The 71,939-nt window shown below is 34.3% G+C and overlaps 1 protein-coding gene and 1 long non-coding RNA gene across 4 annotated transcripts; one reads left to right on the top strand and one right to left on the bottom strand.

Moving 5' to 3' along the window:
• Positions 1 to 1,442: 1,442 nt before the first annotated feature.
• LOC110038166 (sphingoid long-chain bases kinase 2, mitochondrial) lies at positions 1,443 to 23,176 on the bottom strand. Its single transcript, XM_020742936.1, has 12 exons — positions 22,899 to 23,176; positions 22,738 to 22,814; positions 19,787 to 19,840; positions 19,619 to 19,678; positions 18,620 to 18,700; positions 18,485 to 18,531; positions 18,358 to 18,398; positions 14,678 to 14,762; positions 14,478 to 14,592; positions 14,251 to 14,373; positions 14,059 to 14,159; positions 1,443 to 1,725 (listed from the first exon to the last, which is right to left on the bottom strand). The coding sequence occupies exons 1-12, from the start codon at positions 23,035 to 23,037 to the stop codon at positions 1,596 to 1,598; spliced, it is 1,053 nt and encodes a 350-aa protein (XP_020598595.1). The 5' UTR covers positions 23,038 to 23,176; the 3' UTR covers positions 1,443 to 1,595.
• A 24,030-nt stretch (positions 23,177 to 47,206) lies between these two features.
• LOC110038164 lies at positions 47,207 to 57,182 on the top strand. 3 transcript variants are annotated; one of them, XR_002295403.1, is made up of 3 exons: positions 47,207 to 47,337; positions 54,087 to 54,229; positions 56,649 to 57,182. It is a non-coding gene; the product is annotated as an uncharacterized LOC110038164 (long non-coding RNA). The 3 variants fall into 3 exon arrangements; XR_002295402.1 differs by lacking the exon at positions 54,087 to 54,229 and adding an exon at positions 56,061 to 56,169 and having other exon boundaries at positions 56,649 to 57,178; XR_002295404.1 differs by lacking the exon at positions 47,207 to 47,337 and adding an exon at positions 50,776 to 51,226.
• Positions 57,183 to 71,939: the final 14,757 nt, after the last annotated feature.

Here is a 71,939-nt window from a genome sequence, read left to right on the forward strand (position 1 = left end):
AGAGATCCAAAGACTTTACACAAGTTACTTGAGAAAGTAACACAATTTAATATAAATATTCTATTGGTGGATTCAACGATGAACAATTGTTGCAGTTGGGGATGAATCATGCTAGTTAAAAGATTAGCCTGGTGATACATGTACTTTTAACCAGATAATAGTTTAATTGATAATTATTGGTTGAGTTGGCTAGCAATGGCAGAAGCTACTACTTATGTTGGTAGAGCGGAGTAGCTCAAGTAAACCTAATGGAGTGCAATGGTATTGTACATTAGTTCTGATTTTTAAGTCCAGAATTGTTATTTTGACAAATTTATTATTATTTTTTACTTGTTTTTTATTTGTAAATCTTATGATAATAATATTTTCATTTTAAAGAAAGATTAATAATTTGTGTTGAAGAAAGACAAGTCATGACAGTTCTGTTACAAACATCACTATTGCACAGGGGCAGAATTGTCATTTATCCAGAAACAGTTACAAATCAGCTATTTTCCAAATGTACAAACCAAACAGCCAGCCAATTTATTCGGATCAGCTGCTGATCAGCAATTATCTTGATCAATTGTTTATCTAGAAAAGCAGGATAAGTTGCAGCTGCCCCAAACATACCCTAGCCATGCTTAACGGTCCAATCAGGACTAGAGATTCATAAAGAAGGTTACAAAATAATTATGAGTGAAATAATATTTTAAAAAATTGGGTGTACATGTTATAAACATTTTCATTTTTAAGAAAAGGAATGAGCTTTTCACAGCTATAATCTTCTTATCGTATCTGATTTTCAAAAATAGCTTTCTATCACAAATTTTTGAAATATAGTAAGAAAATATCAGCCAAATGGATCTATAACAAATGATTTGAGAAATAAAGCAGTTAAAAAAACTACTCCAAATAAACTCTAATAGCTCAATATGTTTGTACATGACTAATTTACAAGGCTTAACACTTATAAACTGTTTGTGTGTGTGTGTGTGTTCCAAATCGCCGAGCGATATTGCCTCAACCTTCAGAATGAAGGTCTAAGATTCAAATCTGAAAAAAGAAAAAAACCAATCCTATCCACATACCATAAATACCTTCATATGATTGCCACTAGTGAATTACATGGTTCAAATTAAGCCACAAATTATGATAACAATGGGTATAGACCAATCGTGAAGCAGGGATAATTACATTAGATAACAAGAAATTTTGATATTTTAAATTAACCACCCATGTGATTTTATTGAACTGTCGAACCAATGTATTTATAAGTGTCACGATCAAACTACTGAGAATTTGTAAAAATAAAAAAAGTGTGTTGGGATTTTACCACGAATGTTGATATTTGAGTGAGCATTTGAAAAATGGATGAAAAGGAAAGTTTCAGGTGGTTTGTATGTAATTGCCGTGAAATAAAAAGCAATCAAAACATTCATTAGTTGTTACAGAATGATTAATAAAAGAAAAATTACAAGACTTCATTTGGCTACTGACAGGTGTAAATTATAAGAACAAACAACTGACAAAATCAAAATAACAAAATTTCATTAGAACAGATAATCTGAAACGGTTAAAGAGGAAAACCATATATATAAGTTAGTTTTAGACAGTTAGACTAAAAAATCAATGGCAGCAGGCAAAATTGAAAACTTTACTGGAAGAAAGCCCAGATGTTCACCATCAGCCTGCACATAAATCTCACTGCTACCTTCTCCCATGGCAATTTCAATAGACTTTACACTGCACAAAGAAAGAGCGTTGAATAAAAGAAAAGACAGGTACTCAAGTGAATTTATTCACCTAGGGGGACATTTGGTTGCTAGTAGATAAAAAATATATCAGAAAGAATAAAAATTTTAAGCAGAAAATTAAAAACAAATAAAATCAATGAGCAAAATAAATCTTTATTTACAAATTTAGAACTTTTTATCAAAATCAATAATAATACACGAGCCAATTAATAAATTAGATATGACATACAAGATATTACAAATAGAGAAAATATGGTCTCAAACCAGTGCAAAAAGATGAGCTCCCCAAAATGAAGTAGTTGCAGTGGTACCATGCTTAAAATTTCACACATCCAACCTACTCAAAAAATTAAAAACTAAAACTGAATTTTTTTTTCAAGCAGAGGTTCTAAATTATGATATCTCAAGCAACTATTTATAGCCTCCTTACAATCTAAATTAGTAAATAAGAATGGCAAAAAATCAATCTCAAACTAATTTTAGATTTACGCAATTTAATTTTAATTTCTCCTAGAATAGTTGACTTCAGCAAATCCAAAACGAAAAAGAAAAGGGAACTTACATGCCACGCCAACCTTATATAGTTACTTATATAACACTTAAATTAGATATTTACATTTATAACAATTTGGTGTCAAAAACCTATGCATGAGAAGATTTATTTCACTTTTAAAAGTTAGTGATAGTGACACTTTTTAGGTGATGTTTATAATTTGAGTGCTTTACTAGTAAAAGTGAAAGTTTAGATGTCAAATACAGAAATACATAACAGTTGTGTGGTACGTAAATGCCACAAAAAAATTTCCCAAGGCAATCCACAGCATCCATCCCCACTACTTTCAAATCACACCAATCCTGCATGTCACCCTCACCCACGACCCTGATGGTAAACCACCATAATATAAATTTAACGTTATTATTGTGCAAAGAGTACCAGAGCCATAAAACTCATAGAGAAAGCATACCACCACACAATTTTTTTTTCTTTTTTTTTAATAATTTTAAAATCATCGCTTCACAGTAACAATCTCAAATCAATATGCGCAACTGAAAAAAATATTTGACCGAGACTCCGCAGACGGTGCGTCAATTGGCACATCTAAACCGTTCGGTCCAAGCTTGAGAAGGACCGGCCGGTCCTTTCAGCAGGGATTTTCCTCCAATTTGGAGTGAAGTCCACTCCTATTATCCCTAGGCCTACAAGTATGTTATTTTTATGTTTTAGAGCAGTTTTGTGGTGTTTCCGTTCAGACAGCCATAGGCGGCCCTGTTTCTCCATCTAGCATTGCAATGAAGGTCAAGCTGTGCTCCAGTTATATCTCGTTCCAAGGTGGTGATTAACTTCCAAATGTCGAGTGGTGCGCTAGCTATACCTCGCTCCCGAGGTGGTGATTTATCCTTCCCCACTCCTCCGCATCCCTCCAACTTCACTCCCAAGCATTCCTCCTCACTGTAGGCCGCCGCGACAGTACCCCTTTGCTTTTATTCCTGCAGAACCACCCCAGTCCAGATGGTTTCCTGCTGTCCAAGCCATTCCCCTTCTGTTTCTGCAATTGCGGCCGTCACCGGCCTCCTTCCTTCCTGCCCTACTTCTGCCACTACCTCAGGACAGCAAGTCTTTGCTGTTCCAGCTGCTTTCGGACCTCCTCAGCCATCCAGGCTTGCTGCCGTCACCCTGGACAGTAACTTCCCCCTCTGTGCATGCCGCTAGATGCCTCTTCCGTGCCACTGCTACCTCCATCCTTGCTGCCACCACCCAGGACAGCCCCTCAACGTTGATCTCCACTGCTTGCTTGCTGTCCGGGCACTGGGAAAAAACTGCCATCTGTTTCTGCTTGTTAACGGCCCCTACCCACAAATTAGCCACCTTCCAGATTTTCACCGACCACCTCCACCACCCTTTGATCTAACCCTAGTTTGGAGTTTGAGTCGTGTCTTTCTTTATTTCCTATTTTCAAATGTTTTGATTGTGATTCCTATTTGATTTCAATAATAAAAGTTACATTTCATGTTGTTGTCTGGTTAAACCACACCAATCCTGGATGTCAACCAACGACCCAGATGGTAAAACCACCATAATTTAAATTCCAGGTTAATATTGTGCAAAAAGTACCCAAGGCCAGATATCCCATAGATAGAGCATTCCATCACACAATTCTTTTTCCAATTTTCTTAATAATTTTAAAATCATAGCTTTACAGTAACAATCTCGAATCAATATGCCCAACTGAAAAAAAAAATGACCGAGAAAAATTGAATGTTTGTACCAAGCAAACATTCTTGCATAAATTTCTTTACTTTGTGTGAATTATTCTAACTAAATCCAGCCTGAAATCATGTCAATAACAAAAAGAAAAAAAAAAACCTAAAATTAGTGAATACCTTCCTCTACCATAACAACCTTTCACGACTATCATCCCTTACATTTTTCTAAAAACAGAAATAATACATGAAATTAACTAACTAATGAAAAAAACCAAAGAAAAAATACATAAACTGCAAAAAAACTAGTGCTTGATGTGATCAACAGCATGTGAATTTGAAACAATTGATGCCCCTAATTTTACTGGCTGAAATGGTCCAGACATTTTTCTTTATTAGATATCAGAACTTAGAAGATCTAATTGATTGAAATCATACAAATCATCATGGCTATGTTAAATAGGAAAAATTAAATTAGTCTGTGCAACGTAGAGATATAAATTAGGAGTCCAACATGGCAGAGACAACTTTGATGACTGCCCTATTAAAACTTAGGCTTATGCAAAAGCTAAAGAGAGAGACAAGAGTTTCAATCTAATATAAGAGTCTAGAATAGTTGATTAAATGATAAATTTAAGACAAAACAATCAAACTATTAATAAATATCTAAACCAACTTGAAGAGCTAAATTCAAACCGTGATGTACCAGAAGAAACATGGATTGTAAGTGTTAAGTTTATAAGTGATCTTTGTTTTGATATTAAGATATAAGTGAGACTCGAGCTAAGACATGATGAACAAACTGATCATAAAGCGTAAGATGTGAAAAGGCAACTATACACTTGTTTTAGAAATAATACCAATCAATCTGGCACCATAAGGTGGGCCCATCAGGTTCAAGTAATTGTTGTGTCCCCTAATTAAGCCTAATCATACAAGTTATAGGATTCCTAAGAAAAATGATCAAATTGCAAGCGCACAAACTATTGAAGCTATCTACTATAGGAGTCATGGAAAAGGTCACCTAGCCTCCCAATTCTCTAAAAAATTTATGGTTGATTTGTAAGAATCCGATGAACCATTCAATGAATTTGCCACCAATACATAAAACAGTCTGGGTATTTGCTAAAACAAACAGATATATATAAGGACATAAATGAATTATGTATTTTGGTCAATGACCAACATCCACAGTAAGGCATCGAAAAGACTTTATTATGCAATTTTATCAAGTTACATAAAACCATCTTAAGGGAGAACAATACAACTTTCAATTCACCCTACCATTTCTCCCTTTTGTGATAATAAAAGTTTCTAGAAAAAAAATAAAAAATGGAACATGTTTTCATTCTTCCTCCATTTTGATATTTGCTAAAAAGAGAATGGAACATACCAAATTTTGAAATGTGAATAGATCATATCATATTTGCAAAAAAACGAATGGTGAATGGATCACAGAAAAACCGAAAAACCCAACAACAGTTTGCAGCTCTGCTTAACACCAGTAACATTCAGCTCCCAACCATTGGTGAAAGCCTTTAGCACCAAAATAAATTTTATACCTCTAGATACAGCCATCAAAGCTATAGATGATACCGAAACTCCACTGATAGAAAACAAAATTTTGAGTAAAGATGAACGGAACATGTTGTAATGTTTCATTCCAATCAAGAGCAATATTTGTTACCTAGATACAAAATAATGTCAAATTATATGTACTTAACTCCCGAATTTCTAATGAACCAATCTCATACCTATGTTTCCTATAAAAAGAAAATAACTGCATGCCATAAACATTGTCATTCTTCACATTGCTCTAATGCTATAACATTGTCCAATGTTATAACCATTGTCATTCTTAACATAAAACTATAGATAAGAGCATGGATTTATCTCATAAAAAGATCTAGAGCCCAGAAAAAATTGAAACAGAGAAACCGAAACCTTTCTAGAACGAAGAAATAAAAACCAAAATTCGTAATTGCATTCTCCACGCTTTTCTTCACGCTTAGCTAGCATGGATTCCTCTCATAGAAAGTTGTAAAGCCCAAAAAAAATCGAAACCAAAATTTCTGGAACGAAGAAATCCAAACCAATATTCGGGAGTTAGCTTAAGGAAACAGAAAAAACCGAAACTAAATTTCAGTAAGAATCCCTTGCTCTTCCGTGAAAGAAGAAAAAAAACAAAGCACAACGATGTTCGACCGTTCACGGCCAGCGACTATCGATCCCTTTATGAATGAAAGTGAGATAAAGCATATCTTACGATCAGACAGAAAAATTGAAAGGAATCTGGGCCGATCTCCTCTAGGGTAAGAAGAAATTCAATCGCAGGCACCGACCAGGGAGGGAGAGCGCAAGGGAGCTCAGGGATATTTAGGGCAAATCTTGCGATCGAACGCTGGGACGCAGGTCGAGAGCCGCGTCAAAGACCTCAAGAAATTACTCGAAACGAGACGTAGTGCGGTATAGTTAAGCCACCCGAACGCTGGTCCAAACACAGCGACTGCGTTTTCAAAATGCCGCTGCACCTAAATAAGCTGCCCCAAACGGGCCCTAAGGCTTTGTTGTTGTTGTTGTTGTTGTTGTGGTTGAAACTTATAATGATTCACGAAAGCTAAATTTCTAACAAAGATTAAAACAAGCAACATAAAAACTGCAACTTCTAATGATTAACAAAATAGTTTTAAAGAAGTTGAAAAGAATATATACATAATATTTAAAACAAAATAAACCTCTATATTGTCGGCACTGAAAAGTCGGGAGAGTTGCCCGTAAGAAGCTGTCGGTCGTCGGAATTGAAATCTCGCCGCCCGCTTCGGAATGACGTTTTAATTTACATATATATATAATTTTAGAAAAATATGAAATCAAACTGACCTCATATTTTTCACAGTTTAAATGAAAGAGCTCTCTACCCCAAATCATGTATCTATCCCGAGGGATAAACACAAGACTTGAGTGGGAGGCTCGATCAAATAAACTAAGAAATATATGACATCTGTTTGGTCTGCGAAAATCATTTTATTTGTCGACAAATTTCCATATTTAATACAAATAATTAAATAGGGTTTATTTTAGGCTGGATTCGGAAAAGCTTCCTATAAGGGTAAACCCCTATAGTTAATTACATCTTAAATGACCGAAGTCACTTAAGAAAACCCTCGATAAAAATCAGGGAATACTATCTTCAAGGAGGTCAAAAGGATAGGACTTTTCAATGAAATCGGACCAAAGAGTGTCAAATGGGAAAGGCTCAAATTCAGAACATTGTTGAGGAATCCAAATGAGAAAGAACTATGGGAGGTCATAGATCCGGAGGCGAACCTCGGTGACTTTCCAATCTATCCTATGGTTTGTCTTCAGTTTCAAGAAGAAATTATTCAAGTGTTTCATCCTGTCAATTTTATTTAATTAGGGTTTATATTTGTGTAAGACGGTCACACAAGTCGCCTAGAAGATATGAGGGTTTACGTCGTATCGGACGACAACCTCGGAACTTAGAACGAGTTAGGGCTTAAATTGCACAACAGAGCTATACAAATGCCTAAAGGAAAAGTTGAGGATTTATGTTGCACTAGGCAAATAAATCCTATGGATTGTTGTTGTTTTAATTTCTAGGAAATGAATGTTTAGTTGGGAAAGACATGTTCGGCTGTTGAAAATGGTCGTGTTGCCCACCGCGCTAGCTTCAAGCTCCTCGCCGTGACGAGTTTAAGTTGTCTAGAGTGGCAGGTTATGATGTCAAATCAAGCAACCCTATGGTTGTAGTCCTTCAGATATTTTATGAATAACATCTTGAAGTTGTACAGTGTAAAGCATAACAGTAGAGCATGTAGCACAGGACAAGCAGTAGAGTGTGAAGTAAAGAAAACAGTACAACATGCGGTGTAAAGAAAAAGTAAAAAGAATACAGCAGGTAGGTGATTTGCAAAAAAAGTAACATGTTGTAAACATAAAACAAACTTATACACCTGGGAGGTCCGTTGTTCCTTGGGTGTAATTGATGCAACAAGTACAAGCAACAAAACTTGAGGAAACAGACTGAAATGCTCTATATAAACGAAAACAAAGAAACATCTTCTAGAAATCTCGAGAAAGATCGTCAAAAGACCCACGACAGGAGAAACGCAAGGAAATCGATGAATCGACAAATTAAGTAAATATCGTAGAAAACACGGGAAAATCTAAAAAAAAAAAGACCACGAGTTTTTTGTCCAAAAATTCCGAGAAAAACATATGAGAAAGTCCGAAAAGAGGGGGACCGCAAGCACTCGGGTCGGGGCTAAGCTCAACTATATATTAGTACTCGATGGTCGTCGAAGGTTACTCGGTCACACGGATGTATATTACTCGGTCACCCGGATGTATAAAACCCGCCACTCAACTAGAAGGATGTCCTACTAAACCTAACTTAGGAGGATACTCCTTAGCTCAGGAGGATACTCCTTAGCTTAAACAGGAGATCAACAGGTGGACAACCGATGTTTAAAATGTATTTAAAATTTATATTTTCGGCATGAACATAGGTTTCAAACATGCAAAAAGTGGGTTGTATCAATTTTGTTTGTAGCGAAAAAATATATTTTTGTTTTAGAAAAAGGTGTATCTGTTCTTATCAAATTTGTTTTTATCAATTTTGAAATGTAGTTGTCCACAAGTCGATCGCACTGTCAGGCATAAGGCTACCAACATCCTAAGAAGATTGGAGTCAACTCCCGCTAGTCTTGTGTCGGTGAATGATATTACATCCTACTATTCATCGAATCCCTGGAGGGAATCTCGATGTCGTAGGATGGAACATCATTCCACTCTACCACCGATGTGTCTTTGTCATCATCACCCTACGCCCCAAAACCGACTACTTACGACCTTGCTTGATGATTTCACGTATAGCAAAAGGCTATACGTTGACACTTATGTATCGGACATAAGCATCGAAAACCGAACCAAGAAGCAAGGAAAAAAAGAACAAAAATGGGGTGAGAGAGAGGAGAGACTGATTCACCTAAAACATCGAAAACAAAGAATGAATCAGCCCTCAAAGCTCGTGACAAAAAGATTCGAAAAAGGAAGGCCCGAAAATTCCTGAATCAATCCAGAAAGATATCACTTTCTCACTTTTTCAAAATTGGACCAACTCAAGTAAAAATGACCTCCTGACACCGCTATCCAAACCCCAATGACATCTTTTATGAAATTAACCCGTTCCAACCAAATGCTTTTCCAAAATAAGACTTAAAATCTCTCAAACTTCAAAAAGAAAGTGACATCGAGGAAACCACCACTAATATTTCCAAACTCATACCAAAATCAAGATTCTCCAACCTTCAAATTAATAAATAGTCTCATACATCAAATAAGCATGGAATCTTCTCATACAACCAAATAAATGCTCACGGCCAGGGTCAATAGAGGAGAGTATAGCCACCAAGACTTTCGGCTAAGGCAATAAAAGGGCCCATAAAAGAACTGTTAAGGCTCACGATTCAGGGCAGCAAGGAGCAGCTGCTAAGACCCACAACCACAGCCAACTCAAGGCACAACAGCAACCCAAGGCCAAAAGAGACTCACGGCCAAGGCAACCCGAGGCACAGAAGAAGGGGAGGCTCACGGCTAAGGCAAACTGAATCAATTATATGAAGATATTTGATATACATAAGAGAGTGAATGGACAAAGAATGGACAAGCGAATGGACAAACCTTCACAAAGCCTCCAAACCGACTCCAATTTCACCAAGTAGGACATAAGAAATATGTTCAATTTGTTTTTTATTACCTCACTCTATAGATAGGGCAAAGATATAATTTAAACTTGACTCATCAATCAACACCCAAGCCACTTCGTGTAGGAAGAGCCAAACAACCCCAAAGGATTGCTAGCAGGCTCACGGGTAGGGGTAGGAACAAACCAAATTAAGCTCTCAAGCTACCTCTCGGGTAGGAGCAGAACCAGACAAAAACCAAGCTCCAAAATCAAGCCAAAATAAATCCCTCAAGGTTAACAATTAAAACTCACATACCCAAGACAGGATTTCAATCCAAAACCCAGCCTCCAACCTTTCCAAGGTGAAAACTGAACCCCTAAAGAGATCAAATCAAAGCTTTAAAGGCTAATCAAATGCAGTATACAATAGCAAATCCAACCCCAGCCATTTTTTTTTAGGCAAACCGAAAACTAGCAGGGGCAAAAAGGATAAAGCCACGCCCCAAATCGAACGAAAATAAGCCTCATAATCAGGAAAGAATCAAGAGCTAGAACAGGTAAGACCGAACCTCAATGGAGGCCAGAAACTGAGCCACTCAAGGCTAAAACAGGGCCCGAGCATGGATAGAAACTCAAGCTTTAACAGAAATTAAAGTTCCAGCCATTTCACGGTAAAACCGAGCCATTCAAAGCCAAGGAATAGCTCACAAGCCTGTAAAACATCAGCATATAGAGCCAAAAGAGATTTTAAACTATAACAGTGTCATGAAAAGCATTTTTAGGCCACCAATATAGTCGTTCTAAGCATGAATTAATTTCCCTCAAACATCCAAACATGAAAGATGCCCCCCTTCGAGGGGTCAAACCAAATTATTAGAGCAAACTATAGAACATTTCCCAAATCAAAGTGAACTTCTTCATAACATGCATTTTAAGTAAGAGAAAGTCATAAGATGCCAAAACCGAACCCCCAACATGCATGAAAGACCAAATAAACTCTCCAATATCTCATGCTAAATGAAAATAGATGAAAAGCTTCATAATACATATCCCAACATGCTTGCAAGAGGAACTAAAATTATCTCAAAGCCATGTTTCAACCCTCTAGCTGCTTCCAATATAAATACGCTACAAAAAATAGAAAGATGCCATCACTTCACTACTTTAAGCAAGCAATCAAGTCTAGCTCCTAGAATATGCTCACATTTCCATTTCTAGATGCATGAGTACCAAGTATTTCAAAGAAAACATAAGTGTAATATCACATAAGCATGTTGTATTATCCACTAAACCGAGCAAAGGGGCTCGACAGAGAGAAAACCGCAGGAAACCAAGGCACAGGAGAAAAAGGGGGAAGAAGAGATACCTTCTTAGCATAAATTTAAAGCACTGCACTGTAAAAATAAATTCAAGAAGATGCTCCCACAGAAATCTCTCCCTCCTAAAGTCTTCCAACAGCAAAGCTCTCCACTTCCCCTCTCCTTAGGAAATTTTCAACAACCACCCAAAACCCAAAGAAACTATACTTATAAGCAGAGAAGAGAGGGGGGAAAGAATGAAACCATCCAACCCCTTCCCGGTACTCGAATCGGGCCAAAGAATAAAAAGAACCCTCTCTCTGCTTACAGAAGGCGAGGCAGCCGAAGTGCCCAAGACCAAGTGGCGAGCCGAGTGGCAGCGAGAGAGGCATCGGGAAGAAGAAAGAAGAGAAGGTTGTCACTCAAGTGTCTCAGGGAGCAAGCTCATCAGAGTCAACCTACCAAAAAAGGAAAATCGCAACTCGTGGAGGCAGGCGCAGCTTCGGGAAGGAGAGTCGAGGGCAGAACATGTCGGACAAGGACGGACGAGGGGTCAACTCTCTCTCACGTGGAGGAGAAGGGGCTCGGCCGGCTCGGCTAGGGCTCGAGATCGAGAAAGGGGAGAGGGAAAAGGAGGCAGAGCTTGGGTGCGTGAGTTTAGGGATTTAGGGCTTAAAGAGGAAACGCACGGTGCCCTAGCAAAATGGGTGTCCTCTCTAGACAAAATCGACATTCTGGACGCGCCGGTGCAGTCCGTTTTGTCTTCCGGGTCGCTCGGACGCCCGTCGTCGACAATCGGGTCAAAAACGCGTCAAAATTCAAATTTCAAAAAAATTTCAACCTGCGATCGATCGTCTCCAAAAATCTATTCAAGTCCTCGACAGATAACGGTGCAAGCGATGCGAATTGTAGTGATCGGACGTGTCGACTCTCCGAACTGCGAAGTTTGTGCGTGCGAGAGTGCAAATTGTGGAAAAAGCCACTATAAGGCTTAAAGGTCCTAAAGGGGCTCCTTTTGGGTTCCCTCATGTTGGTTTCACCCTTCTAAGTGCTAGAAGTCGATACCACACAGGCGAAACCCCAAAAGAGTACAGAAGTAGGTTGAATTTTTAAAACAAGGCGGGTCCCACTTCTAGGCTCTAAGATAGTCAAAGGGAGATTCCTAAAACTAGATCCTAAACCCTAAGAGAAAGACTAAACCTCACTAAAAATGAGGTCAACATATATATCTTTAATCAAGTTAGATGCATTAGAAGCAAAGAATAGGATCATGGATATAGATGGAAACATCAAATATAAATGAAAATTTTGCCTAGAAATTACTAAATGAGAGCTTCATTATTGAAAAAGCATAATAAGATAATGAAATATATAGTTAATCGATACAAAAAAAGAAAATTGAACTTTTAAAAAGAAGCAGAAAGCTAGGCCTTCAATTAACTATTGAGAGCAGAAAAATTACGAGAGTAATATAGTGATTTGTTTAATAGATTTGTTCAATAGAATTTTGAAGACATCAGACTACCGGCAAAGATACACTTTAGAACCAAAACTTAGCAATAAAGGTATTGTTCAAGTTTGTGCTAACTATATAAAAATTAAATTTATGAGACACAATGAAGCAAAGAAAGAGGGAGAAAGAGAGAGTAATAGAACAAAGACAAAAATTACAAAAATTTTGGCAAACTATTTTATTTTCGTGAAGAGAAGATCTATTATATGAATGGTTTATGTTTAAATAATTAATGTAAAAGTATATAGAACAAAGAAAGGATTTTAATATGATTTTTATTGACCTTCAAAAGAAATATGATAAAAAATTAGGATAATTAATTTCGTGCACATTAAAGTAAAAACATGTGTTAAAATTACATTGATGTTATTAAAGATATGACGAACACAGCTTAGTATGAGAAATAGTTGTAATGTAAAACTAAGGAAAAAGTTCATCATTACAGTAGAGTTACATCAAGGGTCAACAATAAAGTTATATCATTTTCGTTGTTTATGGTGATTATTACAAAAGAATACTCAAAAATGAGATTTCTTAATATACACTTTTTACAAATGATATTATTTTAATTCATGAAATTTTTATTAAAACAATTGAAAATTTTAAAAATTTAATAACAAGTTTAGAAGATAGAATTTTTAAAATTAGTAAAACAATAATGAGTATATGATATCAAATTTTAATGGTTGTGATGTTAACAATCAACGATCAGCAGATAAGATGAAGCCTAAGTAATGATAGGTTTAAGTGTCTCAAATCAATTAAAGTAAAAAAATAATGATATTTATGAAAATCTAACTTCTAGAGTTAAAGCAAAAAGTTTAAAATGGAAAAGTATCATTAGAGTTTTGCGTGGTAAGAATATAATGTAGAGAATTAAAGGCAAATTATATAAAATCACAATTAAGTTAATGATATTGTATGGAAATGAATGCTGGGTTGCAAAAGAGGACATTAATATCTAAGTTAAACAATGAGAAAAATGAGAATCCTAAAAAAGACGTGAGAATAAAGTACACATTATATATTAAAAAATGAGAAACAATTTGTGTGACATCTTTTAAAGACAAGATAATTGAAAATAAAATTTAGGTTTTTGGATGTTCAATGAAGGAAAGACAATAGATGATATATAAAATTCATGCTAGAGCATTATAAAAGAGTGGATCAAAAGTTACATGGATATATGTGCAAAATAATTTGTGAAGAATATGTTTAATATCTCAAACATCACTAAATATGAACGAATAAAAAATGATGATTCATATTCCCTACCCCAAATGAAAGATGAGGATTCCTAAAGCCAATTCCAAATAACTAGGAGAATGCAAGTGACGATGATGCTTATCACAACCTCAACTTCAGCATGTTAATCAGGAATGCTTTTCTACATAACTCGAATGAATTTTCATCTAGTTAAATTTTTTATTTAAAATATTTTTTTAAGGTTTAGGTAGACTTTTATTGCACATAAATCAGACATATAGAACCCTAATATAGAATCAACAACAGAGAAATTTTATAGGGAAGGCTGGAAAGCATATAATAGTAAAACCAGACAAAATTTTAATGAAACATCAATAAAAAAGAAAAAAAAAATACCTTATTGAGCACACATTTTTTTCTGATATATGAGACCCATTGTACAGCTTGTATAACTTGAAAACAAAATCATACCATTTGAAGTCTTGAAGAATTACCACCTGATTCATATGAGTATTAAAATTACAATTCCAGTAAAACCACCCTTTGAATTTACAACTCACAGGGGAAAAACAATAAAATTAGAAGAACCTCCAGATTTCCACTGTACGGATCAGCAGTAGGTACAATCTTCATGCCACCACCAAAGAATTTAGCATTCCCAATGCAAAGAGCTGTGACTTTATCAAATACCACCCAATCTTGGCCATTGACCTAGGATGTAGCATACACCATACTTTGAAAGAGCAAAAAACAGAATTGATTGAATAGGAAAGGCATATCAGAAAGCCTATATAACATATTTTATTTGATATTACCTTGATCTTAAGGTTTTCATTCTGGTGCCCAATAAATGCTCTCAAGGCTCCCAAAACATAACAGAAGTTTCCAAAACTTTTGTACTTGGAAGAATAGTAGCCTGCCTTTGCACTCCTGCAATCTCAAAAAATAAAATAATAGTTCATCATAAACAATCGATTCGAGATTCGGAATCAAACAACAAAGTTGATGCACACACAGATGTATATCAGCAACATTAATGAAGTAATGATGTTCCTCTCCAAGTAAGGTAATGAGGCCAACATCTATTTTAGATCTCAATCCTGCATGAAATATAAGAGAAATTGCGGTCCTAGTTACCCAAACAAAACATAAGAATTGCAGTGAATTTTGAATGAAGCAGCAAGGATCAAAACAAGCAACTTTACATAAGTAAAAAAATAAAATTTAATCAATCAAAGTTTTTGGATTTAAAGAAAATTTCATCCATATAAACTTAAAAAAGAATAAATACATACACAAACGCATAAATGATTAGGATAGCCAAAATATTTTGGCCTCCATACATCAAAATTTCCATTTACTTTGAAGTAGAGTATTGAAGCAATTCATCCTTTCTTTCTCTCCAGCCTCCGCTAGGTATTTTCTTGCAAAAGCAGCCAGATAAGAACAATTCAGAAAGGGATTTACCAGAATCTTTATAATATCCATTAGACAAATATACAGCTGCTGCACTGCCTTTTAGGATGATAATTTGAGAGAATTACATCTCCGGAAAAAGCAATCCAGTCCTTCAATCACGATGGATTGAAACATTTTTCAAGAATTGGCTTTTATTTTACAACTCATCTCAATAGTATCCCCATCAACCATGAGATTCTGATCAATCCAGTACCCTAAATCCTATAAATTTTACATTCAATGGTATCTGCCGCCTAAAATCCAAGATTGAATTCACAATAAAAAATGAAAAAGAGGAAAAACTCCAGGATTGAAGTTATAAAGTGTTCTTATGTCATGACCTAACTTGGAGCTTCGAATTATCAAAAGGAGAGCAAATAGTGGAGCGGGAAATTCAAGTTCAATTATTATCAACAAAAAATAATAATAATTACCCATTAAATCAAAAGGATCACAAATGAATAAAATTCAAATCATGTTAAAATAAAGCAGTTATAAATATAATTGCCATTTTCTTGTATAGTCACATCTTCTACAAATTATTTTTTTAATTATCACTCATGTTATAGCCCAAAACTTGATCCTAAAACATATTAATTTAAATCAGCATGAGTTATCAATAACATAGTGGATACACATATCTCTAAAATTACAATAACATAAAAGAGTTAAAGAGACAAAATGCATGCTTGTTAAATGCAATAAATTGGTATGAGATCATTCGACACTTTATTTAAATATGCCCGTGTAAAATATTCAAATCATATTAATATAAATTAAGCATAATATCATATTTTATTTATATTATTTTAAACCCTACATCTATCACAGAAATATTATCTAAAATATATTATTTAAGATACTTTAATATCAATATTCTTTTCTATATATATGCATGAGTAGTTTAGTGTCCCTGATTATAATCATAAGGGGGAGACACTCTATCAGTCAACATGTACATGCAAATATTTTAAATAGATCATTTCAATCGATTTTCATATGATTCAATATTTTTTTTATAATAATTAGTGTACGTAATAAATAAGTTTAAATATATTCAGAGATCTATGACAATCATTCCAGTATGACCAATACACCTAGAAGTAAAATTAAACCATGATTAATTTGCAATATCAGTAAATAAAAATAATTATCTAATGCAACTAGCTTTGTAAAAATGAACATTATTGTTATGATTTGGAAATATGAGTTCCCACCTCAATTCTTAATGTGCAAACAATATTCCTTAATTTAAACCTCAATCTTGACCCCATAAATAGATATTCCAATAAGTTACTCAAATCAAAGGATAAATTCTTTTAAATATTTGTTTTCTATTTACCTAACATTGCATGTATTCATTCTTAAAACTTTCAAAGGTTGTTTTAATTCTTCATTTTAGCTTGACTATATTTATACTTACTGTTATTAAGTAATTAATACTACAAATCTTTTATTTTAGTTATTGTATTCGTTCTTTCAAACTTTAACAGTTTGTTTTAATTCTTCATTTGATCTTAACTATATTTATACTTACTACTAATCAAATAATTAATACTACAAACCTTTTATTTTAATAATATTGAGAAAAAAATATCATCTTTTTTTATTAAAAAAAATGGCCACCAAACATTGTATAATAAAAATGAATTCCTAATTTTTTCAAAATAATATAATACTTTAAATTAAGAATTTCAATTATTTTTCTTCAACTCCCTAAATTCTCATTTATAAGAATATATAAACATATTTTCATTTTCCTTAAGTAATATGTAAATCGTTGAATATCGATTTCATTTTCCAAGTGTTATATGTATATTAATTTTCTCAATTTAGCTTTCAAGATTCATTAAATAATATCTATCAAATAGAAAAAGTTCATAAATTTCAATTAAATACCAACAATGAATAAAAGCCCTGACCTGCTTTCTAGATCTATCTTCCATGAAATAAGTAAACTTAGAATGACATAATAATAATTTTACCTTCAATATGCATGCTGGAATGCAGGACATATCAGTTAAAAACAAAGTGAAAAATCTCACCGGGCCAGGTTTGAGTCTACCCGAAAAAGAACAAATAAAAAAAGAAATAAATAAAACTAAATCAAGTTTAGATTTACCTTTCAAAAAGAAGAAAAAAGAACAACTCCAGAACTTGCCTCCTCGCAAGTGACAATGCCCTAACCCGGAAGACCTAGTTTGGTCTCATGTTTGGTTGTCTGATCGATGCAAACTTGCTTGTTGATCCGTCGAGAGCTCTCACTCTACTCAACCTACTCACCCTACTCACTTCAAGCCCGCGCTCTATTGTCCATGCGAGTACACCCGTCGGCTCATTCCTCACACTTACTTGCTGCCCTCACTTCTTCTGCTCTTGGTCATGTCCATGCAACTACACTCTCTACCTCAGTCTTGGCTTCTGTTATCGAGCCCTCCATCATCTCCACCTTCTCACCCGCTCTATTTAATCGCCTGGGCCACCTTGCCTTTCCCTTTATCTCCCCTTAAAATGACATGGAACCACTGCTTTTGGTTCAGTTGAACCTGTGCTAACCAACTCCTATATAATTTTTTTTGCCTCATTCACACGAGTACATTCCCTTCCTCCATCTTGCCTTCTATCACTGAGCCCATCCACTGTCTCCCCCTTCTCACTCACATTGTTTATTCGCTGGTCACCATCCCTTTGCCTTCATCTCCTTTTAATATATATATATATATATATATATATATCTAGAAAAGGATCGTTGTTTATATTTCCGGCATAGTCCAAATCAAGATGTGCTTCTCAGACAGCATGGCTGCTAACAGTTCAGTTTTCCATGTATTGTTCATAGAATTTTGGGGCAGAAAATCATCAAATAAAGCTAATAGATATGATAAATGGAAGATTTTCTATAGTCAGCTTATAATTTATCAAACAAGATTTGCTCCTATCAAGTTATTCACTTTTACTAATGAACAACTTGTTACGGCAGTTATTCATGCAATACTAGACAAGAATCTCTTCTATTCTAAAAATAGGAATGGACGAGCTGCAGCTGATTTATCTAAGCCTTAGCAAATTATAGCTGGAAATCTTATGGAACTGATAACAACGTATTGTAATACAAAATATATTTGATCCATATCGATCCACGGTCTTCGTGAATATTAAATAACTTTGCAGAGATAAGCTGAGTCTACAAGAGTCATTGCTGAAAAAAGGACATTTATGTTGAGCTGCTTGAAGTACCTTTAGCAATTCGCTCTATTGCCTGATGAGGGTCATTTTTCCTGGTCAAACAAATTAAAGCCCGTTCTCATGAGATCATCACTAACAGTTAATTTTATCAGAAGGGTCATTACATCATACTACTAACCAGCCAAGTGTTCTGGCAAAATCTGAACCAGTTCCCAATGGAAGGAGCTGCAAATGAAAATTTAATTTTAAATAATCAATGTAAGAAGTGAAAAGGGTTTAATACATAAAGAAACAGTGGCCTCCAATTACTCACGCCAAGTGCAGTTGCATGTATGGTGGAACCCCTTTCTAGAGTACAGATTTGTTTTCCTGCCCAAAAGAAACCGTTGACAACCTGCTAGTTGAAATGAATGACCTAGAGGTCACAACATGTGCAAATAAGAGTTTTTAACGCACACAATGTGCAAAACTTTTAAGATTGATGTTATGTTGGTTACAAGTCTTTACAGGATGATAACAAAATAGATACATATTTTAAATTAGCTGTAAAATGAGACATTATGAGAAGTAAGCAATGAGATAAAGGCAGTAAATCAATTGCTAATCATACTCATAATCATTAGAACCAAGAGAGTATAATCTTAGGTGTCCATTACTAGCTTAAATAACTACACGAAACCCTTTTTGAAACCAAAGCAAAAACCGACACAAAATGCACATAATTAAAAAAGGTATGATAGGCATTAAAACATTTCATAAGGAATGAGATCGCTGCAAGAGAAACCTTTAGCGTTTATGATGTCCATATAATCAAAACTTGCCTTCAATAGGTTTTTCATTTTTAGTATCTTACATTGTTGGCTGAATGAAATAGTTCAGAGTTAGATGTAGAATTAGAATCACATACACGAATAAAAATCTAAGTGAAACAAAAGGAACCAAGAAAAATATATTGAGCTAACTCAATTCACATTTAAGAAACTGTAACCTTGCCATTTCAGTTCAAACTATAGCAGCTCCACTTGGGTTTTTCATGGATCAAAAAGCGCAAGGAATTAAAACTCATTATTTGTAGGAAACTATGGTAAACTTGATTATAAAAAAACATCTTCAAGTGCTATAGCAATGCTTCTTCAAAAATGCTACGTTATAAAGAACATTGGGAAACAAGGACTGAAAAAATACCCAATTTACATGAATGTTAAGTTCACTTTCATAAAGATGATAATCAACTGGGATTAATTAAGTTAAAGGGAAATATGTAGTGATTGGAATCCAAAAAAGCAATATTTATAAATTTGTTTTTTTCTACCTCATGAAGAGTACCATCTCCTCCAACAGCTATGACAGCATCTGCTCCTTCTCGGATTGCCTATATTCCGGGTATTAGTTGTCATGTTAGGACTGCTGATATCTGAGAGATACAATAGAGAATAAAAGATTTAGGCTTATCTATCATGCCTTAAATGGAATTCTTTACCTCCCTGGTTATGTCCACAGCATGAGAAGGTCCTGAAGTAAATGATTCATGAACCTGATGATATTGAGAAATGAAAACAATAAAAATAATGCATAAAAAGAGATACAGTTTTATAAAAAGAAAAAATTAGAAGAGAAAAAATTTACATTTTAAGTTTAGATAAATGATGGATGAAATCACAAAAAAGATGACAATTGACAACTGTATTTTAGCTTAAATAAACAAAGGAATTCACCAAATATTTGTTTTCTTAAGCAATATCTATAGTAGTCATGCTTTTTGGAATATTGCTGAACGGAACTATTGAACTACAAAATGAAAACAGGATGATCAGCTTAAAATGCAAATCAGATGGACAATATATTAATCTACTTCAATTAATTTATAATAAGTTCAATTCTATAGTTAAAATAAACTTCTCAATTACATCATCCTTTCACCGAAACCCCTTGGCTGCACATACCAATATAGTAGCAGAGTTACAGGGTTAAGAAGCTATGTGGTTAACATGCTTGATGATGATGAAGATAATGATGATCTACATTACAAATAACAAAGTCAGCAACAATAATGCTAGTCAAGATTGGCCAGGGATGTAACACAAACTAGGCAAACTTACAACAACAACACCAACAACAAGTCTTTATCCCACTAGGTGGGTCGGCTACATCAATCCTTTTTCTCCATTGCGTCCTATTGAGTGTCATATTTCATTTAATTCTAATAAATTAAGATCATTTTTTATACAATACGCCCAAGTCTTTCTAGGTCTATCTTTGTCTTTCTTAACATATATAAAATCTAAAATATCTACTCTCCTAATCGGATCATCAGATGGTCGACGTTTAATATGACTAAACCATCTAAGATGACTCCCTCTAATTTTGTTCGTCATTGGAGCTACACCAACCCTATCACGGATATATTCATTTTGTATTTTGTCTCTAAGTGTAATGTCACTCATCCACGAAGCCACTTATCCACTAAGCATCCTCATCTTAGCAACGGTTCACTTAGTTTTATGCTTCTCTTTTAAAGGTCTCGTCATCGCTAAAGCTTCCGACATAGATTATTGTAGGTCTCGCCACCATCTTATAAAATTTTTCTTTCGGTCACACAATAGGCTCGAAGCATTCCTCCACTTCAACCAACCAACTAGAATTCTACTAATAGGCATCTCCATCTATATCACCAATTACTTTGAACAATAGACCCGAGATATCTAAAGCATTCACACCTTTTAATAATTTGATCACTCATAACTACAACTATGTCACTAGAGCTACTACTACTAAAATTACATTCCATGTACTCGGTTTTAGTTCTACTCAAACGAAGGCCTTCATACTCCAAAGTAGACCTCCAAAATTCAAGTTATTTCTGAGCTCTTTCTCTAGTCTTATCTACAAGAAGAATATCATTAGCGAAAAGTATACACTAAGGTAAACCTCCTATAAATGTCCAGTAAGAGCATCAATAACTAAAGCAAAAAGATATGGGCGTAAAGCTAATCCCTAATGTAATCCAACTAAAATAGGAAAGTATTTGATCAATCCTCATTTTGTTCGAGCAAAAGTAACAGCTCTAGTATACATATATTTAATGACTTGAATATAATTCATATCAACATCTTTCTTTTGATATGGTGATTACGATTTTGATGTGATTAATGAAGAATGAAGTTGATTGTCAAATATCTAATTATGGTTTTGTGAAATATATTGTACTGGAGTAGAAGATTTTAGAAATATTTAGAAGTTGATTGTCAAAACTGTAATCAAGAAGCAGTTAGGTATTTCTAATGTGATTCTACATTCTTCATTAATCACATCAACTGATATGGTGATTACGGTTTTGATGTGATTAGTTTAACGAGTCAATTTCGAGCCATCCATAATGTGGGAATCGTTGCTTATTTGACAATACACCAGGGCGCCAATGTAGCGACCCTTGCACATTTTTCACTGTATTCAGGTCATACAGCATGTTGCTTCTAAGGGACGTCCTAGCATTTACACAATGATTAAAAGGATTCATGTCATGATTTTTCGACAAATTTTATGTTGATTGTCAACTAACTAACGTATTCCTCTACATTTCATATATAATGCTTGTGACCCGACAGTGGCAGTATTGAACTAGGTAAACTTAAATAGAGGAAAAAAATAATGAAAGAATCAAATAAGAGAAAGTAGAGAAATATCAAGTATAATTCAATTTCGTTGATGCTAAGTGCTACACTTTTATAACAACATATTGAGTCACGAAATTGCAATCTACAAAACTAAGATAGACAATGATTAGATTCCAATTTGCAAAAATACATAAAGATATTGGATATAGAGGTAGGGATGTTAATAAGTTGAGCTTGACCGAGCCCAGTGTTTGTTCATGTTTGGCTCATTTTTTTTTCTTTTTTTTTTAGAAATAAGCTTATGTTTGAAATGATTGGTGAATAGCATATTTGTGTTCAGTTCCATTCGAATTTGTTTGTTCATTTCAACTCATGTTTGGCTTATAATTAGCTTGATTGATATAAAAAATAATAAAATTAATCATTTTCTTATGTGCAACATAAAAAAAAAATCAATATAAAGATACTATATTAATATTACTTATTTAATAGCTAAATTAATTCTAGAAAAAAAGTGAGCAAACCGAACACAAACAAATGACCGGTTCGCTTATAAATTGAGCTTTAAAAATATTTGTATTCGGCTTGCTTGCTTAAAAAACGAATTAAACATGAGCTCCTTAATGAGATGAACACAAACCCTTCGCAAACAACAAGTTCTTTTTTATAGCTCCATAAAATTGCCCATCATTTGAACTTTACCATTAAAATCTACAAATTTACAGAAACAGATATAAAATTTCAAAAATTAATCAAACGCCACAGAAAAAAACAACAACAACCTACGACCTGAAGCCAAAACACAATCGAATCTTACGTTGCATTGGTCGCCGAGTCGCCTTTTAAGATAAGGCAGCAGCTTCTTCCACTCTCTCCCCGTCCGGCCATTGGCACCTGAACAGAATCTACAAATTCCCGTTATGCCAAGTAAGAAAATGGATAAGAAAGAGAGATCAACATCCAATAAACAGATAGCACCTTTAGGGTTCACAATGAAGACGAGGTCCCTTCTCGAGTGGTGGGCGATTCCAACTCGATCGAACGAGAGATCAAGATTACCAGATTGCTCCGCTCTCAGGAAGGAGTGGTTCGACAATGCCGTTATCCCCGCCGCCATGACCAAGTCCTGAAATACCGCAATATGAGCTTACTGTAATCAAGAAGCAGTTAGGTAGGTTTGCACGACGATGGCAGAATCAGAGGACAGATGGGTAAAGCAATCAATGGATCGGATTTTATCCATTTTCTTCGTAGAAATGAATGAATTTAAACTTTCATGTCAAATTTTGATCAAGGAGTTATTTAGTCGACAATTAAAATTAAAAAAAAAAGTACATCATATTACTTTCTATGTGAATTTTAAAAATTTTAAGGATTGGCACGGAAAAAGAAAAAGTAGAAGTAGCATAAAAGTTTAATACATTTAGAATTTTCTACTTAATTTAATTTTAATATTTTTGAATTCATTCTATTTAAATAAATTCTAAATGTACCATGTTTTATAACCCCCCCCCCCAACACCTTGTTGGCCAAGGCTGCAAATAAGCTCGGGCTCGGCTCGTTCAAAATTGACTCGTGTTTGAAATTGGCTCATAAATTGTGTATTCTTGTTCTGCTCGAGAAATTTATTTATGTTTGTGTTTGGCTCAAAATTAGTTCATTATAATAAAAATTTATTATAATAATAATTTTTTTAAATAAAATAAAAATAATAATTTTTCTAAAAAAAATTGTTTGTATAAAAATTAATTAGTTATAATTTATAATATTTAATTTTATAAATATTTATTATGTATATATTTATTTATTTATTTACTTTCGAACCAATTCGAGTCGAACACGATTTATTTATTTTTGAGCTAATTTGAGTCGAGCACGAGCGAACAAATTTATATTTGTGTTCAGCTCGTTTACATTTCGAACTTAAAAATTTGTTCGTGTTCGACTCGTTAGGCTTAACGAACGAGTAGAACACGAGTTGTTCGGGAACAATGAGCCAAATTGACAACCCTAGCCAAGGACCTTGCTATTGAATTCCCATCACCAATTGCTCGCTACCCTCGCCACCTCCACCATCATCGCCCACGCCCAACTCTCGTGTTAGGCTTAACGAACGAGCCGAACACGAGTTGTTCGCGAACACAGAGCTAAATTGACAGGGATTCACATTGAAACAAAGCACTAAAATATTTCAAATATATTAAATTGCTTTATCATTATTTCCTTCCTCACCAAATCATATAGCCTATAAAATTCAAATATATTTGTTGAGAAATTAGGGCGAAGAAAAAAGAAATCGACACAAATCCATAAGAACGCATAGAGATTTAATGAGGTTCGGTAAAGTTGTCTACGTCCTCGGAAACAAAGCGGTGGCTTTCCCTCAATCTAAGAAAAGTAGTACATAATACAGAATTGAATGAACTAGGGAATAAACCCTGAGTACAATATGTAATTACAAAATTACCCCTACACCCTATTGTGGGGCGTTGCTCCCGCACCCCCAACCCACATAACAAAACTCCCCGATTTGACAGATTCTTTCGCTTTGCTCCGTTCTGCTTCGTTTCAGCATCTGTCCCTTATATGGTATATAAGACATACCTAACAAATCTCCACCTTGGTGAATATCCAACACCTTTGGAGAAATACATCATTGAGCTTCTTACACACTGAAGTGGGTTAGGCCACTATGCTTCTCTATCAACTGTAAACATTCAACAAGTCCAAGCAATGCAAAAACTTGCTGATAGTAACTGGCTTGGTAACGTATCAGTTGTATTTTCATCAGTAGGAACCTTCTGCAACAGTATCTCACCATAAGCAATCAATTCTCTGATCTTGTAATACCTGACATCAATAAGCTTGGTTCTCTCATGGTACACCTGGTTCTTAGCCAGATAAACGAGCCGAACACGAGTTGTTCGCGAACAAAGAGCTAAATTGACAGCCCTAGCCAAGGCCCTTGCTATCGGATGCCCATCACCAATTGCTCACTACCCTTGCCACCACCATCATTGTCCGTGCCCAACTCTCGTAGCTCTCTAACGGCAATCTCTGATCTTGAAGGATTCTTTTTATTTTGAATTTATTTTTCTTCAAACCAAACAACACAATGCAATTATGGATTCACATTGAAACAAAGCACTAAAATATTTCAAATATATTAAATTGCTTTATCATTATTTCCTTCCTCACCAAATCATATAGCCTATAAAATTCAAATATATTTGTTGAGAAATTAGGGCGAAGAAAAAAGAAATCGACACAAATCCATAAGAACGCATAGAGATTTAATGAGGTTCGGTAAAGTTGTCTACGTCCTCGGAAACAAAGCGGTGGCTTTCCCTCAATCTAAGAAAAGTAGTACATAATACAGAATTGAATGAACTAGGGAATAAACCCTGAGTACAATATGTAATTACAAAATTACCCCTACACCCTATTGTGGGGCGTTGCTCCCGCACCCCCAACCCACATAACAAAACTCCCCGATTTGACAGATTCTTTCGCTTTGCTCCGTTCTGCTTCGTTTCAGCATCTGTCCCTTATATGGTATATAAGACATACCTAACAAATCTCCACCTTGGTGAATATCCAACACCTTTGGAGAAATACATCATTGAGCTTCTTACACACTGAAGTGGGTTAGGCCACTATGCTTCTCTATCAACTGTAAACATTCAACAAGTCCAAGCAATGCAAAAACTTGCTGATAGTAACTGGCTTGGTAACGTATCAGTTGTATTTTCATCAGTAGGAACCTTCTGCAACAGTATCTCACCATAAGCAATCAATTCTCTGATCTTGTAATACCTGACATCAATAAGCTTGGTTCTCTCATGGTACACCTGGTTCTTAGCCAGATAAATGGCACTCTGACTGTCACAATGCAAATGAACTTCATCTTGCTCAACGCTCAGTTCTTTTACTAGCCCAGCAAGCCATAAGGCTTCTTTTTCCGCTTCCGCTCCCGGCACAGCTACTGTCATGTACTCAACTTCAGTTGTGGATAATGTCACAATAAACTGAATTGTTGATTTCCAACATATAGACTCTTCATTAAGAGTAAACACATACCCATACATATCAGTTCTAAACTTTCTGTCATCCAAATCACATGCATAGTCTGAAGCAACGTACCTCACAACTGAAGGATCATTATACTAACTGCCAAAAATAATTCAATGTCCTACAGTACCCTTCAGATACCTGAAAAATCTACTTAACTGCTTCTCAATGTAGTCTTTCAGGTTTAGGCATATATTTGCAGACTTAACTAACAGCATGAGCCAAATCAGGACGAGTACATACAATTGCGTACATCAAGCAGTCAACTGCACTGTGATATGAGAGATTTGTCATGTTTTCGATTTCTATATCTGTCTTATGACACTGTTCTGAAAAAAACTTAAAATGATTTGTCAATGGAGTGCTCGCAGGCTTTGTTTTGCTCATCTCAAAACCTATCTAGCACTTTCTCAACATATTCTCGTTGAGATAAACATAATCGTATTGAGCCTCAATCTCGATGAATCTCTATTACAAGAATCATTTTTGTAGAACACAAGTCTGTCATGTTAAACGCGTGGCTAAATAAAGCTCTCAAACTGCATACATCATTCATATTCTTTGCAGCAATCAATATATCGTCAACGTACAGTAACAGAAAAATAATAGAGCGATTATCAAGGCTCTTCAAATAAACACAACAATCATACTCATATCGTTTGTAGCCAATCTGAATCAAGTAGGAGTCAAGCCGCTTATCCCATTGTCTTGGTGACTGTTTCAACTCATACAGCGATTTCTTTAATCTGCAAATCGGATGCTCCTGTCCAGGTTGAGTGAACCTTCTGGCTGCTCCATGTAAATCTGCTCATTCAAACCACCATGCAAGAAAGCAGTTTTAACATCCATCTGCTCCAAATATAAATCTCAAATAGCTACTAATGCAAGGACTGCCTTGATTGAAGTATGTCTGACCACAGGAGAAAAGATTTCATCATAATTTTTCCCCTTCTGCTGTGAAAATCCCTTTGCTACCAGTTAAGCCTTGAACTTTTCCCCATTTTTTCTGATATTGTTGGTTTTCTTTTGTACGCCCACTTGCACCCAATAATTTTCTTTCCCTAAAGAAGGAGCTAGCTCCCATGTGCAATTTTTCTATAAAGAGTCCATCTTTTCAATCATTGCACTCATTCATTTCTCTTTCTCTTGGGTAGTGATAGTTCTTTGAAAAGTGGTTGGATCGTCGTTATTGATGAGAAGTGTACAAGAGAACAATTTTTCACAACCCAATCTATTAGTAGGCCTTATATTAGTGTGTCTCTGTCTATCTCTGACTAGATTTTAACAAAATCTGCTAGTCAGTGCACCCTTAACAGTTTTGATGGTTTCCCTATCCTCATCTGCTTTAAGAATAAAACCATTTCTATGTAAAGTGCCCATGGAAATCAAATTTTTTCTTAGATCTAAAATGTGTTTGACATCACATAATGTTCTAACAGTGTCATCATACATTTGAATTCTGACTTCACCAATACCAACATTATTGCAACATCTATCATCACCTAAATAGACTGAGCCAGAATTAGTTAACATGTATGAAGTGAACCACTCCTTATTAAGTGTTATGTGATAACATCACCATGAATCAAGAATTCATGCATCCATGAAATGAGTTGATGAAACTGAAAGCATATCATCACTGCAGTCTGAATTGTCACTCCGTACCACATTTACATACTTGGATGATGCATCAGCTTTCTCTTCGTTGTGTTTCTCAAGCATGGACAATCCCTCTTCATATGACCCGACTCCTTGCACTTGTAGCAGTGAATTATTTTTTTGTCTTTAAACTTTGATCTGGAATTTCGTCTTTCATAAATCTCCTTTTTTTTCTTCCTTCCACGATCCTAATTACCTTTCACATATAAATTATCGCCAAGTGATCTTTCTCCTACATTCTGCTTTCGGTGGTTGTGAGCCAACAATGCTGCAGTAATCTCATCAACTTTGATAGTTTGTTCCCTTATGTAAAAGTAGTCACCAGGTGTTCATAGGAAGAATACAGTGAACACAACAAAATCATTGCTCTGTCTTCATCCTCAATACTCACATCAAGCCGTGATAAATCCATGATTATTTGATTGAAGCTATTCACGTGTTGTGTCAGATTAGAACCTTCTTGCATCTTCAGTCCATACAACTTTTTGCTTCAGATACAATTTATTTGTCAAATATTTAGACATAAATTGAGTTTCTAATTTTTTTCATACCTCCCCTAAAGATTTTAGATTTTTCATGTGATGCATAACCTCATCTGTCAAGTACAAGCGTATGGTTGTTGCAATTCGTCTCAATCTTCATCCTCATTGGCATCTAGTTCCATTTCCCACAAAGCCTTTAGGATCCCTTGCTGCACCAACAAATCTTTGACCCTTGTTTTCCACAATCTGAATTTACTAGTTCCATGGAACTTCACAATCTCAAATTTTGCACCAAAAATTGTCATCTGAAATTAATCTTGCAACGAACCTATCTGCAAATTTCTCTGCTTCATTAATCCTTTGTGGATGCCGGAATTCCTTCCCGAACTGCTGTTATTTTGAGAAGAAAACACAAACTTGAATCCCTCGCAGTACTAAGATGCCTGCATCGAAGTCAGAATCTTTGTTGGGCTCTTTCTTGGGAACAGTTTGCCTCTATTGCGAAGAGGAACCCGTTGGGTCGTGAATCCCTCTTGCCTGTCGCGAACATCCTTCGTGAACTCCAGATGCTCGAACCAGTACGTCTGTCGCGAACTGCCTTTCGAGAACCCCATGTCGCCTTCGCAAAACCAATCTCGGAAGAGGCTAGAAGCCCTCGCCTTCCTTCGCAAAACTGATCGATCGCCTGAGATCTCGCCCGGTCTTCTGCTTCATGAAATCGTTCCTCCCGTCTCGTGATTGCGAACAATTAGAGTTTTGGTCGCTAAAGCACCGAAGCCTCCTAGTCGCGAATCCGCCATAATTTTTGGAAGCCCTAGCGAACAAAATCGCCGAACTTCATTTTCCAGCGTCAAGCTATCGGCTGAATTTGCAGATTCGACCTTTCTGTGCCAAAATTTTTCTTCATTGTCCTAAAACCTCACTCTAATACCACTTGTTGAGAAACTAGCAAAGAAAAATGAAATCCACACAAATCCATAAGAACACACAGAGATTTAACGAGGTTCGGCAATGATGCCTACGTCTTCGGGAGCAGAGCGACGACTTTCTTTCAATCTCAGAAAAGAAGTATAAAATATATAATAGAATGAACCAGAGTTACAAACAAGTCTATTTATAACTCTAGATTAAACTCTGAGTATAATATGTAATCATAAAATTACCTCTGTACTGTACCGCGCACCCCCAACCCAGATAATGAAACTCCCTCGATTAAACAGATTCTTCCACTCTGCTCCGCTCCTCTTCGTTTAGGCATATGTCCCTTATATGGTATATGAGACATACCTTTATAATAATTAAAAATTTAAGTCCATTCTAAATTCAATATAAAAAGAAATTAAATGTATGTGAAATATTTTTTAATATTCTATCGATTCAAGAATAAATACATGAAATTATATTTTTATGTTTAGTTGTGTTAAAAAACTTTTTAATAAAATTATTTCAAGGCTATCAACATTGCAAGTGAGAGTAGCATAATGGCAGTGGTGACCACCAATGGTTAGCAACCTGGCGGCGAACACTGATTGTTAGCAATCTATTAAAATGATGAATAGTGGTAAACATCGGTGGAAAATGATGGAGTGGTGGTTAGTTGCTACCAACAGTGGTAGGTGGCTAATCTCGACGACCACTTATGAGTGAGAAATGTTATAAATTGTACTAAAAAATTTTAAATAATGTGATTTTGGGCTACCGCAATAATAAACTAGTTGAATTTCAAATATCTAGTGGTTTTGTGGGGCCTGCATCATTATATTTATGTGTTGTATCCAAAACTTTTCAGAGAACACACCTAAAAAGTGAAAAGACTAGTTGACTCAGCTCTCTGGCAGAAAGAAGTGAAAAGACGGACCACTTGTTACTTCAACAAACATTTTCAGCAAAAAATTTTTGTTCTAGGAGACTTGGTTCTAAAGAAGGTAGGCCCGACCGCTTTCGGGGTCACCAAACTGGATCAGATATGGACTAGGCCATACATAATTAGCTGGTGAGTCTCTCAAGAGGGCTTATATGCTAAATACATATGCCAGAAAAGGACACCTTCAAACATGGAGTAGAGATGACTTGAAGAAATGTTTTTCCTTAGAAAATTTTCCTATGTATATGTAAAAGGGAGTGTCATTACCAACTTCTAAATTTCATTTGTGCAATGAAAATTAAGACTAACTAAATGAGCTCAAATAACACAAGTATCCCCGACACTCGGGGACTCGACCCAATGGAATGCGGTCAAATTTTAACACTAAAAAAGTTTGTCCTAGTCGAATAATTTTTAACGGTCGTCCCTAATACTTGAAGAGCTCGAGTTACTTTAGTAGATAGGAAAAATGATAGAATATTATAATGCAAACTCAATCGATAACAAAAACAATAGAGGAGAGAAGTGTTGGCAAGAAAGAAAATCAAATATTTTATTTATCACGGTCGAAAGGTATAAAACATCAAAAAAATAACAAACGCAAAAGGTACACCCGTTACAATTCTTTAAAAGAACAATCTCTCGAAGGAGGAGCCCTTGTTTCTCTCACTCTCTCTGCATTTACAATTCTCTTACAATGAGAGAACGTCGAGAAGTGAGAGAGAGCGTAAGAAAGATGAAGGTTCTATGTTGAAGCTCGACCGAGAGCATCCCTATTACTCATCCTCGCCACATTCTCTCTCTTTTCATTATCTCACGGGTATGGGAAGAAGATGCAGAGATGGGGGATATGATTGCCAGAAGGCTTGCTAGTGCTACTTCTCTGCCACTAGCTCTGTGGAGTGGACTTCACTTTTTGGAAGAACTCGTCGAATTGATAAATTGTGATCCTTTAGAATGTGCACTCAACAAACCATTTTCATAGAAGTCTTCTAACAAGCCCTCGATAAGAGCCCTCATTTTCCTTTCTCCCCTCACATTCATCAGAAAAAGAGCAAGAGTGCGAGAAATTTTGAAGGCATTGTGTTGAAGCCCAACCAAGCGCACCCATTCTCCTCGGTCTCCATATCCTCATATTTTCCTCACAAGAAAGGAAAAACTGAAAGTGAGGGAAAGCGGGAGAAAAATGGTGCCACTATTAGGTGGTCTTTCGAGTCTTACTCTTTAGCTACTAGGGGGAAGGAAGTGATCTCACTGTTAGAAAAAACCGTCAAATGGACGTAATGTACTTTTTAAGAACATGTTGTTAGTACTACCTTTCCCCATGGGACACTTCGCTCGTTTGTAGAGCAGGGTGAACTTTATAGGTCAACTTGTTTGATGTCGCGTTCACCACCCGACTTGAAGAAAATTCCCTCCTTCAACACTCAACTCAAAGAAAAAAGAAAAGCTAATATATAGCCCAAACAATGTCCATCACTCCGATCGACAGAATGCTTTTTGCACCTTTGACTCAACACAAAGTCAACAAAGCTCTTATATTCCACACTAAACCACAAAATAATTTCTTTTAAATATGAGCGCAATTGATGGGAGCCTCTTCACCCTTTTTATAGTGGAGGGTGACATGCCTAAAATTACTTTATATATATATATATATATATATATATATATATAATGCTCATTTTTAATGATATTTCACTTTAAATGAATATTTTTGAAGGAGTCATCAGTCTGTCGATCGTCGTATGCCTCCCTTCTCCGAATAAGTCTCTCTTTCGGGTCATGTAAATGAAATGAACATATGACAATGACGATAGACAAGAGAAAACACAAAATGTGGAGATCCTACGTGCAGTAAATCTCGCATGGATAGACCAAGCATGTCCGCCCAAACAAGATCAGACAAAGACACCTTAGACTGATATTTGTGAAAGAATACCTACGTAGACTGCCCATAACCAGAGATTCAGATGTAGATGTCTGTTTTGAGGTCAAGCGCACTCCCAAGGGGACTTATCCCACTTGGTTAATTACATCTTGAGGGTTACCCAAGAATATTTTTTTTAAAAGAAGTTTTGTTTATATTATTATGAACCTAAGGCAATTAGGTACTCAAATAAATGTTAGTCCGTGTGGGAAAATTCATGATACTTCAAAGCTCATGTTAAGCCATTAGGCATAGAGTAAGTCTCTCACGTTAAAAATGGGTAGCGACTAATTGACATACGCAACCCACAAAATAACTGAAATCATCTTGACGGAGATATCCCAATACATCAAAGCACATCAGGGCCATAATAGATGATAAATTGTTATATCCCAAATGGGTGATAGCTCATCGACATCGGGTCGTCAAGGTAATATCAATGGATTCAATGAGTAATAGAGCTCAAAGAGGCTCAACAAAAGGAAGTTAGAGTAATCCTAGAAGGTAGATGTAACTAGGTCGGGTACCACGAAACCTTCATCCACAGTTATTAGGACCTTAAGTCTACCTGATCGTGAAGATAGTCAACCTAACACCCACTGAAATCTCTGTTCAGCAATCCGTAAATTGCATCGTCCATTGGGGATCTCGGTAGCCCTAAAATCAAAGAAAGGAAGTTCTATCCTATGACTATCAGCTAGAGTTCCAATAAATGGGACGTATACTTGCTGAAGTGGTGAAGATACCTCAGAAAAGAAGAGAATGGGAGGTTCAACTATAAAGTTAGAAACGCTTCATACAAAAGGACTTAAACCCCGTATAAAATTAAGATACGGGGCACAAGCATTAGTTTCTGGTCCCCTCCAAGTGGTTCCCGCACCAAACTCCTCGAAACTCGTGCTTGTATCTTATTTTTGCTACATGACTCTCCTAGACTCTAAAATTACATAGAAAATAGAGAAAAGACTCTATCTTGCATGAAAGTAAATGTTAATAAGAAAGCTCACATGTACATAATGTATAATGAGTCGTGCCTTATAAGTGGGGGAGGTAAATAGCACCTGCAAGCAAATTGTTAGAAATCTTTACTTGCTCCCCTCATAACGGTACAAGTGTGTACACATAGAGGTGTGGCTCCATGCAGAAAAGCGCCCTAACACACTATCATACATACTAACCATGCAGTCACACCACAAGCACAATACAAAAGAATGATGCCTGGTTAGGACAACTAATCCAACAAAGAATAATACTTAGACATCAAAAATACTACCTAGCACTCTATATCCTAGCCTAGCACACTATCTACCAAAAAGTGTCATAACCTAATGCCTAAGTGCATAGGGTAAGTCTCTGACTACCTTATGACTTTGACGGGGTCACCATGTCGGGCCCGTCCTAAAGATCCAAGGGATCTAAATGATGTCACCCAATATGGATTTTTCAAAATGATTGGCCTCGCATATGGTCTATTTTGCTACATGCATAGTTTTTAAAGTATAGCGAATGTAGTCAGTAAAAATATAAATTTTATATTTTGGAATAAGGGCCATCAAATGCGAGCCCATAACATGCAAGAATGATATTAATTAGATCCCTTGGATCCTTAACACACTCATACTCGTATCAAACCTAATAACTTAACTTGCTTTGCTCACCAGGATCAAACCAGCAAACAATGTTTGTTAATGCATCACAATCGATATAGGATCACTCTCCTAATGAGCAAGACAACCATCAAGGTGAATGGGCAAGCACATAAACATGCAAAAGGCCTACATTATGATTGTTTGGTTGAGGTACAAAACAACCACAATGGGCACCCAAAAGAAAGAACACACATCATGAAAATTAATGAAAGGATGTCACATGCAACATGCAGAAAGTGTGCCAAGGTGGTGAGGGTGAGTATGTCATGGAGTCATTGACTTAGAAATATGGGTGTGTCATGGAGTCAGGGGCCATGCAATTGGGTGTGTCGTGGAGGCAGTGACCTAAAGAGTGGGAGTGTCATGGTGGCAACGACATAAACAAGTAAGTGTGTTGAAGAGGCAGTGACCCAAAGGGGTGGGTGTGTCATGGAGGCAGAGACTTAAAAGATGAGTGTTTCATGGAAGCAGTGACCCAAAAGGGTAGGAGCGTCGTAGAGACAAGGGCCCTACAAATGGGTGTGTCGTAGAGGCAGTGACCTGAAAGGGTGGGCGTACCGCGGTGATAGTGGCCCAAACGAATGGGTGTGTCGTGGAGGTAGTGACCCGAAAGAGTGAGTGTGTTGTGAAGGCAGGGACCCAATTTCGGTTGGGCATGTCGTTGAGGCAGGGGCCCGAAAGATGGGTGTGTCATGGAGGCAGTGACTCGATAAGGTGGGTGTGTCGTGGAGGCAGTGACCGAAAGGTGCAACACAAGTAGGTGACAATGTAACAAACATGCATATATAAACACATAACATGCAGTGTTGCAAGTGGTTGGTCAATAGGGTCATGGAAGGCAGCCAGACTAAAGGAGCGAGTGGATCAATTCGAGATGATCAATCCAATCCAAAAAAATGGGTGACTGGCTCAGGACGACAGATCAAACCCAAGAAGATCGGGGATCAATCTAGGGTAGTCTTTCGAACTGAAGTGCTCAAATGATCACACATATCACATGCAATATAATCCTCAAGACATGGGATTTGCAGCATCATTGCCTCCAGCTTTGGCGTGGGTTGACACACTTAGATCGCAGCATCACCGCCTCCAGCTTTGTTGTGACAATTTGAAGGGTTCCCCCTCTAATTTCTCATAGAAGAAACTCTCCATTGTTTGTGGGGAGGACTAGCTACAAAGTTTTTCCGTCCTTTAAGATCAAACTCAACTAATCCCTCTAAGGTAGATTAGGATCACCAAAGCCATAGGAAATTGGGATTCCAACCTACGGGGATTAAGGCGTAAGTCTCACAAAAAGGGGGATAGCTCGGCTTTGAATGTGAGTGACCAATGCATGGGATTCCTAACCTATGGCTCCCTCTAACAAATCAACGATCCATCACACAAGCACGTGGTCGTGCAGGCTCATGTTGGCACATGCACCTAGTACGGGTGATCAAACCCACATGCCTAGACAAGACTAAACCTAGGGTGAGCTAAGGGATAAGAAAATCTCACCACAATGATGGGTGTGCACGCATTCTCTTAATGCTGAAGAAGAGCCCACATTTTTTTTTGGCAAGTTTCGGTGGTGCTTCAGTGAACTTCTAACGAACCTTCCCCATACAAGGATGAATCTCTCCTTTAGCTAGGAGAGTCACACCTCGGTCCCAAGCTCTGGTACTGCTCGGGTGAACTTCCAGCAAACTTCCAGCAATCCTTTGTTGATCCTCTGCCAAATGAGGAAGAAGCTCCCCTTCAAGTGAACCTCTTCATGCCAAGAGTTCCAATGGAGGAGATGAATAGGAGGAAGAAGAATAAGATGGAGGGGACGAGATCCCCTTCTTCCTTGTTTTCTCTTGAAGAAAACACCTCCATAGCTTCCAAAATCTCTTCCTCAAGAGGTTCCCTTCAATTATTCATAATCTCACTGAAGAAGAAGAAGAAGAAGAAGGAAGTGGAGGAAGCAAATGAAAATAAAGAAGGGAAAGGGGAACCCCTCCTTCTTGATCTCTCTCTCAAAAGGTCTCCTATAAAGCATCTCCAAAGCCTTCTGCAGACCTTCCAAAGGCTTCCTCGTGAGCCTCTCTTGAGCCCTCATCAGAGAAGAAGAAGATGGTGGAGGAGGGGAGGAGCGACATCCCTCATAGAGCAAGAAGTTGGCCTCATTGAGAATGAGGGGGAGAAAATGAGTTAAACCCCCTCTCCCCATGTAAAAAGGCTAAAATGCTCCCTTAAAGGGGCATTGGATCCTTCTACATGGGGTCAAAAGGGTCTTTATCCATCCCCTCAAGTTCCTAAGAAAAATAGTGTAAAAAACGGCGCCAAAACAGTCATTTTTTGTGACCTGAGTTGTGACATGTGCCTAAGCACCCTGTTCTATGTATTATGACGCCAGGACGCCATTTTAGGGCGCCTAGGCGCTGGGCCCTCAGGAAAAATGGTCTAAAATGGCATGTCTTGGGTGCCTACAAGGTCGAAAAAATTTCTAAGTGTCTTAAACCTCTGAGGGCTCGTGTCAGAAAGTTTGGCAAGGTATTTTGGGCCCCCGAGGATGGCCCTGGGGTGCCGGTCTAGCACAAAACCACAATTTTTGTTGGAAACACTCGACGAAACATCTTTTTGATCCAAAAGTTATGAGAGACTCCATGTGAGTGAAATGAAGTCTCATAACTTCAAAACAAAGTATTTTGGTCAGACATTTAACAAAGAAATTGGTGCTAACAGTCGTCCTAAGCCGTGGTATGGGCAGGTGTTTCAAACCTTAATTTTTCTGTAGCTCGCGTAGGTGGAATTCGTGACTTCCTAAGACCGTGGGTGGTTCCATATGGGCGTGTGGTGGCTTTTAATGATAACATTAAGTACCAACCATGCCTCACATCCTAGATATACTTCCCCGAGGAAATTTCCCAGGCGTGGCATAACAACCATCAAATCTAGCTACTTGCCCAAAAAAAGTGACAGATGGTTTCGAGTCGGTGTCTAAACTACCGAACATTATGAACAAGTTGTAAATTGTCCTAAGTCATGTAGGTGGACACCCTACACTTGTGACATCAACAATTGATGACTTTGTATGGATCAACGGGAGATTTTATTGGAGGGATTTTCATCTTTCTTTCAAAGGAAAAAAGTTAAGTATTGTGTTTTTCATTATCATATAGTGATTGTAAACACTTTTCTAGCGAATCTTCTTTAATTTAAATGAAGTTTTCTATTGTGTTTTTGTCGGCACTATTTTGGTTGAAGGAGTTGCCCGTAAGAAGCTGTCGGTCATCGGAATCAAAATCACGTCGCCCACTTCGGAAGGACGTTTTAATTTATATATATAGTTTAGAAAAATATGAAATCAAACTGACCCTATATTTTTCATAGTTTAAATGAAAGAGCGTTGCACCCCAAATCATATATCTACTCCGAAGGATAAACACAAGACTTGAGGATGAAACTCGATCAAATAAACTAAGGAATATATGACATTCGTTTAGTCTGTGAAACCTTGGTATTTGCCGACAATTTCTCCTATTTAATATAAAAATTTTAATAGGGTTTATATTAAGTTGGGTTCGGACATGTTTCCTATAGCCCCTATAGTTAATTACATCTTAAATGACTGAAGTCACCTAAGAAGCTCTCGATAAAAATTAGGAAATATTGTCTTCAAGGAGTTTCAAAGGGTAGGACTTTTCGATGAGATTGGACTAGGAGGTGTGAAAGGGGATTAGCTCAAATTTGGAACATTTTATTGTGGAGTCCAAAGAAGGAAGGACTAGGGGATGTCATGGATCCAGATGAGAGCCTCAATGACTTCCCAAGCTATCCTAATGTTTGGCTTTAATTTTAAGGAGAAATATTTAGGTGTTTCATCCAATCCTAGGACGAGTTAGGGCTTATATTGTATAGAAGGGCTATACAAAGGCCTAAAGATAAGGTGAGGATTTACGTTGCATAAGCAAACAACCTCGAAGTCCTATGGATTTCTTGTTTAATTCTAAGGAAGGGAGATTGTTTTAGCTGGGGAAGACATGTTTTGTTGTTGAAGATAGTCGTGTTGCCCACCGTGCTAGTTTTAAGCTCCTTGCTGTGATGAGTTTGAATTTTCTAGTGTGTGTCAAGTTATGATATCCAATCAGGTGGCCCTATGGTTGTAGTTCTTTAATTTTTATGGGGGCGTGTTAAAGTTGATTAGAGCGACACCAGTTAGGATCATTCGGTTATCTCATTTCGGCACCACTATTTTCTATTGGATTCACTTAGTCCAAATGAATTTACTAAACTCAACTTAATGAGTTCAATAATTTCATTTAGACTGTGGGAAGTCTTAACCGTAGGTTACCTCCTCCGAGGAATTCTCGATCATCCAATAGAGACATCTTAATTTAGTTGAAGTTGTAGTTTTTTGTGATGTTTGTGATTAAATTTTGAGTTGTTTTATATTTTGAATGTTGTGGAGGTAGATTTTATCTTAGTTGATTTTATATTTGATTTTGGTTTTGGTTTTGGTTTTGTGGCCATCCTAGAAGTTTTAGTTTTCATGCAGGGTGACATCGTTGTTTAGCATGCAAGTTTGTATTTAGCATAAAAAGTACAATGTGAAATCACAAGAAAGACAACGCTGTAAATTGTAAAAGCGTACATGATGAGTTTTCTCGTTCCACCACCTGAAACTTAAAATGCATCTTAGGACATTTTATATGAAACAGGGAAATAAAGTTTTGGCAACCTACCTAAACCTAGGTCATGTCTTGGTGGGTCCTTATTAATTTGATTAAGGATGATACTTGTTAAACAAAATATATTAAATTTAGTAGAGCTCCGGGTATCCAACAGATCTAGAGAAAGATCGTTTGTGCTACTCTCTCACTGCATGGTGAAAAGTTCCGAGCTCTTTTAAACTCATTATGTTGCTTAATAATTCATCCTATAAATATCATTAGTGCTCAGTGAGCATTGATGTTTCAATTATCTCTAAGAATAGGGTAACTATCACTTGTAATTTAATTTGAGAATTATGTAGGTGAAAACCCTTAAAGGGGCAAGTTAGTGTCGATAAAGTATTTAGCCAACTTTTTAACTTGGGCTTGTAGTGTTTGAAAGATGTTTAAATTTTCAATTATGTTTACTTTTCTAATCCTCATTTAAATGAAATTTGATTTAGCCAAGGTCACTACTAAAAGGTCACTACTAAGCCCTTCTACTAAGCCCTTAAGATTTTGGTGAATATCTTAGCCATTTTGAATGAAATTGACCTGTAAGTGATGATGATTCATTTTTGTTGTTTTGAAATTCATTTGAACATCAAATAGGGGTATTAAATTAGTGAGTTATTGACAGCCAAGATCATACCACTAAGTCTAGGATCATTTAATTGACTAGACTTCTAAATTTCTATAATTTAAGGAAGTTACAAATTTACCCTTTAATTAAGAAAAGTGATATGGTTTTCTACCAATTAATCCATTGTGTTTCAAACATCCAAATATATTGATTAGGATCAAAGATTACCCATTTCCCTTTTTGGAATTAGGCCTAAATGTTAATTAAGGCTTAGTTTTCCAAAATTACATTTTTGCCCCTAAGGCTCTATCACTTCATAATTTATCAAATTTAATCCAAATGACTTTGGAATTTTTATCTTACGTCATTCATGGGTCAATTAAGACATCAAAGGAGAAATTTTGATTTTTAAAAACTTATTTAATTTATATAATTATTTTAATGCAAAATAAAATTTTTCAAAGAAAAATTTCTAACTTGACCAAGGGAAAGCCTAATCCCTTGAAATTTTTACTGGAGGTAGGCTTACACCAGAGAAGTCTTTGAACCAAATTTCATGATTTCTTGAATTTTATTTGAATTTTAAGAATTATTTTAAGTTATGGAATGTTTATTAATTATAAAATATTTTAAATGTGGAAAATTAGGTTTTCTATTTTTATTAAATGTCTCTGATGTCAAGAGACACCAAAAAGTAAATTTCACATTTTTTTCTAATTTTTCTCTAAATTATTGGAATTATTTTAGTGAAAATCCATTTTTAATCTTTAAAAATTATTTTTAAGCTTCAAAATTCAATATCTTTATTTAGAAAATTAGGAAAAATATTCTAATTATTCTTAACTGCTTAGGAAACTATTTAGAGCATTTTCATAAATTTTATTATTTTTGTGATTTTTATTATTTTTTAAATTATTTAAATATTGGAAATGTGTTAAAAATGAATTTTTTATTTTAATTTTAAATTTATTTTTATAAAATCCCTATGATCACAGAGAAATCGAAAAACCAAGTTTTATAATTTTTAAAGTTATATTTTAATTATTAAAAATCATTTTAGTGTCAAAAATGTCATTTAACTTGAAAAATCAATTTAAGTTATCAAATGAACTCCAAATATTTTAAAATTTTTATGGGGAGTTCTCTGGACTTTAAATCTTAGTAGAGATCAAAAATAAAGTCATTTAGATGTTTGCATTACCCAAAATTAATTTCCTTTTGTGTTTTAGGGTTGGTGAAGATTAGGTGCATTCTTAATGTCTTAACCCATGAAATTATTTTTAAAGGATTCTCTGGTCACAGTGAACATTCTAAAATTTTCTTGAAATTTTCAAAACAACATGCTAATTACCATAATTAATTTATGCAATTAATAGACATAAACTCAAAAATTATGGATCTCTGTCTAGAGACCTCTTCTGACTTTAGAAAAATCAGAAGATATTCCCTAAAATAGAGAGAACAACATGCTAAAATTTCAAGTCATGGTGATATGCCTACATGCATGGAGAATTAAAATACTCAAATCAGTGTTTATCAGTGTTTAATTAATTAAAAAAATAAAAAATGCATCAAATGGACTTCAAATCATTTGCATATTGTTCTCCTCTGTTCACTGACCTTGACCAACATCACAAGCAATCGAGCGGTACCACAATCAAGCAAAATAAATAATATTTTCCTAAGTACTAGAATAAAAAAAAGAGAAAAGAAAGAAGACCTAAGCAGCTTTCGATCCACCATCATTACCACCTTCGTCTCCAATTGCTTTTATAGATTCTTTATTTTTATCCTATTCGTCAGAGAGAAGGGCGACAAACGGCTTGAGGGCTGGATAGAGGTGTCCAATGATATACAAGCCACAGACAAATGACTTCTTGGAGCTTTCTTGGAGCAACTTGATTTCTCGTTGATTTCATTCTTAGGCTTTCTTTGTTTTCGGAAGTTTGGGTTGGATTTTCTCTATCCAGCTTTACGCCATGGCTTCGGGTGCTCCATTGTTCAAAGATGTGGTTTCAGGTAATCCTTATGGTGTGCGAGAAGTGCGTTTCTCTGAGGATTTTCATGGTCAACTTACTGAGAACCCTAATGGGGGTTTGCTTCAAAAGCTTCCTGTAAGAACGATAAACCTGCACTTCTTTTTTCTGAAGAAGATACAGGAATCCTGACTAAGCCTTAAAATCATACTTTAATCGGTAAATTTGCATTTGCTCATCCTAAATTGGAGGTTATTTGGAAGTTCTTTTCTGATTTACATCTTATGGCAGGATGGAATCTGGGTTTGATTGATAATCAAAATCTGATGATTAAATAGCAAATTAGAAGAGGATTATACCTCACTTTTTGCAAAAAAAAGATTTTGACCATTGAGAAATGTTATCTGAAGCTTCTTAAATGGACGCCTGGTCTACAGAAGAGACCTCTATTGTGCCTGTCTGGATATGATTTCTGGGTTTGAAACTTCATTTTTTAATTCGAAAGTTCTTTATTCTCTTGGATCGATTTTTGGTAAACCATTGAAAATGGATTTGGCTACGAGTAAATTGTCTAGGCCTTCGATGACTAGAATATTGGTTGAGCGCGATGGTACTTTTGTTTTTCATGACTCTATTTGGATGGGGAATTCAAATGATGGGTATTGGCAGAAAGTTGAGATGGAATTTGTCCCACGTTACTGCACCAAATACAAAATGTTTGGACATCTAATTTCTCATTATAACAATGCTCATCTTGAATTACGGAAATATAAAAATAGTAAGTAGTAAAAATCAAAATGAATTGAATTTGGAAACTAAATCCTCTAAGAATAACCAACTTCATAAGGCATATACAATTGTTCTTTACATTCTTTAAATATTAATGAATTATCTATATCAGATGCGAATACTAATGTTGATATGGGATCTTTGAACACTGCTATTGTTCCTAAATTAGTAGATAATTCTTTGATTCTTGTGAATGATCTTCCTCCTTCTACTACTATTTCAAAAAATATTATTGATACAAGAATTTTGGTTCTTAATGAGATGGGAAAAGAAAATTGCAATGGTTCTCATTCTCATTCTGGGAAATTGCAAGTAGATAAACAATTGATTCTGCATGTTAGTCCATTTACTGATGAAGGTTCTGCTCTTACTCGTTTGGAATTAGAAGAGGATTGGATGATCCAGAGATCATCTAGTAAAAGGAAGTTTAAAGGATGCAGAGAACCGAGTTACATTAATCCTGAGTCTTTACATGCTCATTTATAGGGAAAGGAAGTTGATAAGCCTGAAATGACTATTTTTAGTAGATATAACAGAGGAAAGATTGTTATCGATGAAGTTTACCACATTATTTTGGAATATTAGAGGCATTGCAAAATCTAATGTTTCTAATAGACTTCATAATCTTATTTGTGCCTATAATCTAAATTTTATGAGCATTATGGAGCCTGTGATTGCTGCAGTGAATAATGAAGTTTATATGAAAAGATTTGGTGCTTTCAAATATTTTGCAAATATTAATAACAAAATTTGGTTTTTGTGGAAAATTTTTTAAAGTTGATATTCTTATCAGTCACTCTCAGACCTTGCATATTCATATTCATTATGCTAAGGATTCTTTTCTTTTGTCTGTTATTTATGTGAGTTGCAGTAGACAAGCACGTTCTGAACTTTGGAATTTGATCAAATCTTTAAATCCTTATAGTGAGGATTGGCTTATGGGAGGTGATTTCAATATTATTTCTTCTGCTATTGAGAAGCAAGAAGAAAAGAAGCAGCAATCCTAATTTTAAGCTGATAGATGATTTCAATGCTACTCTTATGGATGCGGGGCTCTATGATTTGGGTTTTAATGGAAACCCATTTACTTGGCATAGAGGAAAAGTTTTCAAAAGGCTTGATAGATATGTTGTTAATACTAATTGGATCAATAAATTTTCTCTTTATACAGTTACTCACTTAACTAGCAATGCTTATGATCATGCTCCTATTCTTTTAAAAATAAGGAATGGTTCTTATATTAATCATTATCAATTCCATTTTTATAGCATGTGGATTCATCATGTTAGTTTCAAACAGTTTCTGAAAGATAATTGGAAGGTGGATGTGTTTGGCTTTGTGGGTCATAAGTTCTGGTCTTTGCATAAAAATCTTGTCAAAGCTCTCAAGAAATGGAATTGGGAAGTTTTTGGGCACCTTCAAAGCAATAAAGAGGCTATGGAAGAAAAGGTTAAAGGTTTGGAAACTGATTATTCTAATAATATTATTGATTGGAATGTTTTATTGCAGGGACATAAACAATAGACAGAAGCTATTGATATGGAGGAAAGTTTTTACGCTCAAAAAACTGCTAAGGATAATTTCTTGAATGACGACGAGAATACTACCTTTTTCCAGACTTATATTAAGAGTCGTCATAATGCTAATCTGATTTCTATAATTGTTAATACTGATGGTACTGTTCTTCATAATTTGGCTGAAATTGCTAATAATGAAGTTCAATATTTTTCTAATGCTTTCATAGCGATGGTGGTTCTCTTGGTTCTCTTGATCCTATTAACTGTAATCTTTATAATGATGGAATTAGGATTAATAATTCCTTGCTTACTTTTATTCCTAACTGTTCAGACATGAAAGAGACTATTGACCATATGGAGACTGGCAAAGCGGTTGGTCCTGATGGTTTCACTGCTGAGTTCTATAAATACAGTTGAGACATTATTCATAAGGAAATTGTGGATACTATTCAAGACTTTTTTTGAGGTTAATATTTGCCTAAATATTTTAAATCCTCTAATATTGTGCTGATTCCTAAGGTGCCTGATGCTACTACTTAGGATGTTTTTCGACCTATTAGTTTGAATACGGTTCTGTCCAGGATTATATAAAAAATTATGGTCAAAAGGTTACAACCAATTCTTAATTATATTATTAGCATCAATCAATCTGCTTTTATGAAAGGGAGGAATATTTGTGATAATGCTCTTATTGTTGAAGAGCTTCTCTTGGATATTGATAAAAAGAGCAGAGGAGAAAGAGCAGAGGAGGGAATATAAGAGGGAATATAACATTCAAAATGGATATTTAAAAAGCTTTTGACATTATTCGTTGGGAATTCATTATAGATATCCTTCAAGCTATTCACTTTATTAATGCCTTATGCAAGCTTATATATTGAATCCTCAATGAAAACTATTATTTTATTTTTATTAATGATAATAAGCATGGGCATTTCAAAGCTTCTAAAGGTATCAAACAGGAAGATCCTCTCTCACCATATCTCTTCATTATTGCCTTTGACTACTTATCAAGATGCTTGAATGGCTTATTTGCTTGCTATCCTAGTTTGAATTATATCCATAAAGACAAAATGAGTATTTCTCATTTGTGTTTTGCTAATGATTTAATTATATTTACCAATGCCAACAAAAGATCCATCAAAAAATTTTTGGATGAGATTTTAAAATTTCAGAATATCTCTGGTTTGCTGTTTAATACTTCAAAATGTTCTTTTTATTGCTCCAAGAGTATATATGGTGCTAAGAAGAATTGGATTATGGTCTATATTGGTTGTAACAAGGCTTCTTTCCCTTTGTCTTATTTGGGTTTTCATTTGGATAAGGGCAGGAAGAAAAATACTCTTTTTATGAATATGTTTGATAAAATCAAGCTTAAGATTTTATCATGGGAAAATAAGTTTCTTTCATTTGGAGGAAGAGTTACTCTTCTTAAAAGTTTGCTTACGTCTCTCCCACTTTATACTCTTCAATATATGAATATGCCTTTAGGTATTATTAAAAATATTGAAAATCTTTTTAATAAATTTCTTTGGTAAGGGAGAGGTCACGCAAAAATTCATTGTAAGAGCTGGAATAAGCTTTGTAAACCTACTGAGAAAGGTGGACAAGGGTTTAGAAGTTTAACTGATTCGATTAAGATCAACTATATGAAATTATGGTATTGATTCCGTCAAAATAATTCCATTTGGGCTTCTTTAATGCATGCCAAATACTGCTTTAATAAGAATCCTATGTCTATTACCTATAATATCGAGGATTCCTTTATTTAGCGTGAGATGCTTAAGGTTGCTAAAAGTACTGAAGAATTGATTTGTTGGGACATTGGTAAAGGATATTGTTCTTTCTGGTATGATGATTGGATGGAAAAATGTGATTTTGCTGGCTTTTATGGTGGTCCTGAGGATATTCGTGTCAAAATTAAAGACCTTTGGTATGACAACCATTGGTGCTTATGTGAACTTTTGAAGAAGGTTCATTATGATGATGTTATTTTTATTTCTTCCATTCCTATTTGATCAGAGTAAGCGTGATGTGCCTAAGAAGAAAGACAAATTGGGTGATTCTTATATCAAATGTTTTGCTAGCTCCTTCCAAGATTTTAAGAGATTGAATCTTAAATGGAATTGGACTCCTTGGGTTAAACCTTCCAGCTCCTTTGTTTGGAGAGTTTTACATAATATCATTCCTAGTGATGATATACTTAAGATGAAAGGTCTAAGGTTGCCTTCATGTTGTGTTTTGTGTATAAATAATGAAGAATCCATTGAACACATGTTTATTAAATGTCAGTTTTCTACTGATATCTGGAATGAGGTTCTTATGAAGTTGCAGTTAAACAAGAAGTTGATTCAATATAACATTGTTGCTGATATTTTCAACACTTGGAAATTACTTGACCGTGATTTCCTTACAGCTATACCAGCTGCGATTATTTGGTTTCTTTGGATTACTAGAAACGAGGGGAAATTCAACAATATTACTCCTAATGTGCATCGTATTGTTAGTATGGTGAATAAACTGGGGACACCTTTTATAAAAAGTAATATTGATGGCTGCTGAAATCCCTTATTTGCTAGTGTAGGAGGGGTTTGTAGAGATTTTTTGGGCTCTATTATTTGTTGGTTCTCAGTTGGAGCTTTTTCTACATCGCTTCTTGTGGCTAAAACCGTTGCATTAATTTTTGCTCTACAAGTGGCTGTGAAGTTAGGTTGGAAGCACATTATTATTGAAACTGACTCTTTGATTCTTTAGAAGTGTTATCAATTGCAGATTGATTATCATTGGAGCAGCAATATTCACATGAAAAAGATTTTTTCACTTTCCAAGAATTTGATTATCAAGTGGTCTCATATTAGGAGAGAAGGAAATATGGTTGCTCATTGAGCGGCTAAAGCTGGCTTGAAGATGCACGACACCATGATTTCTATGTGTGTTCCTCCTATTCTGATGGATTTAGCTTTGAAAGATATTATTTGTTAGCTTTTATTTTTGTATTGTGTTTTATTTTTTTATTTTTTGTATTTTCCTTTTTTGGGGGAAGAGGATATTTAGTTTTTTTTTGTTTTTGTTTTTTTGAGTATGTTGTATTGGGAGTGTTTTAGGTCATTTTCCTCTTTCTTGTAACTCTTTTTTGTGATAAATGCATAAGGAGCCGAATAATGCTCATTCACTACAAAAATGGGTGACAAACTACTTCATGTCCGCCCACTTAAGGTGACCAAGTCCTCTTTAACAAAACTATAGGTGGCCAAGGAGATGCCCCTCCTAGATTTGTTGGGAGAGCCCCTCAATATGCTTCTCGACGGTCACTATCTTGACCATTGCCAGTTTTAAACTCTCATTGTCTTTCTTAAGAGCTGACACGTTTTCCTCGTGTTGCCTTGCCTTCTTTGCCTTGTCGAGAACGTCAACATTTTCTCGGTTTGGATGACATTATGCTCTGCTTCCTGCATCTGAGAGACAATCTCAATTATCCTTCGCTTAGCTACCGCCTTTTTCTCCTCTGTGTGACAAAAAGCTTTGGAGTGAAAGTGCGCAACCGGCCATGCCATCAAGTGGTGCCAATTGCTGAGTTGACTGATGTCCATGCTGCCTAGCCTCCTCAATATGCCCTTGAAGGAATCAAACCATACCACCTCTGCAAGAAGGCATGGGTAGTTCGTTGCAACGCGCCTCTTCTATGTACGAGTTGTTGACGTCAATTTTTAATGCCGCAAGTATAGAGTGTAGGGCTTTCACTCGAGCATTATGAAATCTTACTTGATGCATGCATTAAATCCCATTGTACAAGACATCCACTCATGATTTTCTGAAGCGTGTTGTGGGGCACACTGTCAGGATTGTTTGGCTAAATTTGGACAGTCGATTAAGTGATGGTCATTAAATTTTTTTTTTTCTAGTGAAAGGTTTAGATCATACCAACAGATCTTGTTCACCTAGTAAAGAGTGAAATTGACTCGTTCATCGACAAAATTGTCTAGATGATCTTAGATGATTAAACGAATCATGCGAGCGCGTCCCAAACATCCAGATCCACATATATTTAAAGTTACATTAAAAAAAAAAATCCCTATAAAACGCACGCCTGCCGCTCCCGAGCCCCCCATCGCGTGCCCTAGCTCCTTGTCGCGCCGTCGCCCCGTCGCGCCTCTCTCTCGGTCGGTCCCCTTTCTCTCGGTCGCACCGACGGCATGCTAACCGGTGCTCGTCGGCGAGCCATTGGTATTTTTATCAACCGTTTTTATGGAAGTTTGTGATTTTTCTCATAGAGTGCTGTGATGAAATATGAAATTCACTTCGCATGTCAGGCTTTAGAGGCGTTTTGTGCGTCAATGAGAAGAAAATTTCATTTATTCTGAGCAAAATATAAATGAGCAGAAGAAAATTTCATTTATTCTGAGCAAAATATAAATATTTGGTTAGGATCTGGTCGATTTCGAAATTAAGGTCGTCTTTTTTTTCGAGGTTGGCCATCTGTCCTACGTTCTTTTAATTAAACGTTTACAATTTATAGTCTTCTCCTCCCACTGGATTTCATGTTTTTCAGTTTGTAATGTAGGCTTTGCAATTCTTTTTGTGATTTTGAATGCATGAATTGCATGAGAAAAAAAGTAATAAATTTGGATTGGAATTTATGAATTTTAACTCTCATTGAAAGTTGCGGAAACAAAAAGGAACAATATTTTTTCAATTGAAACAACCAGCTTAGGTTTTAATCTATGAGGGTGTTACTTGATCCTTGTGGGCACTCATTTGTGATACATGTGATTTAAAGATCCACTCTGATTTATTTTTTTTTTTTTGTAATTGATGTAATTGAAGAGAGTATTGGATTGAGTATTGGATTTTAATTCATTGTAATTGAATAATGCTTCTTTTAAAAAGCATTACAGAAGTTTTGAACTCATTTTTATCATCGCGTCACTTTTAGGATAGATATAAAGATCCACTCTGATTGATTTGTTTATATGATAGAAGACATAAAAAAGAAGAAAATTTCATTGTTTTAGAAAATTTGTTCGGAGGATTGTATTAATTTTTATTGATCACTTCTACTCGGTTACCTTTGTTGTTGTATTTCATCTGCATTTTTTTGCATTTGGTTCATTTGATGATGAATTTTAATATTGAAAGTAGCAGGTGTCAAATTAGGTGCAGCTTTAACCTAAAATTGACACAATAAGAAATTGCTTGATCTGAATCTAGCCTGATTGTTTGAGTCGAATTAGACTTGTATATTAAATGGACAGTCAACATGAATCCGATGTCTTATACTTGTTAACTCGAACATAACATGACCTGTACGACCATTTAGCATGTCAAATCAATTATTCTGGTCATTTTTAGGTTTATCTCGTGTCATAGGTTTATCTCATCTCAATTTTGTTCTATCCTTTTTGAAGGAAAATAAATTTGTAATAGAAGATTTACATACGTTTACATACTCATCACTAAATCTTATGTATTTACCTATCTAGCACCTATACTTCAATTATCACATATATGCCACCTTACCCATGCTTTGTTGTTGTTGTATGCCACCTTACCCATGCGCGGTCCTTGGCCGTCGTCAATGCTATATTGTCTAGTGTTTTTATTCCCTCAATATATATTAAGTGGAAAAGAGTGGTAAGGGCCAATTCATCACGATTTTTCTCAAAGTTGCGATCTGCTTCGCGATCTTCAACCCCTTCTTGTCGCCCCTTTCCGATTTCAAACTATTTTCTCGAATGTAGAATCCGCCTTCTTTTATTTTCATAAGTGTCATTTTTTGTTATACAGTTTTTGCGAATATCTGAAGCTGATCAAGTGATGAGAAAACTGCAACAATCTGATGGACTTATCCTTCGGTGATGTTTATTGAATTTAAGTCTCTGATGATCTCTTTATAGTGAGCTTTTTCATCATTTTATGTTTTTTTTAAAGAAAAAGAACTGACATATGGGATATGATGATGAATTAATTGGTCCGTGTTTCTGATTGCATTGTGACTGAGAATCTTTTTTTTTTTATTTCTGATCCCGTTGATAAACAATCAATTTATATTGTCATTAAATAGATTGTTGATCAAAAGGTTTGTTGCCAACTAATAGATGGAAGAGAAGGTCGTCTTTCTGTATAGCATTGCTAATTGTTTCAATTGTTTTGATGGAAATTATGTGATTTTCCTCCTAGTTTGTTGTGATGAAATATGAAATTCACTTCGCATGTCAGGCTTCAGAGGCATTTCATGTGTCAATGAGAAGAAAATTTCATTTATTCTGAGCAGAATATGAATATTTTGTTAGGAACTGGTCTATTTCAAAATTAAGGTTGTCTTTTTTTGAGAGTTTGGCTATTTATCCTCCATTATTTTAATTAAACGTTTACTATTTATAATCATTTCCTCCTACGGGCTTTCATGATTTTCAGTTTGTAATGTAGTTTTTGCAACTCTTTTTTGTGATTTTGAATGCATGAATTGCATGAGAAGAAAGTAATACTTTTGGATTGGAATTTATGAATTGTAACTCATTGAAAGTTGTGGAAACAAGAAGGGAACAATATTATTTCAAGTAAAACAACCAGCTTGGGTTTTAATCTGTAAGGGTGTTACTTGATCCTTGTGAGCACTCATTTGTGGTAAAGCATGCGATGTAAAGATCCACTCTGATTTATTTCTTTGTAATTGAAGAGAGTATTGAATTTTAATTCATTGTAATTGAATAATACTTCTCTTAAATAGAATTACAGAAGTTTTGGACTCATATTTATTGTTGTGTCACATTTAGGATGGATACAGAGATCCACTCTGATTGATTTTTTAATATGATAGAAGGAATAAAAAAAGAGAAAATTTCAATTTTTTAGAAAATTTATTCGGAGTGTTGTATTAATATTTAATTATCACTTCTACTTGGTTACCTTCATTGTAGTATTTCATCTGCATTTTTGTGCATTTAGTTCATTTGATGATGAATTTTAATATTGAAAGTAGGAGGTGTCAAATTGGGTGCAACTTTAACCTAAAATTGACACAATAAGAAATTGCTTGATCTGAATCTAGCCTGATTAGCCTGATTGTTTGAGTCGAACCTGATTGTTTGAGTCGAACTAGACTTGTATATTAAATGGAAAGTCAACATGAATCCGATATTTCTTCAACTTGTTAACTCAAACATGACATGACCTGTATCTCCATTTAGCATGTCAACTCAATTATTATGGTGATTTTTAGGTTTATCTCTTCTCAATTTTGTTATATCCTTTTTGAAGGAAAATAAATTTGTAATAGAAGATTTACATACACACCACTCAAATCTTATGTATTTACCTATCTAGCACCTATACCTCAATTATTACATATTTGCCACCTTATCCATGCGCGTTCCTTGGCCGCTGTCAGTACTATCTTGTATAGGTTTTTTATTCCTCAATATATATGAAGTGGAATAGAGGGCTAAGGGCCAATTTGCCATGCTTTTTCTCAAAGCTGCGATTTGCTTCGTGATCTTCACTGCCTTCTTGTCGCCTTTTTCTGGTTTCAAATTATTTTCTCGAATCTAAATCCGCCTTTTATTTTCATAAATTGTCGTTTTTTGTTATACAGTTTTTACGATTATTTGAAGCTGATCAAGTGATGAGAAAACTAGGATTTATCCTTTTGTGATGTCTATTGAATTTAAGTCTTTGATGATCTCATTATAGTGAGTATTTTATTTGTTTTTTTGTAAAAGAAATGACATGCGGGATATGACGATGAATTAATTGGTCCGTGTTTCTGATTGCATTGTGACTGAGAATCTTTATTTTGATTTCTGATCCCATTGATAAACAGTCTACTTATATTGTCATGAAATAGATTGTTGATCAAAATGTTTTTTGCCCAACTCATAGATGGAAGAAATGGTCGTCTTTCTGTATAGCATTGGTGTTTGTTTCAACTGTTTTTACTGAAATTTATTAATTTTCTAATAGATTGCTGTGATGAAAATGAAATTCACTTCGCATGTCAGGCTTCAAAGGCGTTTTGTGCGTCAATGAGAAGAAAATTTCATTTATTCTAAGCAAGCGATGAATATTTCGTTAAGATCTCTTCGAGTTCGAAATTAAGGCCGTCTTTTTTCGCGAGGTTGGCTATTTGTCCTACATTCTTTTAATTAAACGTTTACAATTTATAGTCATCTCCTCCTACGGGCTTTCATGTTTTTCAGTTTGTAATGTAGGTTTTGCAGTTTTTTTTTGTGATTTTGAATGCTAGAATTGCATGAGAAAAAAGTAATAAATTTGGATTGGAATTTATGAATTTTAACTCTCATTGAAAGTTGCGGAAACAAAATACGAACAATATTATTTCAAGTAAAACAACTAGCTTGAGTTTTAATTTATAAGCGTGTTACTTGATCCTTGTGAGCACTCATTTGTGATAAAACATGTGATGTAAAGATCCACTCTGATTTATTTTTTTGTACACTCTGATTTATTATAAAACATGTGATGTAAAGATCCACTCTGATTTATTTTTTTGTAATTGAAGAGAGTATTCGATTTTTATTCATTGTAATTGAATAATGCTTATCTTAAATAGTATTACCGAAGTTTTGGACTCATTTTTATTGTCGTGTCATTTTTGTGATGGATAAAAGATCCACTTGATTGATTTGTTTATATGATAGAAGGCATAAAAAAGAAGAAAATTTCAATGTTTTAGAAAATTTGTTCGAAGGATTGTATTAATATTTAATGATCACTTCTACTCGGTTACCTTTGTTGTTGTATTTCATCTGCATTTTTGTGCATTTGGTTCATTTGATGATGAATTTTAATATTGAAAGTAGCAGGTGTCAAATTAGGGGCAGCTTTAACCTAAAATTGACACAATAAGAAATTGCTTGATCTGAATCTGGCCTAATTGTTTGAGTCGAATTAGACTTGTATATTAAAGGGAAAGTCAACATGAATCCGATGTCTTCTACTTGTTAATTCGAACGTGACATGACCTGTACGACAATTTAGCATGTCAAATCAATTATTCTGGTCATTTTTAGGTTTATCTCGTGTCAATTTTATTCTGTCCTTTTTGAAGGAAAATAAATTTGTAATAGAAGATTTACATACTCACCACTCAAATCTTATGTATTTACCTATCTAGCACCTATACCTCAATTATTACATATATGCCACCTTACCCATGCACGGTCCTTGGCCGCCGCCAGTGCTATATTGTCTAGGGTTTTTATTCCCTCAATATATATGAAGTGGAAAAGAAGGCCAAGGGCCAATTGGTCACGGTTTTCCTCAAAGCTGCGATCTGCTTCATGATCTTCACCTCCTTCTTGTCGTTCCTTTCCGGTTTCAATCTATTTTCTCAAATCTAGATCTGCCATCTTTTATTTTCATAAATTGTCATTTTTTGTTATACAATTTTTGCGTATATTTGAAGCTGATCAAATGATGAGAAAACTGCAACAATCTGATGGATTTATCCTTCCGGGATGTTTATTGAATTTAAGTCTCTGATGATCTCCTTATAGTGAGTTTTTTTAATCGTTTTTTTTGTTTTTTTAAAGAAGAAGAAGAAATAACATATGGGATATGATGATGAATTAATTGGTCCGTGTTTCTGATTGCACTATGACTGAGAATCTTTATTTTGATATCTGATCCCGTTGATAAGCAGCCTACTTATATTTTCATTGAATAGATTGTTGATCAAAAGGTTTGTTGCCAACTATTAGATGGATGAAATCCTCATCTTTCAATAAAACATTGCTATTTGTTTCAACTGTTTTATGGAAATTTGTTATTTTCCTCATAGTTTGCTTTGATGAAATATGAAATTCACTTCGCATGTCAGGCTTTAGAGGCGTTTTGTGTGTCAATGAGAAGAAAATTTCATTTATTCTGAGCAAAATATGAATATTTTTTTAGGATCTGGTCGATTTTGAAATTAAGGGCGTATTTTTTTGTGAGGTTGGCTATCTGTCTTCTGTTCTTTTAGTTAAACGTTTACAATTTATAGTCATCTCCTCCTATGGGCTTTCATGTTTTTTCAGTTTGTATTGTTGGTTTTGCAATTCTTTTTGTGATTTTGAATACATGAATTGCATGAGAAAAAAGTAATAAATATGGATTGGAAATTATGAATTTTAACTCTCATTGAAAGTTGCGGAAACAAAAAACGAACAATATTATTTCAAGTAAAACAATCAGCTTGGGTTCTAATCCATGAGGGTGTTACTTGATCCTTGTCAGCACTCATTTGTGATAAAACATGTGATGTAAAGATCCACTCTGATTTATTGTCTTGTAATTGAAGAGAGTATTGGATTTTAATTCATTGTAATTGAATAATGCTTCTCTTAAATAGTATTACAAAAGTTTTGAACTCATTTTTATTGTCGTGTCACCTTTAGGATAGATATAAAGATTCTCTCTGATTGATTTATTTATATGCTAGAAGACATAAAAAAGAAGAAAATTTCAATTTTTTAGAAATTTTGTTCAGAGGATTGTATTAATATTTAATGATCACTTCTACTCGGTTACCTTTATTGTAGTATTTCATCTGCATTTTTGTGCATTTGGTTAATTTGATGATGAATTTTAATATTAAAAATAGCAGGTGTCAAATTAGGTGCAGCTTTAACCTAAAATTGACACAATAAAAAATTGCTTAATCTGAATCTAGCCTGATTGTTTGAGTCGAATTTGACTTGTATAGTAAATGAAAGTCAACATGAATCCGATATGTCTTCAACTTGTTAACTCGAACATGACATGACTCGTACGACCATTTAGCATGTCAAATCAATTATTCTGTTATTTTTAGGTTTATTTTGTCTCAATTTTGTTCTATCCCTTTTGAAGGAAAATAAATTTGTAATAGAAGATTTACATACTCACCACTCAAATCTTTTGTATTGCCTATCTAGCACCTTTACCTCAATTATTACATATATGCCACCTTACCCATGTGCGGTTCTCGGCAGCCGCCAAGGCTATATTGTCTAGGGTTTTTATTCCCTCAATATATATGAAGTGGAAAAGAGGGCTAAGGGCCAATTTGTCACGGTTTTCCTCAAAGCTGTGATCTGCTTCGTGATCTTCTCCACCTTCTTGTCGCCCTTTTCAGGTTTCAAAATATACTCTCGAATCTAGATCTGCCTTCTTTTATTTTCATAAATTGCGTTTTTTTGTTATATAGTTTTTGCGAGTATTTAAAGCTGATCAAGTGATGAGAAAACTACAACAATCTGATGGATTTATTCTTCTGTGAAATTCATTGAATTTAAGTCTCTGGTGATCTCCTTATTGTAAGTTTTTTTAATCATTTTTTGTTTTTTTAAAGAAAAAGAAGAAATGACATATCAGATATGATGATGAATTAATTGGTCCGTGTTTTGAGAATATTTATTTTGATTTTTGATCACATTGATAAACAGCCTACTTATATTGTGATGAAATAGATTGTTGATTAAAAGGTTTGTTGTCAACTCATAGATGGAAGAAAAAAACGTCTTTCTGTATAGCATTGCTATTTGTTTCAATTGTTTTTATGGAAATTTGTGATTTTCCTCCTAGTTTGCTGTGATGAAATATGAAATTCACTTCGCATGTCAGGCTTCAGAGGCGTTTTATGCGTCAATGAGAAGAAAATTTTATTTATTCTGAGCAAAATATGAATTTTCGTTAGGATCAGGTCGATTTTTCAAAATTAAGGTCGTCTTTTTTTGAGAGTTTGGCTATCTCTCCTTTGTTATTTTAATTAAGCGTTTACAATTTATAAGCATCTCCTCCTACTCGCTTTTATGTTTTTCAGTATATATTGTAGTTTTGCATTTCTTTTTCGTGATTATGAATGCATGAATTGCATGAAAAAAAGTAATACTTTTGGAGTGGAATTCATGAATTTTTACTCTTATTGAAAGTTGTGGAAACAAAAACGAACAATATTATTTCAAGGAAAACAACCAGCTTGGGTTTTAATCTATAAGGGTGTTACTTGATCCATGTGAGTACTCATTTGTGATAAAACATGTGATGCAAAGATCGACCCTGATTTATTTCTTTGTAATTGTATTGAATTCTTATTCATTGTAATTGAATAATGCTTCTCTTAAATAGCCATTACAGAAGTTTTGGACTCATTTTTATGTCGTGTCACATTTAGGATTGATATAAAGATCCACTCTGATTGATTTTTTTACATGATAGATGACATTAAAAAAAAAAGAAAATTTCAAGTTTTTAGAAAATTTGTTCGGAGTGTTGTATTAATATTTAATTATCACTTCTAATCGGTTACTTTCATTGTATTATTTCATCTACATTTTTGTGCATTTGGTTCATTTGATGATGAATTTTAATATTGAAAGTAGCAGGTGTCAAATTAGGTGCAGCTTTAACCTAAAATTGACACAATAAGAAATTGCTTGATCTGAATCTAGCCTGATTGTTTGAGTCGAATTAGACTTGTATATTAAAGAAAGTCAACATGAATCTGATGTCTTCAACTTGTAACTCGAACATGACATGACCTGTATAACCATTTAGCATGTCAAATCAATTATTGTGGTCATTTTTAGGTTTATCTCATCTCAATTTCTATCTATCCTTTTTGAAGGAAAATAAATTTGTAATAGAAGATTTACATTCTCACCTCTCAAATCTTATGTATTTACCCATCTAGAGCAGCTATACATCAATTATTACATATATGCCACCTTACCCATGCACGGTCCTTGGCCGACGTCAGTGCTATTTTGTCTAGGATTTTTATTCCCTCAGTATATATGAAGTGGAAAAGAGGACTAAGGGCCAATTCGTCACAGTTTTCCTCAAAGCTACGATTTGCTTCGGGATCTTCATTGCCTTCTTGTTGCCCCTTTCTGGTTTTAAACTATTTTCTCAAAACTAGATCTGCGTTGTTTCATTTTCATAAATTGTTGTTTTTTGTTATACAGTCTTTGCGATTATTTGAAGCTGATCAAGTGATGAGAAAACTGCAACAATATGATGGATTTATCCTTCCGTGATGTTTGTTGAATTTAGGTCTCTGATGATCTCCTTATAGTAAGTTTTTTTAATCATTTTTTTGTTTTTTTTCTTAAGAAAAAGAAGAATTCACATATGGGATATGATGATGAAATAATTGGTCCGTGTTTCTGATTGCATTGTGACTGAGAATCTTTATTTTGATTTCTGATCCCATTGATAAACAGTCTACTTATATTGTCATGAAATGGATTGTTGATCAAAAGGATTGTTGCCCAACTCATTGATGGAAGTAAAGGTTGTCTTTTTACAATATGACGGTATTTTTATATGATGCGAAAGATTTAGGGAGTGTAAATGCAAAAAAATGAAATTTAGGTGTTAGACATGTAATACATAAAATTTAAGTGGTATGTACATAAATTCCCATCTGTAATTCATTTCCATTTTAATCTCGTTTGCTTCATGGAAAATTTGCCAAGAACAAGACGAGGCATGCAATAATATCTTACCATTTTCATCTTTTACATTTAAAAACCTTTCCTCTATCTTTTTAGGCCAGGAAACTTGAAGCTCAGCTGGATGAGCAGTTGAATCAATATCACAGGCTCGTTTCAATACAGTCCGATGGCACAGAATTTGATCTCGATTCCAGCTTAGAATGACTATTGAAACAACTCCAACTTGTTAATTCTCAAATACAAACTTGGGTTTCATCAGGAGGCTCAGAAATTCTTTCTCACACATTGAATCGGCATAGAGAAATTTCACAGGATCTTACTCAGGTAAATATCTTTATAAATTTGCTCCGGAGAAATCATACCATATGTATCTTCTGTTGTTAGCCCAAAAAAGTTGGTGCAAAACTTGGAATATCTCATTTAATTTGTAATTTTTTTTGTCTAAAATAGAAATTTGGTTGAGGGAAGCCGTCTTAAAGAATAACTAGAAGCGGCATTTACATACATATCACATCAAAAATGCTGTACTTACCTATCTGGCATCTTAACTTTTGTTTTTACATTAATACAACCCAAATGTTTCATACCACACCATAAATGCTGTCATTTTTTACTTTTAAAAAGTGAAAACGTTTTTTTGCAGGGGTAAGATGGCATGTATGTAAAAATTTAAATTTAGGTGATTGATACCTAAATATATAAGAATTGCGTGTTTTGTATGTTAATCTTTCTATCTATAAGGGGCATTTATATAGGGCACTTACATGCATGCCACCCAATTCTTATGTATTTACATATCTAAAACCTAAATTTTACTTTTTTTTACATTCATACCACCTAAATCTTTCATATCACTTCAAAAATACCACCATTTTAACTTTTAAAAAGTGAAACGCACCTTTTTCATACTTAGATAAGGTGGCATAAATTGAAGTTTGGGTTTTAGATATGTAAATGCATAGGAATCAAGTGGCATGTATGTTAATGCCCCTTTTTTTCCTGCCTAACACCGATTTTCCTGCTTAGTCGTACCTTCACAGCTTTTTAATTTATTGGTTTTAAATCATTAGGCTCATTTATTGGTTTTAAAGCAACTGGGGGCATTGAACATGTTCGATTTAAAAAGATTTATCAATTCATTGACTAGAATCTGTTGGTTTTAAATCATTAGGCTCATTATGAAAACCGTTATCTTTAAGAAATATTTCATATTTAAGAGAATCACGGCAGTATTAATGTGACAGAAATTTGGGCGTTGCTTAAAAGATTGCTCTTAATCAGATGTTCAATAATTATTCAGCAGACTCTTACTGCTTTCAGATTTACCCAATGTTAGAAGTTACATAACTAATTTGTCTTGCATTTTGGTGCAAAGGATCTGCTTCTTTCCCATTAAAACAGTGTAAAATATGGCGCGGCATGGCAATTTTATTTATGTTGCTTGGGTTGCTTCCATCCTTCTTTTACTTATTCAAATCGTTTGGAGTCAGCTTGACCCAGGAGCATTATTCTTGCTCCATGCAGGATCGCTGTCAGGATGGGGCCTTGGTATTTCTGGCCAGGTTATCACATGGAAAAAATATTACATCTGCACCCCGAATGTACAGACGATAACCCGGATGTAGCGGAGGAGGGGACGGACCTCCGTCCGCCCTCGCTGCATCCGGGCTGTTGTCCGCACACCTAGGGGTGTAAACGAACCGAACACGAACGAACAAAGCTTGTGTTCGTGTTCGGTTCGTTTAAAATTTAGTTTGTTTGAAATAAGCTCGTGTTCGTTTCTTAACGAACGAGTCGAACACGAACCGAACGACGAGCTGTTCGCGAACGACGAGCTGACATCCCTAATATTAATATATAAAAATAATACTATATATTAATTATATAACTTATATTATATAAATATTTAATATCTATATTAGTATATTATTACTATAGTATATTAATATATTATTATTATTATTTTATTATATATTATAATTTATAAAATTTAATGTTTTAAAATATAATAAATTTTTTATATATAATTATTTTATATTATTTTATATTTCAAACAATAACGATTCGAACACGAACGAACGCATCACTGTTCATGTTTGGTTCGTTTAACTAACCGAACGAAAAAAATTTGTTCGTGTTTGTCTCGTTTACTTATCGAACGAATCGAACACGAACTCATTGACGAACCGAACACGAACTGTTCGCGAACAACGAGCTTTTTTGACAGCCCTACTTGTGGCACACCCGGAGTTCGGATGTAATATTTTTTTCTATCACATGACGGGTTTCTGTGAATCCCTCCCACCGGGCTGGCTGTGCCTTGTGGGTCCCATATTTGCATTGTTTGAAATAGATTTAAGTGGCTTTTTATTTTCTATCAGGTGCATTTACATGCTGCCACCCAATTCCTGTAGCATTCTTTTCTTTATGGATTAAAACAATATTGGAAATTTTAAAATATTTAGGTAGATCAATTCCCCTGAGGAAACCTTATATAGTATCCACCAATTCAGTGTGAAACCCTCTGGGATAGCCACCTTAACATCTTTCATACTGTCAATGATTTTTTTGATTTCATCTTTAGAAGGAATATAAGTAAGATTCGTGCAATTGATCTCAGCATAGTTAGCATAATTATCATTTTTTTTAACTTAGAAAGAATATTATCATCACCATTAAACAGATCCGTGAAAAGGTTGATTCCATCCTCTTCAATTTCCCAAGGAGTTGAAAGCACTTTCCCATAAAATTTAATGATTTTAGTAATCGAATTAGTATTCCTTTTGCTCTTAATACACACATGATAGTAAGCTGAATTTCTATCCCCATCTAAAAATTTTAACCTAGCGGCTTTTTTATCCTTGTCTTAGTCCTGATGAGGTGCTAAACTTTTCATTAAGCTCACCATTGATAATAATAAGAAAATACACTTTAGCAATACAAGCTTCATTTTAACTAATGAACTTAGAAAGGAATCACATCGTCAACATATTAGTATAAATAAACTTTATATTAACTTTGTTGAAAGCCTTCCTTAAATTAATTTTAGTGCAAAAGTAGTTAAGGTGATAAGAGGAATTGAAACCATAAAAAGGTTATTAGTCGTGATAATAATGTCTACAAAATTTCTATTTGTAATAAACATTGCTTCAGGCTGATGAATAATATCATGGAGAATAATTTTATCCTACCAACAATCAATTTGATAGTATTAGAAGAGAATATAAGTCATTAATTAGTAAGTGATCATGCATGAGTAGATTTAGAAATAAGAATGATAGTAGAGTGTTTCACTCTATCAAATAGTTTTGAAGTATTAAAGAAATTTTAATGGCCTTAATACAATGTGCACACATAATTTCTCAAGTTTCTGTAAAGAATTTAGATGTGAAATTACTGGACGGAACAATACTTGAAAGAGGACCTTTAATCTAATCATCAATAAAAGCATCAATATGACAGCTACATTCGACACATCTAAAAATATAGCCAGTAGGGAATGGCTCAATAAGGTCAATATTCCCTTGACATTTAAGAACGGAGGAAAAGTAGTCAACAATTTTCTTTGCAATTCTTTTTTGAATAGAAATGGTAGTGTTGTTTGCAATAACTTCTCTTGTATGATTTTGATTTTCCCTATTTGATAGATGAATTCAAGATCTTTGCCTTTATTCGACCATGCATATTTGGACCTTTAATTATTCTAGTTATTTTCAAAAGCTAATCCGTTAATAAAATTTCTTTGGATGGTAATAGCCTTAGATATGAGAGGGTTACATAAAGGCCCATGTTCAAGATCTTGTTGGATCTATTCTTATTAGATTTCAAATCTTTGATTTCCTTTAATAAATAATTGTATGAGTTTTATTTTGTAGCTTTGAGAGAAATTCTGATATTCTTTACTTATTGCAATGCTGGAAGATAGGATCAACATTCACTAGATTAGCTTAAGCCTCAAATATAATTTTAAGGAACTCAGGTTTGTGGCCCCAAAAGTTTTTTATACATGAATGTGTTTTTAGTAGAAGCCGACTTCTCCAAATGAACAATAATATGATGGTGATAAGATGTGAGTGGTTCCACCACTTTATACTATGAAAGAGAGAAAGCATTACACTAAGAATCAATTACATAAGGCACTATCTAATAGGCTCTTAATAAGATTAAGGAGATGTTGGTTAAATTAAGAGTAAGGGTATGCTTGGGGTAGCTGCAACTTATTAATAAGCTGCTGATAAACAACTGCTCCAGATAAGCTGTTGATCTAGATAAGCTGGTTGACTGTTTGGTTTGTGCAGTTGAAAAACAATTGCTATGCAGTTGTTTCTTGATAAATAATCATTCTGCCCTTATGCGGTAATATTGTTTGCAACAAAATTTTTATAGTAAAATATTTGATACTTGAGAAGCAAAAAATCATTTTAGAACAATACAAAAAATAAAATACACCCCTTGCGTAACAGTGAGTATCAAGATTGCTAAAAGAAGAAAAAATGTTACAATTAAAAATAAGATAATATTAATTTCAAAATCTAGACGGCGTATGTTACGAGTTACGTTATCCTTTAGGGATATCATCCAACCCCAATCACTATCGGTAGTGGAATCTGTCGGGCTGTCTGCACACTGGAAAAAGTCACACTTCCCATGATACCCCACATACACCTATAGAACTGTCTCCAAAAACCTGAAACCCTAACAACAACACTACACACACTCCCTCCTCACCATACTCAAAACCATCTACTCCCTTTTCTTCGCTAGTACCAAAAAAATTACCTAATTCACTCACTCTTCCACTCACTTTATCACTACCTGAACCTTAATTCCAAAATATCCTCTCCTTTTTCTCACTTCAGCCCAACCTGAAAGCCCTAACCTAAGAAAAATAGGGAGGGAGAAAAAAAAGAAGAGAATCCTTCGAGCGGTTTATTCCATGCAAATTCATATGTTAGTTTATTCCATGTAAATCAATGTGGCTTATTTTTGTCTTCATAAAAAAATATGTGAATGTGCTTATGGTCCATGCAAGTAAAAAATCTTCATGTGGTAATTCATGCGAATGCTGAATTTAGATTTTTTAGTTAATGTTTATGCTAAATATCCATTCTCAAGGCTTTGTGTTTTCCATGCTAAATATTCATGTTTGTGGCTTTATGTCTTCCATGTTAAATTTCCATGTGTTAGTGTTTGTTTCCATGCCAAATATCCTTGCTTGTGGTTTTATGTTTTCCATTATAAATACCTATACTTGTGACTTTATGCTTTCCTTGCAAAATATCCATGCTTGTAGCTTGATGTCTTTCATGCTAAATTTTCATGTGTTTGTGTTTGCTTCCATGCCATGCATCCTTGCTTGTGGCATTTTGTTTTCCATGCCAAATATCCATTTTGAGTTTGTCTTTCATGCACACTTCTATGTTATGGGTTTAAGATTTTTATGCAAACTTTCATGCTTGTGGCTAGGGGTGTAAACGAACCGAACACGAACGAACAAAGCTTGTGTTCGTGTTCGGTTCGTTTAAAATTTAGTTTGTTTGAAATAAGTTCGTGTTCGTTTCTTAACGAACGAGCCGAACACGAACCGAACTAATATTATATATTAATTATATAACTTATATTATATAAATATACAATATCTATATTAGTATATTACTACTATAGTATATTAATATATTATTATTATTATTTTATTATATATTATAATTTATAAAATTTAATGTTTTAAAATATAATAAATTTTTTATATATAATTATTTTATATTATTTTATATTTCAAACAATAACGATTCGAACACGAACGAACGCATCACTGTTCGTGTTTGGTTCGTCTAACTAACCGAACGAAAAAAATTTGTTCGCGTTTGTCTCGTTTACTTATCGAACGAATCAAACACGAACTCATTGACGAACCGAACACGAACTGTTCGCGAACAACGAGCTTTTTTGACAGCCCTACTTGTGGCTTTATATTTCGAGAAGTCCTTTGATACTTTTGGCGTTATATTCATGCAAGTAAGCAAGTTGTGACTTTTTGGATTTGGTGAAAAGCATGCGTAAAATAGTTAAATATACATGAATTGTGGTTATATGATTGGAAATGACTACATTTATGGTGAATAGCAAATTTTTTATAGTTAAGTGAAATTAAATTATATATTTGAACAAAATCCTATATATACTTTACTAAATCTTTTAAAATAAACATAACCTTTTCAAAAAAAAAAAAAAAAAAAATTAAAAAAAATTTTATTAAATTAAAACTAGAAAATTTCATTTTAAAAACAATACTTTCTTAAAAGAAAACTGAAATATTTTTATAATAAACCTAAATCTGTTAAACAAAAAACTAAACCTTATTAAAATATAGCATAATCAAAACTTTTTAAAATAATATTTAACAAAGACCTTAAATAAAAGTTTACAAAAACTTTTTTATAAAACTTAATAGAAATCTTTTTAAAATATAATCTTCTTCAAAAACAAAAATTTAAGCACAACATTTTTCTAGAACAAAAATTAGACTTAAATAAAGCTTTTTAAAATAAAACTTAAACCATTACAAAAACTCAAAAGTAAGCTTCAAAATTTTTAAAACATAAATAGAATATTTCCTAAACAAAATAAAACTTGAACAACACTTAAATAAAGTCATCAAATTAAAACTTAAAATAAACCATTTTAAAATAAAGCATAAATAAATCCTTTTAAAAAATCTAAAGTAGAATTCTAAGAAGAAAAACCTAAATTAAACTCTTTCAAGGCAAGAATAAGCCTAAACATAATATTAAACATACTCTTTGTCTATTGCCTTTTAAAATAATTTAATGTAAGATAAATATAATTTTGATTTTGAAAAATTAGACCAAAGGGATCTCATAATTTTAATACTTTTGATAGCTGAACATAATACTATTAGTAATAAATCATCCCGAGAGATAAACATATTAATTGTTAGTAGATTCAACCATTTAAACTAAGAAATCTATGACTCTCATTTTGTCTGTGAAATTTATGACCGATAGTTTCCCTATCTAATATAAAAACTAGACATTATTTTGATTATCTGGGTTACTCATTCTTCTATAGAGGCAATCTCCCATAGTTAAGTACTTCTTAGGAAATCAAAGTCACCTAAGAAAACTCTCGATTATGATCAGGGTTTCGTCTTCAAGAATTCAACATTTAGTTTCCATGATTAGACATAGGAAAATCAGGTGGGAATGACTCAAATGGGGACATTCATTTTTGGAATCTGAATGTGCAAAAAGTAAGAGATGCCGAGGATACTAAGGAAACCTTAGTGACATCTCAAACTAACCTATGATATGACTTTACATTTTGGAAGAGAATTCATAATAATGTTTCAATCTTATACATTATTTAGAAATTTGGGACATATCTTCACAACATGCAATCATGCAAGTGACCAGATACTATAGTAAGATTTACGTCGTACTGAACGACCACATCAGAATCTTAAAAGAGTTTGGTGCGTATATCATTCGACATACGATCGTACAAAGGCAAAAAAAAAATGTGAGGGTTTATGTCATGCTGACGAACAACCTCGAAGTTCTAAGGGTTTATTTTGTTAAAAACTAAGGAAAGTTTAGTTGAGGATTATCCTTCGCTTCATATTTTTCTTGATCGTCATCTGAAGTTGTCCATTGCTCGCTTGTTTCGGTTCCTTCATTATAGTGTTTTGATTCCTATCAGGTGTACTTGAATTGAATTGATTGTTGTTATTGCCAAGTCAATGAGTTTTACTATAAGGTTTTTACCTAAGCATGTGTTCTACTTCGCTATCCTAGGGCAACTACCAAAAGAATAACAAAAGAAAGACAACACCGCATGCATAAACAAAACATGTATAATAAACTGCAAAAAAAAGATAAATTGCTAGTGCATACCTGCCGCCTCTGATGAATTTGCAATTATCACAAGCATCAACTATTTTAAAATATAAATACGAAATATATAAACATGCATGTTTGTATAAAATCAGATGGACATATACAAAAGATTGGAACTGGACATAAGTATTTTGAGTTAGGGATGAGATTAGATTTACGGTTCTCGAGGGACTTTCGTAAGAAACCATCGGCAATCTGCGTGTAAAGACCGACATCAACTAGAAATTACCAGCAAGATGATCGAAGGAAGACAGTTCTTAGCCTAACCAAGGTAATTGACAAGTGGACACTCAGAAGGTAGCACTGAAAATTCTTAATTTGTCACACATATAAATAGTTTAGATTTTCACTTAGCAACAAAAAAATATTAATTCCATAAGAAACATTTTTTTTATTATAGTCATGTACACTTTGTAAACCGGACGATCCAGAGTCAATTATACTATTAGATTATAATCACCATTAACCTAAGAAAGCAAGGGTCATCTCTTACCAAATGTCAGTGAATAGTAGTGTCAATCATATACCCTGACAAGGTCCTCGTGCCAGGAGATACAATACTATTCTTCCATCTTGAATTTATCACCAAATGCATTTTTCATCACCGCCCATATCACCAACACATCCAACTTATATGCCAGCTTGATAACCCATATAAATTGCCATGATTCAAATGTCTCCAATTAGCAAAGAGATAGACACAAAGTTTAAAGCGCAAACTCTTGTGCATTGAGTATTACTATAGGTTAAGTTGTTGTGGGATACTTATTATTAACATACTTTAATTTGAAGGGGCCCGAATTATATCTTGGTGGGTCCTTATGAATTTAAAATTTTTCTTTTAATTTTAGTTATTGTTATATTTTTTAGGATGTTTCTCCTCAACAAACTGTAATAAGTCTAATTAACTAAGAACTAAGTATTAAATAAACATTTTTAATTGTTGGTCCACTAGGTTCTCATATGTTTAATGAGCATAGTGGTATTTTTTTTTTAATTTTTGTGATTTTTCTATACCAAGATATGTTTTTTTAGAGTTATATTTGATTTTTTGAATTTAATTAAATAAAAAAATTCCCACAATTTTCTACTTAACCACTTCGGCGCCTTTTCATCCTCAACGTGTTCGAACTGTCGTGTGATGCTCTCCCATTTCTTTCATTTTCCATGTAGGCCGCCACGTATGCCCCGCCGTCAGGGGTCTTTAATCGCACTGATTTGTCGTCCGAACTGATCTGCGCCGTCCATTTTAAATACAAGGGAATTGACGACATTCATTTATCTTCCCTAATGGGTTATAAACCGAGAAATGTCCATGATCTAAAGTTAAGATCTGACTTGATTCTCAATCAAATTTGATGGGGTTTGTTCATATAACTTCATCTAAGTGAGACAAACTTATTTATACGGCCATGCAAACTTGAATTATTCAATCTCTTTTTAAAAGACCAAAATCAAGAGAGATTTAGGGATTTTTGAGCTATACCTTTGCCCAAGAGGTGAGGCCTCAATTGGGTTGGTTGAAAAGCTTCTCCTTGATACTACTAACCTCGTTCAAGTGTTGATTTGCTCTGCGGATGGTTCTACGTATGATCCAGATCAAAGGGTGGCTCGGGTGTGGTATGAAGCTTTGGTAGAGGCCGCGGGAGAGGGGGATTTTGATTGAGAAAGTATTTTTAAAGTTTGGGAAAACTTTTGGGATAGTCAATTTGAAGTTTTAATGGAGTTGGTTTGCTGACTGAAAAAGTCCTAGTTTTTTTATGGAGGAGGGTCGCTAAGAATGGTTGGGATGAGCTTCATGCAAGTTGCTAACAATGGCAGGGATGAGCTTCATGCAAGTGTGAGAAGGTTTTAAAGTAATTTTGACAGAGTTTCCCTAAGGTTTGTGCGCTCTTCTTTATTTGGCCTTGAGCGGGTTGACAATTTATTGTCCAAGGATGAGGGCCAATTAGGTTGACCAGGGGGTGGAAAAGGAGGCTAATGTGGTGGTGAGGTGGTGGCCAAGCTTCAATGTGGGTGAGCCACGTTGGATGGGCTACTCTTTTGGTTTCCCCCCATGGATGGCTCTCAGCCTTGGGCTTGCCGCCGGCCATGGTGGCTGAGGGTGGTCACCATCCACCTTTGGGAGGTCAGTAGTGGGTAGTGGTGAAGTCAATTGGGTGGTGACAAGCGTCTATGGATTGACTTTAAATAGAAAGGGGTTTGAGTCACTTTGGATTGACTTGGGCTTGACTCATGTAAATGGGCTTAGGCGACTTTTAAGGTGGCTTGACCGGATGACCAGCATGGGGACAAGGCTTAATCATAGAGATTAGGGCTTAAACATGGGTTTAGGTGAAGCATGAGAGTGGTTAAGTGCTTTTTAAGGGATCTTGAAAGAGAGCCCTCCTTTTGCCACTTAAGAAGTGGTGACACGTGCAAGGCTAAGGAGGCTCACATGTAGCTTTGACAAGGCTTCATGGCTTGCATATAGCCTGAATAGTTTTCTTGAAGAAGGATTTTAGAATTCTTTTGGTATTTGGTGAGGTGTCCTCATGGAGGCAGATTTAGGAAATCTCAATCATGAACTGTAGGACTTATGGTTTGATTTTAATTAAATGGATGAGGGAAAAGATTTCATGCCATGGTGCATGGGCTTTTAGTTTAGTGGGCTTTTAGGATGGGTTATGAAGGGTTGATTTTGGGCTTGGATGATGGACTTTGGATTTGGGTTTGATGGTGTTTAAAGTAGTCATGATGGGCTTAGTGTATTTTAGAATTTATCATGATGAATTTTTTTGTACATGAGCTTGGTGAAGTTGGATTTGTCATGTGTGTTCAACTTTGATGGATTTTTGGTTTAGAGTGGACTTGGGATGAATTTAGATTTGAGTTTAGGTAATTTTGGACTTGGGCTTGAGATTGGGTAGGATTGGATTTGATTCTGGATTTTGGCTGATTTGATGTGGATTTGGGTGGCTTAGATTGATTTTGGTAGATTTGAGGTGGATTTAGTGGATTTGGGTGGCTCAGATTGATTTTGGTGGATTTGGTTGGCTTGGATTGTGGTGGATTTGAGGTGGATTTGGGTGAATTTGGTGGATTTAGGTGGTGATTGTGTATGGATGAAGTGAGATGCATGATGATGTGAAGTTTAGTGTGTGTGTGGTGGAGTGAATGTGGGGTGTGAATGTGTATGTAAGATGAAGTGAGTGTCCAAGTCATAAAGGTTTTCCCTAAGGCCTTATGATTCTATAGGAACTCTCTTTGAGTTTCATCATGTTGATCTTAACCAACTCAACTAAGTATTGAGGGTTTGAGACCACCCATGTGAGACCTCATAAAAGATTCAAGAGGTGGTTAGAATTTCTAAGTGGCGTGGATCCCATGACTAGTCTTCTAGGATAGTTAATAGAAAAGTCCTATGACTAGATAATTAGTTCTAGGAGAAGAATTAGAGCTCACAAAAAATGAGGTCAACACCCTTGTTCAAATAAAGTAAGTTTAAAATCTTTTTGAAATTCAAGTGAAACATTTTCAAAGAAAATCGTCTTGTAAGCTCATCAAATATATAGATTCTCATACCAAAACTATTGGACTTTGTAAATCTTGTTGAATAATTAACTTATATATGACTTATACATGTTTATGATTTCGTTCCATGAATGAATGCATTCTCTTTTAGGAGCATGTGATTTATAAGCATAACTAATAAACATATAAATCTTGAGCAATCCATTTTTTCACATATCTCACATTAAGATTCACTCACATACTTGACAGCTTCTTTGAGTGATAAAAATATTATACAAAATTACCTTCATGTGTGTGAAAATAAAAAATCTTAAAAGAGTAAGTATTTTAAAGAAAATTAAGTGTGACGATTGTAAATATGAATGATTTTGAAGAAAACCTTTTTTTTGGATGTAAGCTTCAACATAGAATAATAAACAAATAGTAATCCAAACAGTAGAAGTCTAACCAAGGAGGAATAATTAATAGAAAACCAATAGTTAAAACTTAAATTTAGAAGAAAAAAATTTTCATAATGACTGAAAAATTAAGAGCTAAAATAAATTATGAATTAAATATTAAACCCCAAAAATAACTCTAAATTCTACCTACCTAAATCAGAGGAACCACCACTAGGTAGATCAACTATGAACCCCAAGTTAACCAACATAGAAATAAAACTTATGATCACACACTCTAGAATAGTCCAGTCTAGATACACAGGTTAGATTATTAGGTACCCTTAGAAAGTGCTAGGGACCGTGAAATATAAAATAATTAATCTTACAACCTTGGACCATGTAGGTGCCCTACGATGAAATAACATATGATTATTGACAAAGGCAACTAAAACTACCTAATACTAAAAAGATCTACATCTGTCATCACTGTGGTAATAGTGGAGACCTCTTATTGTTTGGCTAGTTAATAATTTAAGGATACTAATGTACCCAAAATTACTGAAATTCATAGGCATCTTAACTAATGTCGTTATACCCAAAAATTAGGTTAGTCCACTTATTTAGCCTACTTATAGAGTCTAGGTTTTTTTGGGTTACAATCTTCATTTCCATCTAAAAACTCTTGTAGTATATCCTACCCCTTTCCTAAGGTTAAACTCCAATTAACCTTCACTATCAATCACCAACAAAACTCTAATCAAACTTTCAATCTCAAATAAAATCCAATTGATTTCAATCAAATATCTTTCTACCAACACAAGTTCTCGACCTATATTAATCAGTTTGAATCAAATCTTTATCAAATATCTTTAACCCAAAATCACTTTCCAAACTCCAAAAATTTCAAAACTTTTAAAATCTTTTCCAAGAAATAAAACAACCAAACTCCTTAAGGACAAAACAAAACCTTAAAACCATTAAAATTTCAAAGCCTAAACTCTTAGGACTTCAAAATATTTTCAAAATTAAAACATTTTAAAATATTTTAAAACTTTAAAATATCTTAAGGCTTTAAAACTTAAACTTTAAAGCTTTAAAACTTTATGAAAACTAAAACTTAAAAACATTTTAAGAACCATTAAAAACATAAAATATTTTAGAACTTCAAATAACTTCAAACAAATTTCAAACCTCAAACAAAATTTAACTAATTTCAAACTATCCCCAAAACTTCAAAACAAACTTCATATAAATTTTAATAAAATTCCCTAAACCTTAAGCAAGCTTCAATTAAATCAAACCAGGTCAAGTAAATCAATCCAAATCAAACCCTTTTAAAAAAAATCAATCAAACTCAAACTTTTTTGAACCAACTCAAACGAAATTAAACTCTTTCAAATCGAATATGATCCCTGAAAAAAAAATAAAACCATTTACAAAAAAAATTCACAATTTTGATTCTTCTTTCCGTTATGGCTAACATTTTTTCAGGGGTTTTTTTTTTATGACATGTCATCATTGGACTGTAAGTCCCAACCTTTCAAGTCCAATCAAATCCTTTTAATCCCATCCATCAATCTGAGATCCTGAAATGCTAATCTTCAAGTCACTTACCTTATAATCATGATTGGTATAAGACAATAATTTAATTAAGAGTACTCTGTAATTAACTACGAAGGCTTATCCTTGTAGGGATACCGTACCCACAAAATAAAATAAAACCTATATTATGCTCGCAAGATAGGGAAAAAAATATTTGGTTATGTAGACCTACAAATCTTAATGATTTTTCTCATCTTAATGGTTATATCAATTTTAAGGTAACATTTCTATCCATCGGGATAATACATTATTCATCGAATGATGCATCTGATCATTTAGATATAAATCTTTCAAGATCTGTGGCGGACATGAGAAAACATACCCATCGACACTCCTCCCATCTTCCTTCTCTTTTCCACCCAACATGGGGTAATGTATCGAGCAATAAAATTTTTAGCTAATTCATTCTTGTAATTGAATTAAAAGAAAGAGAATTTTAACATCTTTGTTTTATCTAACAACCAAAATGAAATAACCTAATTCTAATGACATCATCAAAGACTCCATTATACTTAAAAGTTGCATATATCTATAAACAACTAATGATATGTAAGTTAGGATTATTTGTATGTGAACACTAAAACCAAGAATTTTGAATAAATTGATTGTGTTTCACAAAGTTATTAGCTTGGATATTGCGCCTATTGATGCTTTGATGAGATTCATCTACTAAAGAGTTGACAATTTATATTAAAGATCCAGACGAATCTAATTTATTGGGCTGGTTCACCATGAATTATGATAGATTTTGATTCCTTTGTATTGACATTAAGTCTATAATTTCTATTTTATGCATATAATGCAAAGTACTCAATTATATAAGTATTTAGAAATTAAAATAAAATAAATTAAAAATTAAGTTTAAGCATAAGTAAACAATTTACTAAAAATAAAATTATACATTGCCAATTAAATTAATATTAACTTATAGTTAATTAAATTTTGAACTTTGGCAACAACACAAAAAAAATGACCAACTATTACGCTACACATAAGTGCACGTGTAATTCAAGTAATATATAATGGGTCAAGTAATGTTCTAATGATGATCGAAATTAAGTTTTTGAATAAGTTTAATTTATATTACCCATTTTCTTATTAAAAATTCAACAAAATTAGAATATTTTAATCTTAATTTTATTAAACAAATTTTTATACTATTGATTTATAAGCTTATGATCAATAATGAAAAACATTAGATTTATGGATATACCAAACATATTATGTTTAACTTCATATATTGATTTAACATTCAATCATAGTAACTATATATCAAGAATTAGATAAATTCTAGTCTCTTTTGATAGCTTAAAATTTCTAATCTAAATGATTAACTATAATCATAAATCGCATGAAGTGCTCTTCTTAAATTGCTTCAAGGTTAAATGTAATATATTCCTATCCCAATTATGAAACTTGTTGACATATATTTCTCAATCATTAAATAACTCTTATGATATTATAAAACACTAGATATGTTAATTTGACTCGTGGCCAAGTATTCAATTAAATAAAGTATAAGATACATCAAACAATTTTCATCAAAAAAATCACAATAGTAAACCTTTTTATGAAGAAAATAACTTTGATTACACCATAAATCCAAAAAATAAACTAGTTCATGACAAAAGTAACAAAATAATGTATGATGTATTACAAAACAAGGACGAGTAAAAATAAAGAAAATGATATAAATGATGTGATTGTAAGAAGTTTTGTTTCTAGATTTTTTTTTTTGGAAACTTCTTCCTTCCAGGAATTTTGCCTCTTTAATGCTCTCCTTTGTAGGGCTGTCAAAACGGCTCGTTGTTCGCGAACAGCTCGTGCTCGGCTCGTTTAAAAAGCTCGTGTTCGGTTCGTTAATTTCGTTCGATAAGTTAATGAACCGTACACGAACTAAGATGTGTTCGTTCATGTTCGGCTCGTTTTGGCTCGAAATACTACTCATCAAGTTTATATATATATATATATATATA

This window comes from Phalaenopsis equestris, unplaced genomic scaffold (assembly GCF_001263595.1).
Source record: "Phalaenopsis equestris unplaced genomic scaffold, ASM126359v1 Scaffold231779, whole genome shotgun sequence".
NCBI classification, from domain to species: Eukaryota; Viridiplantae; Streptophyta; class Magnoliopsida; order Asparagales; family Orchidaceae; genus Phalaenopsis; species Phalaenopsis equestris.

Excerpts from the sequence above, each read along its gene's own strand:
- LOC110038166 (XM_020742936.1), bottom strand. The coding sequence starts at position 23,037 with ATGGCGGCGGGGATAACGGCATTGTCGAACCACTCCTTCCTGAGAGCG. Across the intron at positions 18,532-18,619 it reads TACATGCAACTGCACTTGGC|CTCCTTCCATTGGGAACTGG; the intron begins GTGAGTAATTGG and ends TTTCATTTGCAG. Across the intron at positions 1,726-14,058 it reads AAAAATGTGTGCTCAATAAG|TGTAAAGTCTATTGAAATTG; the intron begins GTATTTTTTTTT and ends TTCTTTGTGCAG.